The 72,089-nt window shown below is 39.0% G+C and overlaps 2 protein-coding genes across 4 annotated transcripts; one reads left to right on the top strand and one right to left on the bottom strand.

Annotated features, from left to right (window-relative positions):
- Nucleotides 1–19,304: 19,304 nt before the first annotated feature.
- On the bottom strand, nt 19,305–55,754 carry LOC129732867 (trithorax group protein osa-like). Of its 3 annotated transcripts, none has more exons than XM_055694264.1 (7): nt 54,763–55,754; nt 38,068–38,938; nt 37,342–38,004; nt 21,072–21,266; nt 20,862–20,927; nt 20,464–20,759; nt 19,305–20,374 (listed from the first exon to the last, which is right to left on the bottom strand). In XM_055694264.1, the coding sequence occupies exons 2-7, from the start codon at nt 38,739–38,741 to the stop codon at nt 19,941–19,943; spliced, it is 2,328 nt and encodes a 775-aa protein (XP_055550239.1). In that variant the 5' UTR covers nt 38,742–38,938; nt 54,763–55,754; the 3' UTR covers nt 19,305–19,940. The 3 variants fall into 3 exon arrangements, with proteins under 3 accessions (XP_055550239.1, XP_055550328.1, XP_055550413.1); XM_055694353.1 differs by having other exon boundaries at nt 19,305–20,371; XM_055694438.1 differs by having other exon boundaries at nt 20,862–20,924.
- Nucleotides 55,755–60,031: 4,277 nt separating this feature from the next.
- Nucleotides 60,032–60,787, top strand: LOC129719757 (uncharacterized). The gene has a single exon (XM_055671159.1). The coding sequence runs from the start codon at nt 60,032–60,034 to the stop codon at nt 60,785–60,787; it is 756 nt and encodes a 251-aa protein (XP_055527134.1).
- Nucleotides 60,788–72,089: the final 11,302 nt, after the last annotated feature.

Here is a 72,089-nt window from a genome sequence, read left to right as displayed (position 1 = left end):
ATAGAGAGGTGCACGAAAAATGCAACGATACATACTTAGTTTAATTTAATATTGAATATATTTCGAAACATATCAATAGTGTCTTGCCCCTACCTTATTTTTAAAGACGCATAATTTAACGACATAGGAAATTATTTTCAACCAAAACAAAACAAACTGGCGATAAAATTTAAAAAAAACTACCGAAAAGTACTAAGTTTGCTGTGTTACTTCATTAGATTTTTGGAGTTCTACGTCATCAATGTTCACAAATGCGCTGCAAGATGCTCTAAAGCATTTTACACACATCTTACGGAGACTGCGACAGAATTCTGCATCACACTAAACCAACTCAGCCGCTTTTGTCTCACCTGTATGTATATCATTGCCTGCATATATTTGTTTACAAGTACGACAGGTTAAAACTGGGCATTTGAATGACCGCTATAAAACTGGTTTCTATGTTATATGACAGCAAGCTGGAGTGGTTTTATGGGGCAATAGATAGTAATAATAAAACCAATAATAAAGCAAAATCGCATTGACTCTTGCCGGTTTTATTGGAAGTTTTATTAGAGTTTAATTGACAGCTATCAGTGTTCATTACGACTTGCTATTTTTGGCACCGGGTTTAATCGCCATAAAACCGTTGGAAATATTCATTGCTGTGATATAACCGTTAGAAAACCAAGTAGCTATAGAATTGTTACTTGGGTTTATCGATATCTGAATATTGTAATGCTATGTTTCAGAAACATTTATTTTATTTTTCGAAATTTCGCGAAATTTCGCGAAATTTAGAGACCAATTTCGTTTCGTCTCGAGAACTCGAAATCCACCTTGATTTCGTTTCGACTAATTTGGCGAAACCGAAATTAAGGGTTAATTTCGTTTCGTTTCGTTTCGACACCAGAAAAGCCAGTTTCGCACACCCCTACCAGCTACGGCACATCTTATAGCTCTTCAATAGTCCAAAACCGCTCAATCTTTTTTAAGGTGTTTGTGTTGATCGTCGCATGGCAGTTAGGGACAAGGTTCGGACTTCCCAAATCGGTGTTGGCGGTTGTAATCCATCCGAAAACGATTATTGACAGAGAGGGGAAGTCCTTCCCCAATGCGCTGAGCTTGGACCAAACCAGGGAAAAGATGGATCTTTGCTCGTTTGTAGAAACCAGGATGTCAGATTAAGGTCTCCAATTACCGATTGGAATTGTTATTGACGGTTAGTCCTCCATATCCTTCTTGATCGGTCGGCAGTGCGCAGGTTCAGAGAAACCGGCGATCAAGAAGGGTATGGAGGACCAGGGCTTTGAAAAATCCTTTTCTATGAAGACGCTTGAACGTTTTCTCGGTCAGTTACAAGCTTTCCTTTTTGTGCGATCCTTCGCTCAATTTCAACTTGTACCTGCAGCACGTTCAATTTCAACGAACGGTTGAAAGCAGAGTGAATAAGAAACGAGCTGCGTGCAACGTTGCTGTCCGCAAAAGGACCGCCGCTTCGGCGTTCAAGTCCACCGTACAATCTTCTATCGGCAGTCACGTACCATTTTTCGTTTGCGTTCATGATCGACCGAAAAAACAGTCAATCAGTTTGAAGCATTCTTACGTTTGAGGCTCATGTGCTGGTGGTATACTGTTGCACCTACAGTGCCAATTTTTACTAACCGGGACCTCATTCGTAATGAATTAACCAACGCTTACTTCAATCATCTGCGTCGAATATCGCTTAGCAGTACAGTTTGTGAGTGATATTCAATATAGTCATCATTCAAGCCACGTGGTAATGGCTTTATGAGTAAGATAGTTTTTCTCACAATATCGGCGGGGAAGAGATAGGGTAGAACAGGGCCAGTTCGTTACGGAGTAAATTGGTCAATGAGGATTACATCAAACCAACGCATCGAAAAAACTGTTTTATTTTCATTTATATAAAAAAAATTATGTTATATGGGTGATATAATCAGATAAGCAAAGAAACTAAATGACAAAACAAAGTGCAGTTGTGCAAATTGTGATTTAAAAAAATGTTTATCGTTGTCCGTCGGTTTTTAAATAAAGAATAATAAACACCCGTTTTCAAATGACAATTCGCTCATTAACAGATTTTGAGCAGGTTTGATCAAGAACTCAATTAAAAATACGAAGGACTACGTTAAAAATTTCTCAAAAACCACGTTTTGCTCAGAAAATTACTCTCTTTCAGCTGATCTATAACAATCAGAAAACCAACAAAACTTTAGAATTGCGGATTTCAGAACTTACGCTGTTTTTTATGAAAATTTCAGAATTTACGCGTTTTTAACGCGGATCTCGGAATTTACACGTTTTTTTTAACCCCAATTTACGATTTCAGAGTTTTCACGATTTTTTACCCGAATTTCGGTATTAATCCACGCGGTTTTTTACTCGGATTTCGGAATTTACGCGGTTTTCAGAAATTTCTCGTTTTTTACGCGAATTATGGATATCACCAGTTTATATACTCAGACTTCGGAATTCACGTGAAGTTTTACGCAGATCTTACAATTAACGCCATTTTTTACCCGGATTTTGGAACTTACGCGATTTTCACGTGGATTTTTTCCGCGCTACGTGTCTCCTCGTAAAAAAAAACTTTAGTGTATCCGCAAAATTGCGAGCTGTTTAATGTATATTTTCGCATAATACAGCCATACCTTGGTAGAAGGCAACCTCAACGATTCAACGTAACTCGGTATAACGTAACTTTTACCTCGATATAACGTAACTTTTTAAGATGTATTGATATTGAATATAAATGATATAGCAACTGTTTTTGGGGTATAAATTGCTTCGAAAATAGGTAGTAAGTTTTGAAACCAATGAAACCAATGCGAAAGTCCCAAATGGGAATAAGAAAGGTTTTGAAATACTAATGGGTGATGGGATTAGGTTTCCACGCATCCTTCAGTAACAATTCACAGTCTTGCATCAACTATTTTTTTTTTGTTTGTTGAAATTTTCTCTAAAAAAAAGCATAAGAAAGGTTTCAAATTACTGGTAGGTGATGGGAAATAGGTTTCCGCGCATTTTTGCATTTCAACAGTCTTGCATCAATTAAAAAACTTTTTTTTTGCTTGTTGAAAAATTTTTCTAAATGGGCTCAAGAATGGTTTAAAATTACTGATAGGTGATGGAAAATAGGTTTTCGCGCATCTTTGAGTAATCATTAACATTCTTGCATGAATTTAAAAAAAAATTTTGCTTCGATATAACGTAACTCGCTTTAACGTAGCGGTAATGAAAATAAAGTTGCCTTATATCGAGGTATGACTGTATTACCGGTATAAAGTAATGGAACATTTTTACTAAAAATGACCAACTTTTCCCGCTCTACCCTAAGTACCGATTTATGCATTAGTAATATGTTACACAAATTTCAAAGTTCTATTCCAATCCAATCCGACAGAAAAAAACAAATACGAAAACAAACGCAAAACGAAACAGTAAGAATGATACCAACCGCTCTCATTCACTTCGTGTCTTGCACGTACACATAATGCCTACAAGTTGGAAATTATGAATGCATAAAAATTAGAGTTATCTGGTATCCAAAGATTTTTTTTTTCTGGAAGGTCTGAAAACAAAACGTTCAAAGATTTATGAGAAGAAGTTGGAGAATCCAAAAGTGGTGATAATTCGAGTCCTCTAAAGTTTATTTTGAAGTCGAATTTTTGAAGGACTCGGAGGTCCGTAGCTTCGATAATCAAAAATTCAAAGGAACGAAGCTTAGAAAGCTCTCAAGTTGTATAATTGGCAGCTCCGGAATGTTTTGAATGTGCCAAAACCAGTACGTTGCAATGTACCAAAGGCGGAATTCCAACATATCCAATAGCATCAAATCCGAACGCCCAAAAAGCGGAAAAACGAACAGAAAAAGTTTAAAAAATTATTATATAAAATTGACTATTGAAAAATATTGTTCCGCAATAAAAAAGTTTAGGGTGGATATGAATCTTGAATCAGCTCTCAACTATCACAAAAGAGGTAAAAGGACATGAATCAGTGATCTGTTGAATCATGAATTACAACCAAGAGTTCAAATCTATATAACGTGTAGATTAAAATACAATAAAAAAGGGATCTAATCCAATGAAGCAAACTGTAGGTGCAAATTCGGGCATGTAAATCTTATAAATAATAATCAACCAAAATTTAAACAGCAGACTCGATATTATAGCAAGTAAGTCACATAGAATAAACAAAATATGTGGAGGGTACAATGTAGCACTTGCAGAATGTTGGAATTAATAATTTAGAATGCAGAAAACTAAAACCAAAAAATAAAAATGATCGTAAATCACGAGCTATATCAGAAATAAACTATTGAATTGGAGAAATCAGAGAGAAAGGGGGAAATGATCAAGAAAAAGCAGAGCCAAGTTCAAAAATCTGAGCTCAAAGGATTGAAAAAATATACACAGAATAGGAGAACATGAGAAAAAAAATATAGTTACTATCAGTACTTCAAGAATAATAAACAACTTTATCTTAGGTGAAAAAACACGTTATTTAAATTGATTTTCATTATAATACCTTCAGAAGCAGGAAGCAATCAGAAAACTGATTCAATCTAATAAATCAATTATTGGAAAAAACCTTCGAATTTCCTCTGTGAACAGCTACTAAATCATCCAACAACTAACTAACAGTTTTTTTCCTCACTCTGCACCACTTGCACCTCTATTTCAGTTCGGCATCCGTTTCCATCAATCATCAACAAGGCAGGGAGAAATTCAGTTCGAAATTCAGTTAGTCGCTCGTCCCAGTGCCAGTGGCAGCGTAATGAACGGTAACTAACATTTCCCGCCCAGGTGCAATTGCATTATAAGCACTTATGAAACTGGGAATAGAGAAAGAGAGAGCAAAAAAACACAAAATAAAATATCATCCATTTTCTAGCGGGAAGAAAAACGGGTTCGGAACATTCTCTCCAACTGAATGCGAGATAATTAATTTTTTATGTAAAATCCTGCTACTCTAGTGAGTAGCAGAGCAGATAGTAGTAATAAGGTGGATGCAGAAGCGAAACGATGTGGAAAATCAAGCGGAAAAAAGCGGAGTGGAAAGTTATGCGAATCAGTCGGTTCGTTGTGCTCGCAGTAAAAAGCGCAACCAGCAGCTGAAAAAAAAACGGAACCGAAAGCGCAACCAGCAACCAGCAGTGATGAGGGCAAGGACAAGGACGAAGACGACGGCGACGGAAATTGCTGGCTCGCTTTTTTGCTGCTTCCATTTGCCTACTTTTACTATGTATGGAGTTTTTCTTCGAATCCCCCGCCGATGGCTCGCAGGCAGAAATTGTAAAATGGCGAACGAAAATAAATTGAAATATTTCATTTGCAGATACGCTAAATGCATTTAACATTCTTCTTCCCGTCGTCATCGTCGTCGTTTTTTTCCTTCTCCTCCAGCACGAATCAAACTGCCCAGGTCTTATCTTTTCGAGCAGCCATTCCTCAAATGTTTCGTTGAGTCCAGGCTCGCGAAGGAAAGTGAAGCGCTCGGGAAAGTCGTTCCGATGATAGGGTGTGGGGTGAAGGTTGAAGCTTTCAGCTGTTTCCCGTGGGTTGGACTGAGTGCGAAAGCTTTCCGACTTTTCCCCCCCCACCAAGCCGTGCGAAGAAACGGGAAAGGGCGAGCCCCAAGTGGGCAACCATTCCGATTTCCCAGAAGGCTCACACACCAACACAGTGCTGCCACTGAAGGTTTCGAAGCGGAGCTGCATCTTTCTTTGGACCATAAGCACCGTCAAAGGGAACAGAGCGAGCGAGCATGAATTGTTGGTCCACCATTCGGGGAAACAGGATTTTTTCTTAACTCTCCTTTTCTCTCTCTCTCTCTCGCTCGCTCGGTTGCTACTATTCCGACAACGGAGGTCCTACTCTTACCTCTTACTGAAACCGAGCCAACGCCAGTCCCGCCCGGTAGAAGACGAAGAAGAAACGTGATTTTTTTCTTTTTCCGCTCTTGACTTGGCGCGCTCTCTAGAGCTTCCCAGCAGCCCCAGCATTCTTCTCCTCCCCCCGCAAAGTTTCCTTCTTCAACAACATCCGTCATGTTCCTCCGTTGGTTCGTTTCTTGTGTGTGTGTGTGTGTGTGTGTGTGTGTGTGTGTGTATGTCCTTCGCGTGTGGGTGGAGGGCGTTTCTCAGTCGCTTCCAACTGGCTAAACTTTGAATCATGCCCACTGTAGAATACAGCCAACCAGTCGACGGTTGGTTCGAGCAGCCCGTGGAATCATACACCTACCAACAGATATAAAGTAAATGCAGTTGGCACCAAGCGAGTGGGGCACACAGGATGTCGAACACACTCCGGAGTAACCACCTCGGAGAGAAGCAAATTAATAATGCATAAGCTCTCGGGCTCTGGTGGAGCTGGGGCTGCAGCTGGTGGCGACTACAGAAGCCCCCGTGATGAATGGGCGAAGCTGGCGAGGAACAGCAACGAACAGAAAAAAAAACACTAGTCGCTAGCAAATCGTACGAGCTTCGAATAACGATATGGAAGGAAAGTGGCTTTTCTGCTCGAGCTCTCAGGCCGGGGAAACTCGTGCGACATGATGATGATGATTATGATGGCGCTGCTGCTGTTGCTGGTTAAATTTGTTGCTAAATTATTGAACCGACACTCTGGTCTGGAGTGGCTGGATGCGGAATGTGCATGGGTTTCAATACTCTAATGCTTTGCGTATTAAATTTCTCTCAAGTAGTTTTGATCTTCTAATGAATTCTTCAACTGGACGAAATAAAATTTCAAAAGGAATTTTTGCTTGTTTGCATGCCCAAAACCATCGGCTAACAGTGAAAAAAGTGATTTTGCTTTTGTTTCACGTTGGCCAGTTAAATTTTGAGCTTCAAATGTTGTTCTTCTCTTTAATACAAAATTGAACGATTTTTACTATTCTAGTGTGGACACAAAAATACCCTAATTGTGTTCCTCTATTACACATAAAAGTGGCCGAAATAGGTATTTTATCACGAATAAAAAAAAACGATTTCATTTCTAATGATTATTTCTAAAATAATATTTTATTGTTTTTGCGAATAACATTCAAAATTAATCATTTTCGTTTACATGTTTTGGTTAATAACCTCTCCCAAAGGTCTCAGTATTTTTTAAATATTCGAATCCTCAGTTTTATTATAACAGTTAATGCAATAATTTTTTGACTCTTTAACCCTCTAGTGTCCAGTGCCGCCTTTAGACGGTCTTCAGCTTCAATCAATACTTAAAAAGCGTTTATCAAGTTTCATAGTGATTTTTTCGAAGTCCGTGTGAAAATAAACTTGGGAATTAGAGGGTTAAGTTCAATACTTCACTGTTGTTCGCGATGTGTTCTAGATTTTAAATAATCTCTGAGACGGGGAAAATTCTATTCGATTATCAACGCTAAAACTACGTGCAAAGGAAAACCTGAAAGCAATTTTCTGAGGAATAATTTGCAAAATTTAGATAATTTAACATATCAAAATACCATTGTCTATAAGTATAGTGCTTCCTTATTGTCACGTTAAATATAAGCCAAATACTAAAGTTCACAAAAAATATTTTACAAATTCTCGGCAGTCTATGTTATTTGTTATGTTTTAAATTGTCATCCTCTTGTTACATGTTGTCGTTGGCGGTGTGAGCTCAGTGCTTTCATATCTGCCGCAAAATGTGTTTGAATTCTGAATCTGATCTTATATCCATTTGATTTACAACGTGGTCTCATTGAGAAAGAATATTAAATAGCAATATTACGTTTAAGGGTTCAATAAACATAAAAAAAATCACATGTTATAAGCTCTTATAAACAATAGATATGACGAGACAATAGAGATAATTCTGGCAACGATAAAAACTAAGAAACTACTGGGCCGTTATCACAGAAAATTCTATCAAATCCAAATACGGATTTCGATTCCAGTTGCCATTCTGCACTCCTGGGTAAATTAAAAGAATCCCTTCGGAGCAATCTCCAGGAATCTCAATTCCAAGGTTTTAGGTAATAAATACCAAAATATTCCATATTTGTTTTATGCAATCTGTGCCACCAAAAATGTCTGGCGTTGTTAAAAGCATGATTATTTACAACCGACTTCACTCTCTAAATTTGTTTAATTATGTAATTTGTACGGCTTAGTGGCTTTATATGTAGCTGTTTCGTTCCATGTAATGCTTGTTAGTACCGTGTATTCCTACTAGCAGATATAAGCTTGGTAGGCTCCGCCTCAAAATAATATTAGAACCTTAGATATTTTATTATTATTTTCAGACTGTCAATTCATTTGATACATTTATATCAAAAAAAATGACCCGTATTTAATATTATGTTCTATTTATTGACTAGAGGAGTGCCAAATAGTAAAATGAATAAATCTTACCATATATACCTACCAAACTATCACCCAAAATGTGATGACAAATTGCTAATCTTGTAATAAATAATGTGTCACAAAGAAAACTAAACTAAAAATTATTAATGATAAAAATAAAAATTTAAGGCAAAAAAGAAAAAAGTCATTTTTTGTTATGCATTTGCTTCATTTACGATAGAAACAGCAGCACTGTCCACTCGAACCTGCACACAAGCCTTCATGTGGAAAGCAAATGACTCTCCTTTTGATTGTCACTTTCTGTGTATGAAGTCCAATTTCGGAAGTAATAAAAAGATCACTTTTAAACTACACACAAAGAAAATATTACCAAGCGAATACGTAGAAACAACGTAAATTTACGTAAACCTGAATGGTTTAGGTAAATTTCAACAGGATGCGCAGTGCACTCAAAATTAATCACATTAATAACAGAATAAGTGGATGTTCATACTCAATCATCTTAGCAACGGAAACGAACTGGAACGAAGATATTAAAAGTGAAGAAGTTTTCAACAGTTCCTTTAATGTGTTCAGGAGCGATCGTGATTTCTCACTATCTGATAAGAAATCAGGTGAAGGAGTGCTTGTAGCTGTTGGGGTTCAGCATGATTCTGAGCAAATCATAACCCAGAAACATGCCGAATTTGAAGATGTCTGGGTTAAAGTTCTGTTGAAGGGTGAAATCCATATTTTCGTATCTGTTTACTTTCCACCCCACTTTGCCAAAAAGCAATCATATGAAAAATTTTTAAGGACGGCAGAATTAGTGAATGATGAGTCCCACACTAACTCAAAAATTCATATATATGGAGATTTCAATCAAAATGATGCTGATTTTACTGTAAACGATGATAATGAATCGCTTTTACTTCCTGTAGTAGGAGAAAACGAAACTCTGCAATTTATTTTTGACGGTTTTAGTCAACTTGGATTAAATCAGGTAAACTCAATCCGGAATGAGCAAAACTGTTTTTTAGACATTTTATCCACCAATTGCACGGAAGATTTTAGTGTTGACAAAGCAGAATATCCCCTATGGAAAAATGAAAAATTTCATACTGCAATTGAGTACTCGCTAATGATTGATACCGAGAGATCACGAAATATAAATATGACTTCACTAAAGCAAACTTTGAACTAATCAATCGTAAATTAACTGACATCGACTGGCAATCACTTCTAAAAAATGAAATAGATATGAACAAAGCGGTTGATAATTTTTTATCATCACTGTATAGTTTTTTAGACTCAACTGTACCAAAATCAAAAAAGAAAACGGTTAGCTCAAAAGATCCCATTTGGTTCACCAGAGAAATCAAAAATTTAAAGAATAGGAAACAAAAAGCTCATAAAACTCACAAAAAACTTAAAGACCAAAGAAATTTGGACAAATATTTGAACATTTGTGATGAACTGAAAACTGAAATATCTATTGCGTATGAGAACTAAAACACAAGAGTGGAAAATAACATTAAATCAGACCCAAAACAGTTTTTTAAATTTGCAAACGATAAAATGAAGTCTAATAACTTCCCATCTCGCATGCAATATGAAGACTTTGCCAGTACTGACTCAAAGCAAATCTGCAACAAGTTTGCGAGTTTTTTTCAAACCGTTTATGAAAATAGCGACGAAGTCAGGGACTTTGAGTATTTCTCGCACTTGCATGAACAAATAAATAACGTATCTATTAAGCAAATAACTGTTCAAGAAATCCTCGCAACACTGAAAGAACTGGACGCTTCAAAAGGTCCAGGTCCAGATGGAATTCCACCCTCACTCATGAAAAATCTTGCTCCTGCCTTCGTAAAACCCTTGCTTTGGCTTTTCAACTTATCCCTTACGTCCGGACAGTTTCCATCAGTCTGGAAAAAATCTTTTCTTATACCGATTTTCAAGTCAGGTAAGAGATCTGACATCAAAAATTATCGTGGCATTGCAATAATATCATGTATTCCTAAACTTTTTGAAGCTATCGTAAACCGAAAAATATTTAATCAGGTAAAGAATCGCATAACGTGTAACCAACATGGTTTTTACAAAGGGAGGTCTACGGCTACCAACTTACTTGAATTTGTTGATTTCTCTCTTGCGTCTATGGACAGAGGCAACTTCGTGGAAACTCTATACACGGATTTTAGTAAAGCTTTTGACAGAGTAGATATTTCCATGCTTATGTTCAAATTAAAAAAACTGGGATTTGAGTCAGGCCTACTTAAATGGATTGAATCTTATTTGACGAACAGGACACAAACGGTTAGGTTTAAGGGACACCTTTCTGTACCAGTAAAAGTGACATCTGGAGTTCCATAAGGCTCCCATTTAGGCCCTTTGCTCTTCATTTTATTTGTTAATGACGTTACCCTTGTGTTGAATCGTCTCAAAGTATTGATATATGCCGATGACATGAAACTGTACATGGAAATAAAACACAAATCAGACATCCAACAATTCCAACAAGAGGTTGACATTTTCTACATTTGGTGTAAAAAAAGTCTTCTTGATCTCAACGTAAAAAAATGTAATATTATATCCTACACAAGAAAAAGAAATCCTGAACATGCCAGTTGCACTCTTGCACATCAAGTTGTAGAAAGGTGTTATCAAATTAGAGATTTAGGAGTAATTATGGATTCTAAGTTAACATTCATTGATCACTACAATACGATCATCAATAGAGCCAACAGTATGCTAAGTTTTATAAAAAGGTTCAGTTATCATTTCGTAGACCCGTACACTATAAAAACTCTCTTTGTTACATATGTTAGATCTATTTTAGAATACTGTAGTGTTGTTTGGTCGCCTTATCAAGACGTCCATTCCAATAGAATTGAATCCGTACAAAAACAGTTTTTGTTATATGCACTAAGAAAACTAGGTTGGAATTCATTTCCTCTCCCTTGTTATGAATCGCGTTGCATGCTTATTAATATAGAAACGCTTGAAAAAAGAAGAGAAATTGCTTCGGTAACTCTTGTCAGCGATTTAGTTTCACAACGCATAAGTTCGGAAAATTTGCTTGGAAAACTCAACTTTTATGCTCCTACACGCTCATTAAGAACGCGAAAAATTTTCGTATTAAATTCTTATAGAACAGAATATGCCATGGCCGGGCCAGTTAATAGTATGATGAGTCTTTACAATAAATATTGTGAAGTTATTGATTTAACGATGTCACGAAATGCTCTTAGAAAAATATTGAACACTAGAATTACATAACTATATTTGTGATGTTAGCAATAGTTTTTAAGATGTAGTCTACTATGATTGACGAAATAAATAAATAAATAATACGCATAAAAATTGGTGAAAACAACGCAACAACTTATTAAAATGTGAATAAAAAATTAAAATTAGGTAATTTTGGGTGAAAAATTGTATGGAGTTTTTGATATTGATATTGATGATTCAAGGTTTTCAATTTTACCTAAATGATGACTTCCACGCAGGTACTCAAAAGTAGGTGAATCACTTTTACCTAAAAGTATCTTCCCGCACAGAAGGTCTGATTTGCGTCAAAAATACGCATATTTGGGTAGTTTTATTTTTCTGTGTACCTCCCGCATGGGCAATATACTTATCTTTAGCAGCATCGTTTTAGTGTTCACTTCCACTAGCACACGTGATTCCGTAGTCCCAATTACACCTTTAAAATTTGTTCTTTTTTACGAGCCGATGCAGGATTGACTCTGCACTTTTAAAAGCAGTGTTGCCGAATCTTTCTTTTAAAGGGACTTTAACCCGAAAAACGGTCATCCGTGTTAGAGGGAGCGAGCATTAAGCGACCAATCAAACCAATCGAAATTTGCGTTTCAACTAAGCTTGACCATTTTCAGGGCTACAGCATTTTCATAACTAGGGCTTGTTTAAGCGTTTTAGTGTCGAAATCCCATATGACAGAATTCCCACATAACAGAAGACTCAGTTACGCAACATTTTATTACATTTTGTGGGTGTTGGGTGAAGGAAAAGAAAATGCAGTTTGTGCTGAGACGTGGAAATGTAGTCGAATTTACAAACTTTTAATTTAATATCGGAAATAAATACCCCTCGTTTGTGGGTTGCCAAAATACGACAACTTTTCGTTGGAGAAAGTGCCGGCTAATATAACTATATACTGATGTGAGCTTCGCAGACGAAAGGTTACAGAGTCCACCTTGATAAACGGGTGGTCGTGGAATCGAATCTTAGTAGAATCTGGCCATTTAGTAGTCAAAGGACTTTAACATGGGTTTATTCTCAGCCTCTCCGCTATTCTATAGTACCCCTGCAGACTTTTATCCCAACAAAAAAAGTCCCTTATATAAAAAAACTGGTCTGAGTAACGTATAATAGTTCTCTTCAGAGAATTGTAATTTCGATAAGACTCCTTCCTCTTGACATAATAAGTCCCTCTTGGAATAAACCTGGCCAGAGAGAAACTCCAGGGAATTGTAGTTTGGCGATATAGGCAGGATAGAAAGAGGCCCGGTATAGTAGAGCCGTGAGCTTGAAACGAAAGGGTAAACTCTCACACACAAGCAGGGATATGAAATAAAAAGCGTATCATTTTCTTCAATAGTGAGTGATACTGCCAATGATATGAAGTGCGGAGTTCAGATAACACCTGGGCAATACCACAATAGATCAAATGTCTATGGTCGCAGTCCACGCAGTCTATGGATGAGTCCACACAAAAGACAAAAAACTGCTACTGATGCCTTCAACAGAAATTTATTTATTAATTTATTTAACAGAAATTTGAAGCAAGTAGTGCCGCTGCACCTACCGCTGACGCTGCCGTTGTTACTTGGTTAGGACCGTACTAGTGGCTATCCTTTTGTGAACTGATTGGTTTGAGCAGAAGCAGGCTCTTATTTGGCCCAAAGAGTGCACTCGGTTAACTAATTGTAATATTCTTTCGACCGTGTTAGGGAAAGCAAGCATAAAATGACTAATCCGAGGTTGATAACGACGTTTCAACAAGGTTTAACAACTTTCAATAGTACAAATACTCTAATAATAAAACTACATTTCATTTTGCATTTCTGTTATTCGTTATGCTCTCGATGGTTTCGGTTTTTCAATATGTACCTTTATATACATGGTGATCTGGTCCTTGTTGGGAGTATATCAGGGGTTGATATAAGGCCACATTTGATGAGAAAAAATCTTCTACGTATATGCCCTAACGTTATTCTACTCGGATTTATACGAGTTTGAAGTTTGTTGGATACTCTTCCTTTAACTTCGAGTGTATACCACTTGGAGCGATTCTTTTGGCTTTATTTGAAATCTGAGAAAACTGCATGCTGCAATAAAATTGTAATTTCTTTAAAACTGAAGCAGATGGAGAGTTGGAATCGGAGAACGAACTGTAGAGCGGTTCAAAATGTATAAGTTGAGCCAATAAGACTATTATATCACACAGTTTTTTTGTGAGAAAACATCAAAAAAGTACTGTTTTTGAACATTTTTGCTTCCATAATCCTATTTTTACATTCATTTTGACATGTAGAAGCTATATATAGTAGAATATTTACTTAGCTTTCAAATGAAACTAATAGAATTGCTCTAAGCGGTATACACTCAAAGTTAAGGTGCTGGCACGAAAACTATGACATAGTTCGCTATGGCTCACAAGTATGAGCTATAACGGTATAGCGCAGGATTGTACTGTCAAAAGCTAGGGGAACTGCTTCATTATTCATCTCGCTAAACCGATATTCACGAAGAATGCACGGATTAAACATCCAATTTTCATGAAATCATTGAACAAATAGACTAAATATGCTTATGTGCTCTGATGGAACCGTTCAGCACTGTATATTTAGTAAAACTAGCCAGATTTATCCTGAATCATGTAAAACAAACCATTTTTCACAACGCTCCCAAATCTATCTCAAAACTTGAATCACTGCTCGATTATTCATCTCACGACGCCACACTCATCACACTGTTAATCATGAATGAAACACATTATCATGAATGAACGTAGCCGCAGCCCGCCGTAGTAGATTGGTTTACTAGATATCCGCTGTGGTTGTCCACGTGCAAAATTGGTAACCTAGGTAACCACTGCAGTGCTGTCGATTTATGTCAATTATGACAGAATAATTCACTATTTTCAGTATGATTTTTTCGTATTAAAAGAAACTGATTTAGCAATTTTTGATTTTCTTCAACGCAGTAAAAACAGATGAAAATACATACAGTTGAAATTTGGAAATTGTAGAAATTCATCTCATATATTTCTGCTAATTCAAGCTTGTTTTTGGAAATTAAAGGTGAACATTTCATAGATCAAAGTATTCTTAGTGTAGTGAGTGATTTTATTTAGTGATAAATATAAAAAGTGGTCCGCTAGTGATGAAAAAAACTTTGGTTGGCTGCTGAACGAGTCTAGTCGTAGCCGTGTACAACAATGTGCGGATTTTGTTTTCTGAGGTAGGTGATTTAATTAAACGAGTTTTCGAGTGCAGATGCTCGACTATAATATTAAATTTAGAGCTTTTAAGTGTGTTTTTGAGGATTATACTTTATGAGGAATCGAAAGTGAACTGAGAAAAAGCCATTACATGGATTAGCAGATTGGTATAATATTTTGTAAACTGTCGGAGGATCTAAACGGGGATACCTCAAACCGAAGTCCCTACTAAGTGCACTCTGGAGTAAAATCCAGATACTGCGCGAACTGGTCGAATCCCCCCTTTTATTGAATGAAGTAGTGAAATTTAAATGTAACGAAATTATTCGTATTAAATTCAAAGAATCAAAGAATGTCATACAAACCCATTGTTTGTCATCAATTCCATGGCGTTCACTAGACCAATTTTTATTGAACAAGTTTATTCGAATACCTAACCAAGGAAGACTCGTTTTCAATCCCCGAAAAAATGGCTGACAGTTCAACATTTCCTACTTAAATGTACAATACTTCTGCGTGTTCACATTGATATCGGATGCCAATTGGCCAGATAACTTTTTCGGAAATAGAGTAGTGCGATTACCAGCAATAATATAATATTTTGTAAACCGTCGGAGGATCTAAACGGAAGTGGACATTCGACCAGTTCGCGCAGTATCTGGATTTTACTCCAAAGTGCACTTAGTAGGGACTTCGGTTTGAGGTATCCCGAAGGAGCTCAGCGAAATCAAACATAGTCTGAATGCACTTCAAGACTGATTTATTTAGGATCATCTTAGCTCTTTATATAGGGTGTTAAATGCAACGTTTGCATTTTTATGAATCAATACTAATTACACATACGCCCAAGAAGAAACCAATAATAATAATTATAATTATAATAATAATAATAATAATAATAATAATAATAATAATAATAATAATAATAATAATAATAATAATAATAATAATAGCTCCATTATTTATCACAACAGCTAGGTGAACCTATATTCATCTTATTTCTCTCATTTGTCCAATTTACGGTCAAATTCATAAAAGTTTTGAAAGAAAAGCTTTTTGCTTCTCGATTTTGTCAAGTGGTTAAAAGTTTTACGTTGAAAATATGGTCGAATTTGATGATAAATTGATCAAAAAGGCGTGATGAGATGAATATAGGTACTGAGGAGAGTGTAGGAGCGATTACCCTACATAATATAAAGTCGACTAAAATTGTCAAAAAACGATAACCATTATCGAAAAGAACAACCTATATGGTCAATATTCGAATATGGCTTAGACCGCTCATAAAGTTTAAAACAGTCCGAACAGGGAGGTTGAAAAATATCAAAAGTTTCAAATATCGAAAAGAAAATATCAAGCATGATTAAACGATCAATAAAGAGTAAAATTGCCAGAAATAAAAAAAATAATCAAACCAGGTAAAATTCAAAAATATCAAAAGAATTGAAGAAGGCCAAAAATTTCAACGAGAGCAAACACGATAAGAAGGGATATTGATGTCCTAAAAAAACGAAAATTTCAAAAGTATCAGGGCCACAACTAAGTTCCCGCTATTTGTCAACAGATGGCGCCAACAGTGAAAGTGTAAAAATTCCTTATTTAGTGTCAAATAATCGTCAATTGCGGGAAGTGATACTTTTCTCGAGCTCATCCAAAGCAAAAAGTCAGCCGCGCATCGAAAGTTAAAATTGTTTACGAAGATGTTGCTGCTGCGTAGCTTTGAAAACGGTTATTTCGATGTTGACGACTGTCTGCGTGATGGAAGGACACCAATCTTCGAAGACACTGAGTCGTAGGAATTGCTGATGATGTTTCATGCCAAGCGCAGCAACAGCTTGCTTCAATATTAGGAGTTCCCTGTTGAACCATTCTCGCGCGTTTGCGGGCTTTGGCAATGATTTAAAAATTTGGGTTGAAGAACTGCTTCAGCGGGTAATGAAAAATACAATCCAATACAGTAATCCAAAAAAAAATTATTGAGACTTTCCGGTATAATGTATACAGGGTGATTAGTACCCTGTTGGGAGTATGCCAGGAGATGATAGAGGGCCACATTTGATGATACAAACGCTACTACGCGTATTAATTTGAAAGTTTCTTTAAAGTGGCTCTAATTTTGAGTGTATACCGCTTGGAGCAATTCTATTGACTGCTTTTAAAAGCTGAGAAAATTTCTTACTAAATGCAGTCTTTAATTGCCTAAAGAAGTGTAAAAATAACATTTCGGAAGCAAAAATACTTTGATGTTTTCTCACAAAAAATCTTAAAAACGTGGTCAAATTTATTGTTTTTTCTTCATCTATAAATTTATTGTTTTCTCAGATCGAATTGAAGGATTTAAACCGCTATACAGTTTATTTTGTGACACCAACCTTCTATCTGCTTTAGTTTTAGAGAAATTATAATTTCAATGCTGTTTACCCGTGAGAAAACATCTAAATTCATTCAAAATTGTGCCGTTTCTTAACACTTATGCTTGCATAATTTTATTTTTTACATTTATTTAGATATTTTAAAGCTCTATCTAGAAAAAAGTTGACTTAGCTTTCAAATAAAAGCAATTGAATTGCTCTAAGTGTTATATATTTAAAGTTAGAGGTACTTTCAAAGCAGTATTCAAGAAACTCAAAAGTTGAACAATGCATGAGTAGATTAACGTTAGGGCATATGCGTGGAAAAAATTTCTGCATCAAATGTGGCTGGAATACTCCCTACAAAGAACGAATCTCCCTGTATTCGTACAAAACTAGCACTGGGGAACGGTATCGATTTCAACTGATGCGAGTGAGTCAAGCACTGCACGAAAAAGGCCACATAACGAACGAAGGCACGAATAAGTGATTCTTCTGCATGACACCGCTCGGCCTCATTCTGTCAAAGTCGTAATAACTTACATAGAGACGATCACATAAGAAGATCTAGCTCATCCACCACAATCCCCGAGATATTGCGCCATTCAACTATTACTTTTTCCGTTCAATGGATAATCTAAACAATAATTTCAAAAATTCAAAAAAGAGCAAATTATCTAAAATGGTAAAAATGACTGAAAAAACTCAATAAAAGTCAAATATATCTGAATAGTTAAAAAAAATCAGAAATGTCAATACTAATTATTTCTTGTGTAGCTTTTCAAAGAGCCCTTAGCAACATCGAGACACTCTCTTTGTTTAAAAAATATTTCATTTTTACATTTTGCATGATACTGTTTGCATAGAAAGCTAGACATTTTTATAATATTTCTATTTTTGGCAAGAAATCATTAACAATTATTATGCCGCTGTAATTAACGACACGGAGTGAGAAAGGAGAGAATCTCTTATTGTTACTTAGGTCCTTTCGAAAACTTACGTAAGATTCCTGCATTGACAATTTGTTCACAAACAGAGATGAAATCGGAAATCGTATCAGAAAGAAACAAAACCATTTTAATTTTGCAAGACTGTATACATGTAATGTATAATGTAATTTTTGGCCACGAGATTTAGGAATTATTGAAAAAAAAAACATCAAAATTCAGCTACGATATTTTCCAGTTAATACATCTAATTGTACAAATAAATGATTATTGTTTCGTTCTTGCTCAAGACCAAATCACTTCTAAAACACTGCTATCGTTGCTTCTATCTTGAGGTAAACCTTCATTATCTAATGATCCGAACAAATGAATGCATTATGCTTCCAACGATGAGCCGGCGGCCGATTCAGAAAATGAACGCATTAAGATTTGATGGAATTATCTTATTTGATTGGGGTCAATTAGGTCCCAGAATGCATTCGGAAACTGTTTGAAATACAAAATATTTTATCAAGATCAAGATCAAGATTTGAACACGAACCAAATCTCCTTCTAGATGTCCTGTTAATCGTAGTGTTAAATTAAAGACTTTTAAGCAATTTAACTAAAATGCCATTTGTTCGGAAATAAGGTGAAAATATTTTTCCATACCCAAACCGAATCGTTTTTTGGAGGTTTCCTGGGGAAATCTTAAAAAAATATGAAAATATTCACTGCGTCCGAATTTTTAAATTTTTTCATCAGGCCATTGGCATTGTGTAAACAGTTACAAAATAAGGACATAAGCTCACATGCCAGTTCAAATCAACACACACAATAAGATTACCAGTCTTTTGAAGCAATTTAATAGAATTGGGATCAATTTTGGTATATTTTTTTTTCACAAGTGCCGATGAGCAATTAAATACATATTTGAACAATGACTCCTGACAAATTAATGGGTGCAGAAACCTCGTCTAATTACTTAACTTTAGCGTGGTTCGCTTTCTAAATAATTTCTAAAATAAGATCGTCAGAAATTTCATTTTGATTTCAATTTTATGATATTTATGGTTCTAAAAAATTGTTCAGTTGTAGATCAAAGTTCACTTCAGTTCAACTTTCCTTTGCATATGAATGCAACAGTTCGGCAGATGAAAATTTCACTTACCTTCACAGAGAAAACAGTTTCACCACTTTTTTCGCGCTGGGATTTTCTTTCCTTTCCACAAATAACACTCGAAGCACACAAGCCGAAGTATTATTATCACAAATATGTAATTTTTATTATTATTAAAATTCATAACTGGGTTACATACAATAATGACTTTTTACAATTTTGCTAATATGTCAGAGAGAGAGAGAGACTGTCGTCTTTTCGGGGGTGTTCTTCTCAGCTGTCGTCTACACTTGCTTTTTTATGATTTATTTTCCACAATTCACCTCAAAGGGGATTTTTCTCAGCTTTTTCGTTTCGTTTCCTCCGAGCACGATTCAAAAATAATAGATTACAATTTCTGCACTTGGATTTTTGTGTCACGCGTTCTGACTTGGTTTTTCTTAGTACGTTAAATTTAATCGATAATAATTAAAATGAGTCGTATAGCACATTTCGACTAGGTTTACTTCTTTTCATTGATTTTTTTTTTTTCTTTTGTGTGAGTGTGTCTGCGTATTATCGGTAATCGTTATAGCAATTTTCAATTCTCCCATTTCTCCTCTAACCATCCTTAAACTCTACCACCAACATCGGTTCTTTATGCACTTTCCCGTTTTTTCTTACTTTTTAGTATACAGTAGGACTTCACTTGAACTCCCATTATTCACTCACTCGCTCACTCACTCGTTCGTAGCACTCATGCGGAAAATAAAAAGCTCTAACAGGTCAGGAAATTTCATGTGATCCCCCGCGTGCCGATCTCGAGTAGCTTCGGCTCGTTGTTGTTCAGCTGGGACTCCATCGCGTTGATGTTGGACTTGAGCCGCAGCATCTGCAGCTCGACTCGGGCATTCTCCCGCTTAAGCTCGGTGATCTCCTCGTCCAAGGTTAAAATGTCCTCACCTCCTCCACCGCCACCGGCTCCCTGCCCTGGCCCTGTCCCGGTGATTACGTTCGACTGCGACTGCGACTGTGGTGGCACTCCGCCTCCTCCTCCTCCAACAATTTGACTTGCGCTCACCGAGGAGTGATCGTTTTTGGAACGATGATCATCCGGCGCCGTACCACCGAGGACACTGCCCAGGGACGGTGGTCCCGTTACGATAGCCGAGCCGCCGCTTGTACCGAGCAGTCCGTTCTTCGTCGGATTGTAACCCGTGGCCAGGTCTGCTGAATCAAGAGAGAGGCGGAGCTTTAGGACACACACACAGACACAGAAGAGGGCTACTACTACTAGAGTCAATCTTCGATCAGCTTACCGTTGAACGATTTGGCTGTCGCCGACGAGTTCATCAGCACTTCGTCGCTGTAGCGGGCCTTCTTGCTGGCCTGTTGACCCCCTCCTTGCTGTGCCGTCGGACAGCTCGCGGCCGATCGATGGGTACTGAAGGTACCGTCTACGTGTCCGTTTCCGTCGCAGCCCGGCGTCGGACAGGTGAACGGTTCGAACTTGCCGGCCGCGGCCTGCGCCATCGCTGCCTTCGCCTGCTCGATCGTGCCACCATTCTCCAGGATATGCATCTTGTTGCGGAACGCAATCGGACAGCCGGACGCACTGTTGAAGATAGAAGAGCATTGGGTCAGAAGTTCGGGACAAAGGCTGCGAAGTCTGCGCGGGTGCGGTATCGAGTGCTACGGCAACGGCAGCGGTGCCTACCTTCGGTGGGACAGGAACTTGCCCGTCGAGTGGCCGGATCCGTCGCAGCCCGGAATCGGACATCTGCTTTGATGAAGAAGGTGCCAAGGGTGGTGGTGCGGGAAGAGAGAGAGAGAGAGAGAAGAAAAAACAAAAAGGTAGAAAACATGGAAAGATTTTTTCTTTCCGAAACAGGTGGGAAAATATCATCGAATTGTGACTTGACCTTACCTGAGTGGTTCGGATTCCTGTCCATCGCGGGGCTTGCTTTTCGGTTTCGATGCACGGGGACAACCGGAGAGGCTCCGGTGGGAGCTGTAGTTACCGGTGGCGTGGCCGGATCCGTCACAGCCAGGCGTTGGGCACTTCAGCTCCTGCGATTGCGAAGGGAACTGCGGCCGTTCGAGGCGCTGGTAACCTGTGAGACTGGGGAAAGAAAAATAATTTATTATTGATTGGTAGTTTATCACCTAAACTGAGAGTGTTCTGAGACTAACACTGGAAGCAATACCTGATCCTTTTTTACTCAATCTGTAGTTCTTTAATATTGAGCTAAATCACTCTGGAAAATGCACCAGCCGATAATCTTGAAAAATTAAACCGAAAGTGTTTCTTCAAAATATCCCAAAATTGTTTTCCTTTATCAATATAATTCACAAAAAGTCTGGGAGAAGAACAAATCTCAAAATAATTCTTGAAAACTGTAGGAAAGGGTTCATAAATGAATGTAATATCGTAATAAGTCAAAGTAGAATCTAAATAGTGGGCAGGAAAAAGACACTACAGTGAATCTGAACAAGATCTAGGAAGAGATAAAAAAAGTCTTCAAAAATTCGGGGAATGATTCACACTTATTGAAAGAACGTGTTTCAAAACTGTTTCAAACAAGTATGTTGAAGTTTATATACAAAAAAAGTGCCTCGAAAGACATTACAGAGATTATGAAAAAATACTAGAAAAGAGCTAGAATGAAAAAATATCTAGAAAAAAAACTAAAAACAAAGAAGGGTTGAACACTCTAGGTAAAGTTCTTAATGAAAAACAGGAAGGTTGTGTGCAAAGCCACGACCGCAAAGTTGAAGTAGAATACTTTTACAAGAAAGATAACCCGGTTGCTTGCGTGTCAGTCATTTTTTCTAGTAAATAAACGTTAACTAATCAGATCAATCGAATTTTACGCTTCAACAAGGATTGACCATTTTCAATAATATAGTAAGTTGCTTGTCATGGTTGGGGCTTGACAATTTTTAACTTTTGAGATGAAATTTTTTCGGATGTCGTGCCCATGACTGAAGGAAAAGATAATTCAGTACGTTCTGATAGATAAAGTAAAATAAAGAGATAAAGATAAAGTAAAAAGGAGATAAAGTAAAATTTATAACTTTTTCCAATTTAAAAATGAAAATAACTCAAGAGAAAACATTAACGGTTTTTATATCATCCTGAAAAGGACAATTTGTTGTTTAATTTAGTATCGGATAAAATGCCGATTACATCCTTGCGTTATCACCGACAGTGCGTTCAAAGTATTCGTTGTGATAAAGTGAACAATGAAATGCTGATATAACACTCAAAACTAGACGGCTCACGCGTGGTCAAAAAGAGTCAACTTTTCATTGAATGCATTTACTAGTGCCCACTATCGCACAGAGACTCCATTTCACTAAAGTGCCTCACTGCATCATCCGCTATCGATGCTGAGATCCGCTGCAGTTCGCTATCCATAGTCATGCCACAGTTGTGGTCGCTATACGCTGCTGCCATTGGTATCCACTGTCCCTGCATCAGCTGGCCCAGCTGCTATCGTTGCTGGAATCCGCTGCAACTAGTGCGCTATCCATTGCTACGCCACAGCTATGGCCGCTTTCCGCCATCGCTGGTATCCACTGCACTGCTGATGCTGCTGCTAAGGGAGGACGACTGCTGTTGTCGCTGTCTAGAACTATTATGAGCGGCTTCGTTGTTTAGGTTTATCTGTATTTTTATGCATTTGTTGGGTATCTTACATGTTATTACAAAGTTCAAGTGATATACTTTACTGTTTACATCTTTGGTGCGTGAGTTTTGGTTACTGTTTTGCTATCCTTTTTTAATAACAGAGAATTTTAATCCAAAGTTGACCACTTTGGTGGCGTTTGTTTGAAAAGGAAACTACTTAAGACTACTATTTACAGCTTAAATCTAACTTAACCTACTATATACAAGCCGCTTATTAGAGCGTATTCTGAGTGCTGACATTTATGTACAAATTTAGTTTTGGTTTCTGTAATTTTGGCATCTACTCTTGGAGTAGCTGCTTCTTGGTGGAGGTCTGTGATCCTGGTATCATAGGGACAATCGAGAATCATCCGCAATATTCTGTTTTGTGCCACCTGGATTTTGTTCCTGTGAGTTTGTGCACATGACTCCCACACCGGAGCTGCGTAAAAGACCACGGGGGCAATTATTTGTTTGTAGACTGCCAGTTTGTTTGTTCTTGAGAGGCGAGATCTGCGACAAATAAGCGGGTATAGTGACCGAACCAAAGCTGAGCACTTAACCAGTGTCCTCTCCACATGCGATCGGAAAAGAAGTTTCTCGTCGAATAGCAGTCCAAGATAGGTAACTTCGGAAGACCACTCAACCCCTGTACCGTTCATAACCACAACGCATGATGGAGGGGGCTTCAGTTTGGGGGATTGTCGATGAAGGAACATTATTGTCTGGGTTTTGGAAGCGTTGATCTTGATTTTCCAGGTGTTAGCATACTCGACAAAGGCGTCTAAGCATCGCTGAAGTTTGTTGGTGATCTCACGAGGCATTCTTCCCTTGACGGCAATTGCAGTGTCATCTGCGAACAGAAAGAGCACGCAGCCATCTCCCAGGGAAGGAATGTCGGAGGTGTAAATGTTGTATAGCAAAGGGCCCAGCAGACTGCCCTGCGGGACCCCTGCTGGGATGGAAAAAGTATTTGATAAACAACCATTCAGCGATACCCTGAACGACCTCTGCCGAAGGTAGCTACAGATGATTTTTGTCAAATATGGTGGAAAGTTGAAGGCACAGAGCTTGTATACCAGACCGTCATGCCAGACATTGTCAAACGCCTTTTCGACGTCCAACAATGCCATGGCTGTGGACTTGGATACAGCCCTGTCCCTTCTGATGTTGTTCATCACCCGCACCAGCTGGTGCGTGGTGGAGTGACCCTTCCTAAACCCAAACTGTTCCGGGAGTAAGATGTTGTTTTCCTCAGCCACCTTCATCATGCGGTTGAGGATCAGTTTTTCAAACAGTTTGCCCAGCGATGAGAGTAGGCTGATCGGACGGTAGCTTGATGCTAACGTCGGATCTTTCCCGGGTTTGCGGATCGGTATGATCTTGGCTATCTTCCAATTGCTTGGATAGTAGTGCAATTCCAAGCATTTGTTGAAGATAGAGCTCAACAACAGGTGAACCCTGTTGCTGAGCTTTTTAAGACCATATTGAAGACCCCGTCAAACCCAGGAGCCTTCATGTTCTTAGTACTCATCAGCGCTGAGCAAACCTGTTCTGCTATGATTTTATGTTCTTGAGGAACGGTACAGGGGGAGTTTTCGAGGTCGCGGACGCACTGCTCGACCTGGTCTTCCATTGGACTAGCCATGGTCGAGCCAAGCAAATGCGATGAGGCAATGTGATCGCCTACCGCATTTGCTCTCTCGACCGGTGCAACAAGAAGCCTCTCTCCGACCCTGAGGGGAAGAACTGGTTTGGGGTGCGATTTCAGCACTTTGGCTACTTTCCAGAATGGTCTGGAGCGGTCGTCCAAACTTTGGACTAAGCGTCCAAAATTTTCATTCCGGAGTGAGACCATCCTGGAAGCAATTTGCCTATTCAGATCGGTCACCTCAAGCTTTATGTCCAGATCCCTGGTCCTCTGGAACTGGCGTCTACGCACATTCCGCAATCTAATTAGCAGCCGGGTATGGGAATCAATAACAAAGAGCTTACCCCTCACAGGAACACGTCGCACACACGCCTCGTCGGCCACGTTTATGGCTCGTTGGAGATCCTCCAACGCCTGGTCGATGTTTTCCACGCTGTCGAGCGGCGGCGCCTCATCGATGTTGTTGTCCACCATTCGAGCAAAGCGCTCCCAGTCGACATGATGGTAATCTTTCCGCAGACAGCTGGCAGGAGCAACACCGATCCCCACCTCAGCAACGACAGGTTGGTGGTCTGAGCTCAGATCGTTGTGGGCCACTGGTTTGGAGAGCTCGATGTTGGCCAGGAAGAAGTCCAGGGTTGAAGGGTTCCCCGCTGGGGAGATGAAAGTCGGCTCATCCGGAAACTGCACCGTGTAGAAGCCATGCTGCGAGTGTTCGAAGAGTTGGCGACCGTTCTGATACTACTTGGCTGTACCGTTGCTGATACTACACTGGCGAGGACAGTAGACGACGATGAACCGGATGAACCCGGTAGCTGATTTGACCTCCACACTAAGGGCTTCGATGATGGCGGTGTGGATGTGCGGCAAGATTATATATTTCATCCCCTTTCTGACGATGATCGCGATACCACCCCCCCTGGAGTTGGTGCGATCGAGACGGATGATGTTGTGATCCGGCAGCCAAAAACTGTCGCCGGACTTTAGGTGGGTCTCTGTGAGTAGACCCACGTCGATGTTGTACTTGCGGAGAAAGTCAGCAAGCTCAATGTTTTTTGCTCTAACAGAGCAAGCGTTCCAGGTGACGATGGAGCTGGGTTTAGGATCCATATTGGATAATAAATTTACCGAGCACATGGATTTGCTCGGGCTTGTTGCGACACGCACGAAGGGCATTGGTCATGCTGCTACAAATTTCTAGCAGCTCATCCGCAGAGTACTTCTCGGACTCAGCGCTCAGTGGTGTTGTTGTGGGTGGACGCCAGTAGCCAGGAGGGGGAGGCGACCGTTGACCGGCTGACCCGCCGGATGGTGAGTGTGGAAGGTCAAGTTGCGTACGCGTACTTGGTTGCCCTGCTTGCTGGGATGAACGCAGAGGAGGAAAATCTTCCGCCCTGAAGACCGGTGGTTTGTCTTTCTTCCTGCTCGGCTGGTTGGTTGACGACGCCTGCTTGCGGATATGTTTGAAGCTCTCCCTTTTCGGGCACTGTCGATCAGAGCTCTGGTGATCACCGCCACAGTTAGCACACTTAAACTGTACCGCACCAGCATCGTCCACAGGGCAATCCGACGTAGAGTGGTCCTTGGCGCAGATGTTGCAACGCGGTTTGATGTTGCAGTTCTGGGTACCGTGACCGAAGTTGAGGCACCTCTGACACTGCGTAACGTCTCGACGGCCTCCTCGATAGGGCTCCCAACGGATGATAATGGAGAACAAAGAGCGGATGGCTCGCAAAGCGCTCAGTGTAACTGTCCCTTTTGGGAAATGAACCAGAAAGAGGCAGTCCGGGTATTTCCTTTCATTTTCATTCCTGCGTTTGATCGGATAGACAGCAATTGGGGCCAATTTGTACCGATCCTTGATTTCGGCACCGATCAGCTTGGGGTCGAAACATGGCAAGCCTCTGATGACCACCTTGAATGGCTTTTCCCCAGGAATGTCGTGGGTGAAGAACTCAGATTTAGAATTTTTCAAAAACTTCGTGGCCTTCTCAAAATCCACCTTCGTGTGGAGCATAACCTTCGTACCGATGCCGCATAACTTATATTCAGCTGCTACGCCCAGCGATGCAAAGTCGCTAATGAGCTTGTTAAGAGGAACGTTTTTCACTACCAGCGGGGGAAGCTTCACTTTCACCGTATTGGGGCTGGCAGAATCCGGAACATCAGTCGGCCCGCCAAAATCTCCAACGTCGCTAACGTTTGTCACCGTGTCGCAGTCAGCCACACTTTTCGAAGTGCAACTGCTTCCGCCTGGTTTCTTCTTTTAACTGCCTACTTCAGCAGCAGAGTTTTGTTTCGCAGGGCTCGAGCCTGCTCTTCTCTTTTTCTTTGACATCACACAGCGATGCAAGCGACGAACTGTCGCACAAAACGGAATAAAATGTTTAACTAACCCGGCTTTTCAGAAATAGAACTGTACTTCTCAACAGTCTGAGAGCGAATGATATCTAATGAGGAGCGACTTCGGCTGATACAGGCTCTTATGTAGGCCTAATAGCATGTTTTCAATTGCAAGGTATATGATTCTGTCGACCGTGCTTGGGAAGCAATCATATAACGACCAATCAGAGGTCGAAAAACAACGAAAAACGTTTTGACAAGGCTTGACTATTTTCAATAGTACAATAGTGTGAATAATAAAATTACAATTATCTTCTTTTGGGAAGAATCTTAGAAGATTTTCCAATCTATTGCTGCAAAAACGAAGGAAATCCATCGAATACTAACCGATTTATTAGCATTTGAAATTGGACATATATTTTACTTTTTTCGGTTTTAGATTTTCATTTCACATCCCTATGTAGCCGAACTTCCTGAGAGAAGTATTCTACTTCAAAAACCTCAAAAAACTTGACTGAAAAAATTTTTGCAAACGTTGGAAAAAACCCTAAGGTGCTCCGAGTGTACCCTGGAAGATTATATTTCTACAATTGAAGTTATTGAGAAACTCCAAAACAAGGTTTAAAAGAATCTGAAAAGTCTGGGAGAGATCCAAATTTCTTGGAAGAATGCTGCACGATTCTTAAAAAAGGCCTGGAAGTATATAGAAAATTTCTATGAAGAAAATCAGAAGCCTTCAAAAAGATTCTTAAAATGTTCCGAATATTTGTTCTCGGAAAAGTCTAAAAAAAATTCTCAAGAATGTTAAGCCCCGGCTAATAAAGTACTAGATATGTCTCCTGAAGAGAGTCTCAAACATACAAGTGAGAGTCTAGCAGACGTAGGGAGAAAATCTGGAAGTATTCTGACATAAACCCAGATATCTTAAGCAAAGGTTTAAAAACGTATCGGAAAATTGAAAAAAAAAAACAAATAAAAATAAAAAAAAACGGAAAGAGGTTCAAAGGGAAGAATATAAAATTTGTGCTCTAAGCTACGACCGCAACCCAGTCAACATTTTCATACGTATAATAATGTTTTGATTCTAATATCCGCACTCATATATATCATACAATTCATACAACTTATCTATTAAATAAAAATAAGTTGGTGTCTGTATAACGGCATTTCACTCGAAGTAGAATCAACGGATTTGGATGATTCTTTTTGTGTTCGTTTTGTCTTCATCTTCGACGAGTTAATAGGCCATAAAAATAACAATAATCAACTGATAAAGTTAGAAAAAAATATTGAAATATATTTTCGGTTTTTCCGCCTTTAACTCCAAGAACAACGTCATTAGATTATTATGATTGCAGGCTATGACCGGTAGACAAGTTGTTGTGGCGTCGTCGTTGAGTAAACAAGCACCTGTTATTGATTCACATATTATGTGATATTCGTTTTCGTTGCCTACTACACCTTTTCTATGCAAAAGAGCTATAGCGTGGTAGCAACAAACTCGACAAGCATATGAATACTCTCAACGTGGCTTCGATTTTGTTCAAGGGCATATGCTTGATAATGTAAATCTTATTTCTGGCTTATTTGAAAAAAGTTGCAAATATTCGTTTTATTCATCTGTTAAATGAAAAGATAGAACAAGAATAACACTACATGTGCGATGATTTAATTTTCCATTGCTCGGATCTAATCAATCTGTTAAATTCTCTCTAAAATGCACACTAACTTAGATCATTGACATTTGCTCATGCTGCAATGATTCTGTTAGCTGGTAGAAGAAACGTGTAGTTTTTGCTTCTCAAAAAACATTGATTTCTGTTCATGTTTCGTTAAATAGGCACTATTGCATTCCTACAAATCTCTGGATTTACAATTAATTGTTGAATGTTGAACTGAAAACTATAATGTTGCGAAGTGTCAATTGCACTGTGCTTAGGCAGCAGATCTGCCTCAAAAAGCAGATGAATATAAATGTCATTGAAGCGAAAATTTCGAAGCTCCGTGTACCTACCAATTTACCATTTAATTTCAAATGTCTGTATGTACCTTCGCGCTTCGCAGTTGGGTGATATTCGATAATGCCCAAAGCCCTGATAACTGGTGGCATTAAACCTAAAACATGCATATTCTCGCATAAACAGCTTTATGTCACATGGTCACGTGAAAAACAATTGGTATCATGTATGTTTGAAAAAAAAAAAAAGGATACCCCAAGAATGGTTGGCCATTAGGTTTTGCGAGAATTTTTGTTCAGGACAAAACCATATTGTCACTATGCCATGGCAATAGCGAAAATCAACTGGAAAAGTTATAAGACGTTAAAAACTAACCCTTGATATTTCCCGCCCTTCTGAGATTCTGAGAGGTTTTCTGTAAGTTTTAGTGAGTATCGATTTTATTTGCCTTTGATCGGAAAAATTCGAAACAAGTTTTCATCACCGGGGCGTACTTAAACGATAGCCTTCATTTTTTTTAATATTTTATGGAATAGTTCTATGCGATTTTCGTATTGGTTTCTGTTGATTCCATTTAAATTCAACGTCGGTTTCTGTTAATTTGTTCTGTGACTGTTTTTCAAGAAAGAAGAAGACACTGTCGGTACGTAATAAACATAATAGATTAAAAATAATAATATGTTTTTGCAAGAATTCTGAGGAGTATTCATACTGGTTTCAGTTGGTTTCGATTAATTTTCTTCCACATGTAGTGGGAATGCTTCCTAATGAAGATACCGCTAAGGGTATTTTATAAAAGGAATGTTCCCTAATCTACATGATCAAACCGATTCTTGCATATCTCCCAGTTGACTTTGACAAATTTCTGCTGTGGTCGAAGTGTTTTTTGTTCAGATGAAGTTGTCGTAAGTGGAATGTTCAAATACTTAACATGCCGTTGAATTAAAATTAAATTAGTTGTTTTTGTTCCAGTTTTGCGAGTTAAGACACGAGTAGTAGCAGGTCAATAAAAGTGTCAGGCTCCGCAACACTGTTCGGATCGGTTAAGAACAAGACGAGCTCGAAATGCACGACGTTCGACACCCCATATATCTCAAAATCGTTAGTTACACACTTAGTATCCATAGTCTTTAAACGAGTCTTGAACAAAAGAAAAATAAAGTATAATAACTTAAACACTCAATTGAGAGAAAAATGCTAATCAAATATTTTCAAATACTACTACTTTATGCATTGCTGCCACTACCCGATGTCAAATGTCCTTGAAGCGACAATTCTGACAGGAAACTACAAAGGAGAAGTCGTAATAATCCCGCGTATCTCGATTACTCCTACCGATTTGCCGTTAAATTTTAAACGTCTGCAATTTCCCGTGCGTCGCGCATTCGCGATGACTATTGATAAAACCCAAGGACAGTCACTGAAAATCTGTGGCATAAAAAAAAGAATGACTGTTAATTTTCAGTTTATAATGTATTGAAATGATTTGATTATGGTTGAAAGGTGCTTCATAATGTTCAATGAAATAAAAACGTAGAATTTTAAGAGCGCAGGATTGAAAAAAAACTAAAAACAAATCAGATCCAAACATATCGTAGGTATGTTTTTTAGCAGCAGTTAGATATTTCAGTTTTTGCAAAACAACAGTCAATAAAACTCAAGGCGGCGGTACGAAGTTTGCCGGGTCAGCTAGTACGTAATATTTTGGAGGCGATATACGTACTGAGGAATGATGGTATGCAATACATTGATATACTTATTAATATACGATAATATCCGATAAAAAGTGATTTGTTTCACACTGTCTTACAACTCTAAGCCTACAATCGTAAATCGGTAAAACTTCACCATGATGTACGATTAGAGATGAAATTCTGCGCATGATAAAAAGCGTGTTATACGATTTCGACTTCGTTGAGCTTTATTTGCGATAGTTTTCATACATTGATATACGATTTGTGGTTGACTGGGAAGGTTGACGTACAATTTTAACTGTCGAATCTCTGCTGCGATGCTAGAGCAAAATCAGTAAGGAAACCTTCCCTTCGTCGTCGACACTCACTAAAACGGGAAGACTGCGGCCATCACGAAAATGTGACCATCCGTCGTATCGACCACTAGTAAAATGATTCATTTGAATGGAAGCTAGCGGTTATATAGTCCGAAGAGTGCATTCTTGTTTGAAAAGGTATAATATTCTGTCCATCGCGCTAGGAAAAGCATTGATGAATCGTATGCATGGGTGCAGCTCAGCTCTGATTGGTCGAAATCTGCGAATTATAAAATCTTGACAAATTTCAGCAGTAAAATAGCTGCATTGCGTAGCTTTTCCAATCGATTGCTGCAAGAACGAAGAAAATCCGTCGGAAACTAACCGAATAATAAGCATTTGAAATCGGACATGATTTTGTCCCCTATTTCGATTTAAGATTTTTGTTTTAAGCTCCAAGAGACGAAGGATAAAGATTCAAATCCAGATTCTCGAACATCTCGAGAAGAAGTTTCAAAAAAAAGTCAGTATGGTTAGTATGTCTTAAGCCAGTATGGAGTGAGTTTCTACAAGGCTAGGAATCTCAAATAAATTTGGAAATATTCTCAAAGATTTTTCGGATCAGTTTCAGAAGAGTTGTTTTAAAAACAGGCTAGAAGAGCAAAATCGAAAAATTCTGGAGACATTTAAAGTAAGTCGAAACAACTCAGAAACATGTTTCGAAATATAAATGTCCAGCGCATACCTGGAAAAAAATTTCTAAAAGTTAGAAACTGTAAAGGTATTTTTTAATAATTTAGAAAGATTCTAGAAAAACTTTTTTACAGCTGCCTGATACAACCTAACAAAGTAGAAGTAATGTCTCAAGAGAGAGAGAGAGAGAGATAGAGAGAGAGAGAGTCTGAAAATGTCTGGACACAGTTTGAAAACTTTGAAAAATGATTAAGAAAAAAATGAAAGAATTAGGAAACGTGAAGCTAGAACCTGTTTAGAGATCAGACAAATTTAAAAAAACTATATAAGTAGGTAAAACTCAATAATGTTTACAGAGAACAAAAAAGCAGATATGATAATTTCTAGACAATGTTTCGAAAGGACCTGTAAAACTGTAAAGGAAGACTTGAAAATGTGAAGAAAAAACTGGAAACCAAATAAACCTTGCTGCGAAAAATAGCTAAAAGAATCAAAAGAAACTAAACTGAAAGGATGGAACGAATTTTAAAAAAGTAAAAGTAGAAACTAGGTAAACAGCATGCTTGTCATGCTCCTCAGTATGTGAAAGGAAAGGAGAAAAAATTCACCGCGCACTTCCCTTCCAGTATGTGCCTGCGTGTAGCAAATGCTTTCACCATACTGCTTCTTTCTCCACTCCAAAGTGTTTCAACCAGCTTACAGAGAGACAAACACACTTCCAGCTCACCCCACATCTGATAAAAACAAGAGAAGTGAATCACTCTACAGAGAAAACGCAGAAGTACACAACAGTGTCCACTGGCGAGTAGTCCGGAAGGTGAAAAAAAACCCACTGGGCAAAAATGTAGTCCTCGTGTAGCTACACTGCGAAATTCAGATTTCACCGCAGTGCGTTCAGGAAACTCAGCAGATAAAAATCGTTTGTCGCTCTCTTCTAGCATGAGCGATGATTCGCTCTCTAGTGTGACGGCAGTTGTTTTCGCAGTGCAAGGTGTTCTCCTGCACTCTAGAGGTTTTCTGAGAAGAAAAGACAACCATGGTAAACAGCGCTCGGTAAATAAAAATAACGGGCGTCATTTTTTTGTAAACTTCGGTTTTTATCGTTTCCTTCGCTGAATTCTCAGTAAATTGAGGTTAAGCTGCGATAGCTTGGCAATATGCATTACCAAGCTTGAGCATCCTTTCTCAATGGGTATATTAGATAAAATATATGGAAATAGTCACGGCAATTTCAAAATAGTCTCGTAATATCTTAAAAATGTATGAAATAACTTGTGCCAGGAAGAATCTTACTGCAATAACTTAAAAGAGTAAAAAATAATAACAATAACTATATGGTGCGTAACTGAGCTTTCAGTTCGTCATTAGATGGCTCCAACAGTAAGAAGTGGTCGATTTTGATATATCTGAAGCTAAGACTTATGGTAAACCAAGCGATTTTGACACGTTACTGATTTTATTGTGGTGTCATATACTCAAAATGTCTAAGTTTGTACCAAACAATCGTCATTTGCAGGAGTATTACTTTTCTCCAGCTCTCTCAAAGATATTGGAGGCTAAAAAGCATCGAGAGTTAAAAACTAAGTTTACGAAAGCATTGCTCTAAGTGAAACGACGTGCCGGGATTTTTTTTTTGTCGCTTTAAAGCCAATAATTTCGATGTTTACGACTTCTCACGTAAAGGAAGGCCAAACAGCTTCGCTGAACTAGAAAATTGCTCGATGAGGATCCGTGACAAACGCAGGAACAGCTTGCTACCCGTCAAGCCGATCAAACCCGTCAAACGATTACATGCTCTATGAATAATTAAAAACATGCAACTGCAGATCCTTATGATTTGAAGCCAAAGGACGTTGAGCGTTGTTTCCTCGCCCGTGAATAGCTAGTCCAGCGACAAAAAAGGAAGGGTTTCCTCCATCACACCGAGACGGGTTTAAAAAATAGATTTATTATGATAACTTAAGGAACCAAGGATCGTGGGGTCTGCTCGGCCAAGCTACTATGTTATCGACTCGGCCGAAAATCATGCTGTTTGGTTGGTGGGACCAGGTCAGTGTTATTTATTATAAACTATTGTAATTGAACGAAACCATCCCTGGATAACGGTACCGTGCGAAAAAAGGCCAAAACACGAGCAAAGGCATGAAAAAGTGATTCTACTGCATGACAACGCTGTGTTTCATGCTGCCAAATTTGATAAAACTTACATGGAAACGGTCAAATGAAATATCCTATCTCACCCTCCATTTTTCCCAGATATTGCTCCGTCAAAAAAAAATTAAATAAAGTTACATTTTTATTTGAAAATCAGCAAGTGCCTAGTGCATGGTGTCTCTAATAAAAAAAATATTCAAAAAAATCAGCATCGCTCTAAGGTTCGTCATTCGAAAGCTTAAGGTATAATATGCTATTAAAATCGAAATGTTCTATCTGCGGGTCTAGAACAATTTCTTTCATTCATTTTTTTTTTGTAATTGAAAAGTTAGTGAAATGGGAACTATGAAGAGGTATCAAGGGTCTCGGATCGTACTGAAACTCTCTGGATTTGATTTCTTCAGGTGATGGAACAATGTCTCGCATAATTTCAGCCTTTTCGAAAAAGGGTTAAATGGGGTAAAGAAAAGCCTCGAAAATTTCGAGTCCGAAATCTACTGATATGACAACATAAATGCTGTAACTTTCAGTATTCTTGATAAATTTCTTCGAATTCTGATATAGTAATTCTATCCTATAAAAATACAATGTCGACTATTGAAAATTATTGTTGAGGTTGCAATATAAAAAATTTGCGTTTTTCTTAAAAAACATAGTGATTTTGGAGTTTTTATCTTATCAGCAGAACTATGTCCTGAATCTGAACAATACAATTCATAGAACAACTCATGCGCTTTCATTGGACGTATTTAAAAAATGCAATTTTAAAGAAAAAAAGACAGAGAAGATTTTAATTTTTCATAACATGTTTTAGCCATCGTTTGAACTAGTTTTGGAAGCATTCCTCTCAATAGAGGGGGGATGTTTTGTGATGAAATAATTATTTACTAATATTCATTCGAAATTCATAATGCGTGTTCTGTCACAAGCGGTGACATATCAACTCTGTTACATATATTTTTTTAAATTTTATTTTATTGAAAGATTTTAATTGCTTCCGTAATAAAGTGAATATAACTGTAGAAAAATTGTAAACCTTCTTGTCAAGTTTTGGAAATATTAAAAATGCATGCTTAACTACGTTACACGGTGTATAACCTCGAAGTACGATGCTTCGTATAACACTCCAGGCGTCGTATATTTAAATTTCGATTGGGATAGACCGTCAGAATCAAATATATCTTATATTGTCGTAACTAATACATTGCATTGCATCACTTTCCAACAATTCTTCTAAAAGAAAAAAGCCTATCAAATAACGGTAATAGTAACTTGCTGATTTTTATTGTATGAATCCAGCTTAAAAATAGCTCCGCATAGGTCACACAGACTTGTTTAGCCAGCGCCATAAAACTTTCAAATGGTACAGTAACCATACCGAATTGCAGGAAAATCTACTCAAAGCTACAGCAGCACTATGATTTTAGTATTTCCTGGACATTAAACTGAGTACCTTTTTTCCTCACTAACTCTTTTCACAAAAAAAAACTCGAATGTACAAAATATTCTATGGAACAAACCCTGGAAAGTTAAGCTCGATAGGAAAACATCAATACAAAATGGAGTTGCGCTTTTCGCACCATGGGTTCAAATAATGATTAAAAACATATTTCTTAAACATTTATCACCATTTCACTAGCTTTATTATGGAAATGCTGTGGAGAAAAACGTCACACATGTCTAGTAAAGCAAAATTGAGAAACATCGAGGATCACGAGAAATAAACCTTCTGATGAAAGCATCTTTAAAAATCAAAAAATGTCATTATATTTTGGAGCACATAAGAAGAAGCGTCGGAACATTAATTAAAAAAATTAATTAAAGAAAGTATCTAAAAATTGTCCTCAAACGAAATAGAGAAAGTAGGGTAGGTGAGCCAGTTATGGCAAGTGCACCAGTTATGGCTATATCGCATAAGCGCAATAGTCCCAGTTATGGCAATACTCCATTTAAACTCCATAGGCCATAACTGGTTCATGCCGTAACTGTTACATTTAGGTATTGCCATAACTGGTACTCCTCCCCTATATTAAAGTCTAGAACGGGTTTAGAATAATTTTAAAACGAGATTTGAAAAAAGTCAAGAAAAGGTTCAGAAAGAGTGAAGAAAGACTCTAAAAAGAGTTTTACAATAGTCTAGACTTTATCTTAAAAATTTCCCAACCAACCACCAAAAACTGTAAACAAATTTGATTCCTCTAATGCTTGGGCTCGAATTTTAATAATTTTATTTTGATTTTATTGTAATTCCTTTATTGATTTTTTCTGTGTGCCCTTAGCTCGTAGATACTGACTAGTTTATATAAAATGTCGTTATTAGTACTAATTTTAAGATATAAATAACATAAAATATAAATAACATAAAATATATGCTAGCGATTAGAATTGAAACATCAAAGAAAGCTCTAGAAAAAGCTTAGAATGGAACTGGAAAGAAACAAGAAAAAAGGTCTACAGATCGGTATGAGTTTAAAAATATCTAGATAGAATCTTGATAGAATTTCAAAAAAGTCTTAAATAGGTCTGAAAAAAGCAAAGAAATGAAAATGGATACTCTCTCTGCAAAAAGATTATGAAAATACTAAAGAGAGGTTTATAAGAGTCTGAAAATAAATCGTAAACATTAACAAAAAGTGTAAATAACTATCGTGTCAAATAAAATCTTGACAAAAAGCAAAAGGATTTGGAACACATAGTATGGGTAATGTCCAGAAAGAATTTAGAGAAAGTCTTTGGAATTCTCTAAACGGGTCTAGACAAATTCGGATATTTGTCGTCGGTTTCGTGCAACACTGGCACAAATCAAAAAATATAGTTTCGAGAAAAACGCGTTAGAAAATTAACATCGAAAATTTATTTTTCAATTTTCAAAAAAAATTTTAAAGTTTAAAGTTAATTTCCAATCCCTATCTAACTGCACAAAACCGACGATATTATAAAATGCCCTGAAAAAATTTAGAACGAAATTCGAGAAAGTTGAAAAAATACAAATACAAAATTCAATATTATAAGCAGAGAGAGACGGCTTGGAAGAGTGTAGAAAACGATGAAGATTATATTTTGACTCTTGAAAGAAAGAATATAATCCTGAATGAATTTCAAACAAGTTTGACAAAATTCAAAGTTGCTTTTGAAGGATGAAAAGAGTCTTTAAAATGTATCAGGAAAGACTGGACTTCTTTCCAAGATTCCCGAGAAAATCATAAAAAATTCTACAAACACTCTAAACGAAGTCCACATAGTTTTAGAAGTTATGGTAATGAATTCAAGAAAAAGTCTACAACAACACTATAATAAGGTTGAAATAATTATAAATCTTGCAAGACTTTGAGAACCGTTCGCAAAATATTCCATTTGACGGTATTTTGCTCTACTGTGAGGTTTGGCTAAAACTTCAAAATTATTTAAACCCTTCAAATGGATTTTAGTTCCCTTTCATGAAAAAGTGAGTAAAAAGCTTATTCAAAATATGTAAATATTGAAAAGAAGTAAACAAAATTGAATGTGACCTGGTAAAAACGCCGGAAATGTTAGCAAGAATAAAAAAACAACGAGTCAAAGTAAGAGGAAAATAATGACGCTGCTTTTATTCAAAGACAATTTTTACAGATTGTGGCTTCAAAAAAAAATATCTGGGATGTTGTGTTGAATCCAAATCGTTTGGAATAAACAATATCTTGAGCACTCTCAGCTTTTAATAAAATACATCGAAAAATACAAAAAAATTGAACCTACCCCGCCTTCAGCAGATTATCGTGCGGCGAAATGTGCTGTCCAAGCGCCGGCGGCGTCACAAAGCTTGCGCTGCTGCTCGGCGGATAGCCGGACGGAACCGACGGCGGATAGACGCCACTGCCAAGCGAGCTGGCGTACGGTCCACTGTACTGGTAGGCATTCGGAGGCCCATATCCAGGATAACCGTTAGCGTAGTCCGGTTGTACAACCATCCCGTAGCTCGCGTGCGGACTGTAACCAGCCGAGTACGGCGAAAGATTCTCGCTCGAGAAGAAAGCCTGACCCCGGTCCGGTCCCGTAACGGATGGACACTCACCACCACCTCCGCCACTGGTGTCACGGTACGTGTCCGCGTAGTACGAACCGCCACTGTCCGGAGTGGACTCGCGACTGTAGGAAGCGGACGGTGGCTGGGGTCGAGCGAAACCGATCCCCAGAGGACGCTGCTCGCCGGATGTGCTGAATTCGGTCGGACCAACAACGTCCGAGGAAGTGGTACGCGATTCCGGCACGTCATTCGTATACACTGCGTTATTGTTGTTGTTCGTACTGTTGTTGTTGTTATTATTGTTCGTTGCCGAAGCAGCAGTGGTGCCAGCGGCACTGCTTCCGTTCGTTGCTCCGTTCGTGGTGTTGCGGGCGAAGTGGGGACTCGTTCCACCGCTGGATGAAAAAAAAACACAACTTATAAGTAACGAAAAAAATAAGGGGGAAGAGAAAAATTACCTATTGTTGGAACTGAGATCCAGTGACGCTTGCGGGCTGCTTCGTTGATGTGGACTCGCGCCCGGTTCCGGACTGGTCGACGAGATCTTGTTTGTACGATGATCGTCAGGTTTTCGACTGCCCGGATTGGGGGAGGGCGTTCCGCTGGTTTTGTACGGGATTGGAGGACTCGCTTCCTTAACGCTCAGATTGATCGCGGAGAATCCGGGCGGCATCGTGCCACACGTTGGATCGTAATGATACATGGGCCGGGGATAGATTGGTCCACTGGATTCGTCCATTTCGACTTTCATCATCGGATGGTGGCGATCGGTCGGCCCAGCCGACAGTCCAAGGTGATGCTGAGCCGCTTGAACATCCGGCGGAGCTGGAGGCTCCGCGGCGAGATATTTTTGCTCTTCGTCGATGATGGACTGTGAGTATCCGTACGAGGAGTAGAGATTACTTCGCTGGGGTGGATAACTGGTGTCGTATCGTTCGAAAGCCGTCTGAGGGGCCGGTTCGTACGGACGATGGTTCGTCAGGTGTGATGCCGTCGGATCGTACTCCCCGAGTCGGTTCCCCATCGACGGTGGCGAAGATAGGGTACTCATCTGGGCGTACGATCGACCGTCGTTAAGGTCTGTGTAGCGCAGGTTGTCCCGCGTAACGTACGAGTAACTGTTATCGATCATTTTGTTCGGCTCTTAACTAGCACTATTAGGGTAAAACTAACGAGTATGTTTTTTTTTTCGTTTGAGTAACACTTGCTTAACTTATTTGGTGATATCGGTAAAAATCGTATAGGTATTGCCCTTTTTTTCACTAGGCTAAATTCGCAGTTCAACTCAGTTCACTTTCATCTACGTCACAAGTATTGCACTGTTTTAATCTGAAAAAAGAGAGATAATAGAAAACATTTCCTCATTAGTGGTTGGCTACTTTTCAATGGTCCTGCAAGTCAATAATACTGTTCTGAATTTTCAACTAAATTTGGTAGAACACACATGTAGTGCCAAGACGTCTGCAAATGGATAATCCTGCCCTTCAACAGAAAGGCGACGACGTCGTCGAGGACACGTAAATCACGTCGCAATTCAGTGGAAATCCACCTCACAACAGGCCACCCATGAATAAATGTATGACAATGCGATTACAACGCTCACAAAATATATCAAAACAAGCTTGATCCACCTTTCTTTCCCTACTGTCAGAACGGGAAAATAAAGATGGGAAAAAACATCATCATTTCGTAGCTCTGTAAAGGCTCTGAAGAAACGATAAAGCTATTCGATATTTTTCCCTGTGTGACAGACGACGCCGCCGCCGTCGCCGTCGTCGCGCACAATTCAACCGACTTTATCGTTCGTATAATCAATAAAAATTATGAATGTCACAAGTGCTCTTTACTGTCATCGTCACTATTTTTCCTCGCCCCAGCCAAAGAAAAGAAAAGGGGTTCGCTTCAACTGAAACCGAAACGGCGCGTTGTCGGCGGCGGAGAAGATTCAGCAGCAGAAGGCGGAACGATAAATCATATCCTGCATGTCTTGGGAAATATCCCTGCAGGAGGACAGTTAGCCTTAGTGCAAGGGAGAGAGCGAGCGGAGGGGAGAACACGATTTTATTTCCGTCGCAGAGATAAATATGTATGACGGGTTTGCGTTATATCTGCCGAAACCGTCGCCGTCGCAGCCGCCACCACACTCCGACCGCATACGAACCGACTCAAAGGGGTAAAAGGGGTGAGGCCTCTAGTTGCTCATTATCTTTTTACGGCACTCCGTGTTTGGTATGTGCCTTCAGGGCCTCCAGATTGGCCCGCTTTTTAATGTAACTGAATCAAAACAGCAACAGCAGCAGTGGTTTCGCCCTTCGGGCGGCCACTGAATAAAGTTGGAGCAGGATTTTTAAAGACGGTTGAGCTGAGCTTACAAAATTTTGACATGAGTTTTTAACTGTAATATTCCAAACAACTATCATGCTTTTATTATTGGTGATTTTGCTCCGAAAAACATTACTGGCATTGGATTTGGAATTGTAAGAGATTCTTGTCCTAGAGTTTTTCATCGTACTTTTTAAAAAATCCGCATAGTTTTTTGACTTTGGCCTGGCGACCAAACCTTTCAAACAATGTAGATTACTAATAACTACAACCTGTTATTTTTGCCTGACCGTACAACAGAACACAGTATCGAAATGAGCGATTTTCAAATTTCCTGTCTCGAGTCCTTGCGACTCGAGTAAAGAAAGAATTCGCACGCACTTGGAACCCACTTGCGTGTGTACCTACAAGCAAAGACTAGCCAGCCACCAAATCGAACTGAAATTGATTGAAACTTCCTCTTCCACAAAGCAAAGCCGACCCAATCAATTTGCTTCGCAAGCCAACCGACGGAACAGGAAATCAAAGGAATTAGTAAGTCTTGAAGCTATTTCTTGGTGTTCCTTCCGACTTGAACCGAGCAGCAGCGGTGGTGAGTTTGCATGTCATCACGTGATGAACGACCGACCGGCACATGGCTGCCAGTCAGTTACTCAGTCAGTCAGTCAGTCAAGCCGGTAATCGCTTTAGCGGCGCGTGTTATTTTGTTCTCCTCACGTCGTCGTCGACGTGGACGACTAATCTTGGAAACAATGTTCTTCGCTCGGTAGACGATTTATTGGGGAATATTTTGCGTGACACTCCGTAGGACTGCTCTGCAGTCTTCGGTTTGGTTGACGAAGGCTGACGCGAATGTGACGCGTGATAGGACAAGCGGGCAACAGTGTCACAAAATGTAATCGGTGCAGCGACGTTGAAAGGCCGCTGAAACGATGATTCTTATTTTGTTTGCTTTGCTCTATAAGGTTAACTAAAACTATCCTATGACACTTCGTGGGAATTCAGCGACCGTTAAAGAGCTGTTTGTCTACTTTATTACGACCACGAAACACATGTTTTGGCACTGTGGTTTTCTGGATAAAATGTAATAATAACAGGTAAGAAGCTTTCAGTGGGGTTTTAATCGCTATTTGACACGAAGCTCGCGTGACTGCCTTTGCGCGCTTGGAGCTGATGATGGGCCATGCAATTCTGATTAAAGAAAGAATAATTTTGGGAAATTGCCGAATTGTGTTCAAAATCACGTTTATTAAACTATCCCGAAAAGAAATCGCTTGATAACTTCGTATATAGTGTTCTACAAAATAAACTAATTCTTCACTATTTATCATTTTAATAAAACCTTCAGATTATTGCACTGTACACGGTGACAAAAAAGTCCGGTCACACTTTTTTGGGGTCGCCTGTAGCCTACACGTTGCATCTCTCTGGTGCCATCTATATGTCAAATGGAAGGGTTAACTCTGCTGCCCAAAGTGGCAGAGTTTCGTTTCTGTGCAGTTTGTTTACATTGAGTTGTGAGCCATGGCAGAGTTAAGAGCAGCTTTTATCGCTGAATATGTGAAAGGGTACAAACCCGGACACATATTCAAGCACCTATGTCACAAAATATCAAAAAATTGGTCGCAGTGGTCCCCAACACGGAAAAAAGCACCTAAAACCGCTCGGAATCAACCGGAAATTCGTGTACCGGACCATAAATCGGTACCTAGAGACCGGAGGCACCGCGGACAAGGCACGATCTGGACGACCAAGGTCTGTGAGAACTCCAAGGCTGAAAAAGATTATACGAGACCGGATTCGCCGGAATCCCGCTCAATCTGCACGGAAGCTGGCCAGGAACCTTAAAATGAACCGAGAATCAATCCGCCTGCTTCTGCGCAAGGATTTAAAACTTACACCGTACAAAAAACAGGTGGTTCATGGGGTTACCAAAGCTACAAAGGACAAGAGGTACCAACAGTCGCGGGAGTTGCTCGGTTGGCGCGCAGGTGACGAGATTATTTTTTCGAACGAAAAGCTGTTCGTTTTGGAGCAAACAGAGAGATGCTGGCATCACGGCTAACTAATAATACGTGCCCCGAAAGCTAGCCGTTTAAGTTATTAATTTATAAGTGAATTAAGTGGCCAAACTTGTTAAAAAGTGTCAAGTTGTGATCTGTGATGCTTTGTCTAAGTGAGAAAAGTGAAGGTTTTGTGAAAAACACAGTGTTCTTTGCGTGAAAATAGTATTTTTTCCTCGAATTGCAATTGAAAATTGTAAGGCCAGCTAAGTTGCGTGAGTGTGAGTGCCTTCTTTGTGCGTCGCGCTAACTAGCGGTTCGTTTTTAACATGCGAAAATGGAATGCATGGCGGTGTGAGCGAAGAGAACAATAATATCTGGCGAGAGAGCGAAGAGATTAGTGTTGCGCTGTGCTTGTCGGCGTTTGTTTCGCTGGCATAGGCATAACCAAAATAAAACAGATGAGTATTAGTTGTTGTATCAAACATTTTAAGAATGCATAGGCTCTGTGTGTAGTGGTTTTTAGCGGGTTTAGGACTTTGCCAGAAGTGTAAATGTGTCATCAGTTGGGTGCACAAAGTGGTAGCTTTTCGGTTGCGGGTGGAGTTTTTTTTTATATTTACAAACCAGATTGTACGGTGCACTCTCACAGGTCAAAATTGGCAGTTTTACAATATAGTTTCAAAATTTATCATTCGAGCATGACAATGCGGCATGCGATTGATGCATCGTCTACAATTGTGAGTCCTGGCAGGGCGGTGACATTTAATTCAGTTCTATGTTCTTGTTTTATGATTTTCCTAGCTTTTGGACAAATGTTGATATACATAAGTAACTTTTATTTAATTATGTTGAAATCGTTTTGGGCGTGAAAATAGTTCACGACAACTGAACTTTGATTGCAATTATTTTGGCATTTTAATAATAAACTTGGAACTCTGTTTTGTTTAATATGCTTATTTGCATTTTTTTAAGTTTTTGGGCTATGAATGCATGGAACTTTGTCAGTTTTTATATTCAGTAGGTGTCTTTTGTGCGAAACGTCGTGTCGCGTATGCGTCGGTAGGCCATAATGCCCCGGTGAAACGCATCATCGGCCCGGGTAAGTTTTGTTTATCTAGGGGTTTCCGGAGTGTAGTGGGTACGCTATTGTTTACTTCGGGGAGGTCAGCTCAGTTTCGCGCACGTTATTTTGACAGCGCTCAGTGTAACTATCTTAATACAGCGTTTTCGGAGCTCAATGACCATTACATCGTATAATGCTCGGGTGTGCCTTGTGGATTTTTTTTTACTCGCTCTAACGGTTCTTTGAGCTGGTACCAGTAGTTTGCGTTCGGCGTGCGGTGCGTTTTACGAAATTCATTCGTTTCGAGGTAAATTTTAATAGTTCACGGGATGAAACGCGAAGTTTGGTGTGATACAGACTGTTACCGATTGGTTGCCGATGATACCTAGAAACTTCGATTCTCCTATATGCCGATACAGCGATCGTGATGCGGTTCTATTTATATCGTCTTCTGATGGCCGGTTGCGCAGAGACCGAGAAATATCCATATCGGGCGCGAATTTGTGTAGAAAAGATCGCACCATCAACCTCGATGGATCTAGATCAATTCCTTTCCACTAACACTAATTCCTTCCTTTGATACTTGTGGATGATGCAGAGGATTCCTCGGTCTCTAGTAGCAACAAGTATTAAACTAACACTCCCGATATCCCTTCCTCTATTGATCTGCATTGGGCGTGGCCAGCTACGTTATTGACCAGTGAAAAGAAAAATCACCAGGAATTGTACACTGAAAATGGCTTGCTACTCCTAGGCACCAATTTGACGGTTCTTTGTGCAATTTCAGCTGGTTCTGGTCAATCGCGGCCCTGGAAAACCTGGACACGGTTTTCACGGCTAAAAATGTTCTGCCTCAAGCTGAACTATTGTTTGAAGACGACATCCCACACCGCAAAGGTTGTTTAGGCGTGGTGTGAGGAAAACTTGACCGATTTCATTTCGAAGAATGAATGGCCTCCGTCGTCTCCGGATCTGAATCTACTACGGATTCGGATTATTTCGTGTGAGGATACATTATGTCGAAGCTGAACGACTATAAAATAACAAATTTGCTGCAATTCAAGCGAGTTATCACGAAAATCTGGGACGAGATGCCGATGGAGCACGTGCGCGCCGCTTGCGACGACTTTCCGAGACGTCTGAAGCTGGTTCGATCAGAGAAAGGTGGTGTAATTCCGAGATATCGTCTGTGAAGTACCTTTATGAGTTACTGAATAAAGCTATGAAAGCCAGATTCAGATTTTTTTCTTATTCTTTGAAATATAGATATTTTCTTGTGTTACCGGACTTTTTCGTCACCCTGTACTTGGTCATTATAATAAAAAAATCACAGGAAGGTTGTATTCAAAGCCACGACCGCAAGATTGAAGTAGAATACTTCTACAAGAAAGATAACCCGGTTGCTTGCGTGTCAGTCATTTTTTCTAGTTAATAAACGTTGACCGTTCATTGGCAGTATTGTAACTCCTTTTTGTTTGATATTTTGAATGAAGTTCATTGAATATTTTTAAATTTTGTGCAAATGAGAAGTTGAAGTGTTGCCGAATTGTAATATGCACTTACGATGCGATTCGCCTTACCGTGGTGTACAACTCTTCTTAAGGCGAAGTAGAGCTATACATTTCAACACATTTCGTCTTGCCGAATCGCATCGCGCCGTCATTTGCGTTCTGCATAACCATAGCCAAACACTTGACGACGCAAACACGTAATAATAGTCAGAGCATGCATGTAGATGACGATAATCAACTTTGGATTATAGCGCAAAACGAGAAAATATTAACTCTTCAAATATTCATTTATGTTCTTCAAATTTCAGTTGTTCTCTGATATCTGATGTCTGTTTAACATCTGATGAAGGCTCTTATATAGGCCAAATAATGCATTCACAATTTACTAGGTCCATAACTCTGTCGACCGTGCTTGGGAAAGCAACCATATAACTACCAATCTTAGGTCGAATTTTGTGTTTTGACAAGGCTTAAGAATTTTCAATAGTACAATAGTTCGAATAATAAAATTGCAATTTCCTGCATTTGGTAGGAATCTTAGAAAATTTTATAATCGATTGCTGCAAAAACGAAGGAAATCCATCGAATACTAACCGATTTATTAGCATTTGAAATAGGACATATTTCGCACTTTTTTCGGTTTTAGTTTTTCATTTCACATCCCTATGTAGCCGAACTTCCTGAGAGAAGTATTCTACTTCAAAAACTAACTGGTGTTACGAAACAGTTGCAAAAGTAAGAGAATAATATTGAATCGAATTTGCGACAATGTTGCTAAAAAATTCGACATAAATACAGCAGAACTGAGATAGAATTGTAACAAAAATGAGACAAACTAAAATAAACAAACATTAAGCAATAATTGAGACAGACAAAACGGGAACAAAGCTAAAATAATGAAAATGATTTTGTTTCCAATATGGCATTTAGATTCACCGATTATTGAGCGATGATTTCCATAACATTGTTTTTTACTGTTGCTAATAATTCACATGAAAATTGACGATGAACTGATACGATAATCGTGAGAATCTCTCATTTAATAATTAAATAAGGCCGATACAAATTCATTTTATGTCAACCCCCCCCCCCCACCCACTTCAAAAATGTTAAAAATTGGCAGGGGAAGAAAAAAATTAAAGACGTTTTGTTAATATTATTGACTTTTCGAAAGCGTATATGCTTAATTTAGCAACAAACAAGTTCAGTGACAGTGTAAGTGTCATCAAAAAGCAGACCAAATGATTAATAATGATAATAATGTGTTATTTTTCAACACACTTTTGCATGCAAATTACAAACGTATTAACTTGCACACATTTTTTCATGAAAGCTATTTCTTTTTTTTTTCTCAGTGTTATTTATTTTTTGCCCCCCCCTTAGCTAATTTTGATAACCGTGGACATAAAAATTATTCAAAATTTGTATCAGCCTAAATAGCATTGACAGTTTAACCACCTATCCAGTATCAAACCAGATCAATGTTTTGGCTCAACATTCTTTTCTTAAAGCTAGAAAAATTAAATCCTATCCCTGAAAAAGTTTCTGGAGGCTAGAAAAAGCCAAATTATGTTTAAAATCACTGAAAAATGCTTCTGAAATGAGAAAGGAACTAACAAAAACGCTTCCAAAAGCTAGAAAAAGACTAAAAGAAAGAAATCCCTTCGCAGTAAGAAAAAATAAGTACAAATTAAAAAAAAAAAATTAAACAATTTTTAATAGCAGATTGTTGAATGAGTCAAAATCGCTGAAAAATTTCTTCTATATGAATGGATGGAGTCATATCTGGCCAACCGACAACTAAACGTCAAGCTTGGAACTACCGAATCTGACCCGCTCAGTAACTATTCTGGTGTTCCCCAAGGCAGTATCTTGGGGCCAATATTATTCTCCTTATTTTTCAACGATGTTTGCTTCGCTATACTAGCAGGGTGCAGGTTGATATACGCAGACGATTGCAAAATGTATTGGCTAGTGAAGACACCGGATGACTGCAAACTATCGACATCTTCGCAAACTGGTGTGAAAGAAACCGGCTGACCATAAGCGTGAATAACTGCATGGTTATCTCGTTTACTAGGAGGAAAACAATGATACATTGGAACTATCACATTGGAACGGAGATACTGGAATGAGTTAGCGTTGTGAAGGACCTTGGTGTCCTGTTGGACTCCAAGTTAAATTTTCATCTCGCTTATACCATCAGCAAAGCCAACAGAAATTTGGGATTTATGTTTCGACTATCCAGTGAATTTCGTGACCCCTACTGTCTACGCTCACTGTATTTTAGCTTAGTGCAGTCTATACTGAAATCAGCAGCCGCAGTATGGAGTCCCTCTCACAACGTCTGGGTTAACAGAATAACTGGCAAAACCCTGATGAACTTCCATCCTACGAGAGCCGATGTCACTTGTTGGGTATGGACACGCATCAGAAGAGACGAAAGGTCATGAAAACTGTGTTTCTGGCTAAGGTGCTTGTGGGGGAAATGAATGCACCTCGGATTCTCGCTCAGGTCGACTTGAACATCATCCCACGACCACTACGAAAGCGAAGCTTCCTCCGGCTTCAACGATCCGAACCGATAAGATGTATGTGTTTACTGTTTAATCTGTGTTACCATTTGTTTGATTTCTATATTAGTATTAGAGTATTTAATGTTTAAAATGTTATGCAAAGTTTGGTTTTAAATCGCTGGAAAAGAATGACTCAGAAGCAGAGTCTAGATAGGACCCAAAACAATGTATGATATAAAATCAATAGAAATATGCTGCTGAGACTCAGATAGAGCCAAACAAAACGAGCAGAATGCTGCTTCTAGAAAATTTTACGCAGACAAATTCCGAAATTAGGTCTATAAATCATAATCAGGCCTATGAATCATAAATTGCACAGGAAAAAAAACAAATAAAAATCAAGAGAAATAATTCCTAATTCGTTGGAAAAATTGCGAACGTTGAAAAAGTGTAAAGGAAAAGATACGCAAACTGAGAAGAAAACGAGAACTGATAGCAAAAGATCCAACATTATTCTTAAAATTGTTCAAACATTGCTTTTGTACATAAGAACAAACATGTAGAGCGATCCCCAGTGGAGCTCTGGATCGAGCTTTGATTTTATGATAATGACTTCCAAAAGTTGCTCTCCACTAGAATCTATTTATTCATATTTCTGATCAAATGAAACCGATGATAATGTGAATCTATTAAGAAATTACTAAATAAACAGTGTACAAAGTACAATCACAGATTAACCCTAGAATAACAGAAGAACATGCATTTTTTTATCCCTAACCAAATAATTATGTTTTTTTTAGCTAGAAAATTATCTACACTTGAGTTTAGAAGCGAAACAGCGCTATTCGTATTGAAACAAAGTCATTTTCACTACTAAACGTTGTAAAAAGACAAAATTGAGTAGAAAGTGTTACTCCCTAATTACACGCAAAAGTTCAAGTCTTGTACACAATTTCCGATTCGCACAAATTTTGCGCTAAAATCGCACAACAAATGTGTGAAATGCATAACGTAACAGTCGTACTGCGAATACGTTGACATAGATTGAAATCAGAATATACAATCATACACACGAGAATCGTGATGTTCCAGTAAACTTCAGTTTCGGGCAAACGATCATTTAAGGGCGCTCGAAAAATCGTGCTTCATTTTCGTGCGCCGATACATATGAACGATTTGCTCATCTCTAATAATACTCTACAGCCAAAACAACCTTCAGCGATACAAGTTTTCCCACACAACTTAGTGACGCTGGTGCCAGTATCGTGGAACCATACGCATATCGTCAGTTGAATTCAATACTGGCACAACTCAAAATTCATAGTTTCGAAAAAAACTCGTTTGAAAATTTGCGTCTAAAATTTTTTTTTCATTTTCGTGAAAAAATCCAATTTTAAGACTCCCAATTTTTTTAAACTTGTTTGGGTTTATCAGTTAATTAGTCATTAATCTAGACAGTACCCAAATTATCAGTATTGATTGCTGGTTGCACTGTTTCGACGAGAGCCTTCTGAAAAGCATTATTAATAGCAGTACAGATCAACATGACGATACTAACTCCAGTGAAAAATTTTTAAGTGTAGTAGTTTGGAACTGCGTAGCAGAGTTTAGTGCATAATTTGCGTTATGCCCAACTCGCAATCATTGTACTGGCTCCAAACTACATCAACATCAACAATTGCGCTAAAAACGCATAATAATGTACTGGTTTCGCACCATCCAACTTTTGCGTGTCTAGAAGATCATGATTGCTAGAAAATGCTTTCACGCCCTGAATTCTACTTTGGATTTGTGAGATTAACTCGATTTTCAGATTTTCGGAATGTTTTTTAGCATTTTCCGCGCTTCGGAAACGTATTGTAAACATTTTTTCTAATTAATATTATATTCAAACTTATTTTACGAAATAGAATTTGTTCTACAATGCTCATGTATCTTCAAACTATGATTTCAGTATTTTCATCTAATTCTCCTATGTAATTTTTTCACTGTTTCCTCATTTTTACCTTAAATTTATTATTGCTTCGAACCCTCCTTTATTTTATTCACGTCTTTGTCTGACTTCCTTTGTTCTTGCTGACTTTGATATCTAAAGTAACCAAAACATTACCAATGTTTTATCAACAATTCACACCACAAAAAGAGAACAATTGGTAGAAAATTGTCTAATGATTATCAAAAATGTTCTCAAGAGAAACAAAATATTGATTGAAATCATCTATCGGAAAATCGCTCTGAAGTAAGTCAAAAAGTTCAGGTATAAAACCGCCAAAAATCTGTTGAAAAAATTATAAAAATAAAAATAATTCCAAAAAAATCACCTAAAACTCGGCAGAAAATAAACAAAAAATGTTAAGAATTTTCAGACTGTAGTTTACTTCCTGAACGCGGAATCAGAAACGCCCAAGGAAAAAATTATCGTGAGACGTTATTCTTTAATCGCACTGACGAAACTACTCATGGATCATCAATCATAGTAACCCATGAGTTAGCAAAAAACAAATTGACAGCTCTATCAGTCAAACTCTAACTGTGATGGCGAAAAAAGTGAAGCTACTCCGTTCAGAAAAACATCCCCCACCGCGTAGAAAACGAACATCGTGCGGCACTTTGTGGACGCCGGGTATGCCCGTTCCGGCATCTACAACATCTTGACACTATTGGACAACGATTAGAGCATCGGAAGAAAACCCGGTTCCGGGCGGCCAACGACCCTGAGTGACATGAAGCTTCAAAGGATGCTGAAGAGGAAGACCGATGGAAAAGTGGCTAAATCGCTGCGTGCACTTGGCCGGGAGGTTGGTGCATGCGCTGAAACAGTGAAAAAGTATCTGGAGAACATGGACATACATGTCAGGAAGCGGTAGTCCCGTCCACTTGTATCGGAGCTGCAGGCAATGACGCAGCGAAAGCGGTTGAATAAAATGGTCAAGTCGATTTTCCCGGCGAATCGCGACGGGGCAGTGGTGATGGACGACGAGACCTATCTCACCCTGGATGGCAACGTAAGCTCCGAGGTGATATTTATTACACACACCAAGTTCCCCAAGTAGGTGCCGCTGTGGCTGACAATCAGCAAGAAGGGGATGTCAAAACCGCTCTTCTTTCACTCCGGGCTGGCCGCGAACGGGGAAATTTATAGTAGAAGTGCCTGCCAGAAGTTGCGTCGTTCATCAAGAAATACCCTAACGGCGAAGACACTGTTTTCTGACCAGATTTGGCGTCGGCCCACTGCTCGAAGCGATCGTGGGAAGAGATGGAGCGGCTGAATATCGATGTGGTACCGAAGTCGGCGAATCCGCCAGCTGCGTCCCATTGACAAACTTGAAGCGCAAGATCTATTCCAACAAATTTTGTCGCGAAAACGGAGGAGGAATTTATAAAAAAAATAAAGGAGGAGCTTAAAACATGCCTACAAGCATGTTTTCATCCGCCATGGCGAATGTTCCGGTTAACTGGTGGAAGGCAGCTCGCAAGGGCGTAGATTTTTTTTTTGCAAATAAGATAATATAATTACCATTAATGGAAGATTTATCCAACTCAATTATCTGTCTTAGATGTTTTTTTCATCATCATCTGAAAAAAGTTCATTTTTCTACCGCAAACGTTATTATGTATTCCGTTGAGGCAGATTGAACCGGGATCTTGGTCTAAGAGATCGTTTGGGGGCATATATGTCCAGGTGGTCGAGGACTTACAGAGCATCGATTTCATCTAGAAGCACTTTACTAATGAATGCAGCTTGCGCCTCGAATCGTCTCGGCTCAAAAGTTGGCATTCCTAAAAACCGACAGCGTTCAATGTAGGCTGGCAGATTTGAGGGAATACGCCAAGGGATGAATCTTAGCGCATGTCGTACAAATTTACGTTGCACGGATTCAATTCTAACATTCCAGGAGTTGTGATGTAAACACCATACAACGGAGTAGAATTCTATGATACACCGCACTTAGAGAGAAATACACGTTGATGTCATTCTTTCAAAAATTACAATAAAATAAGGTTTTATTGTAACCGACCGATTGTAATGGCCCGAATATCACATAATATAGGTATATTCAGAACTCCATCACCGAAATGGCAACTACCAGTTCCTGTAAAATAGCCTAAAATCACAAAATACAATCCAGTATGGGTATTTCAGTTCTGTGCGTTCTCATGATGTGTCCATCACCAGGACGCCTAATATGTGAAATATTTCTGAAGCGAGTTGTGCAGCAATGAAATATAAAAAAAAAAATTCTTAGTATTGAAACCTTTGATCCCGTGCATCGCCGGGAATATTCAACTAGTTTTTAATAGACTGGGTTGCGGTTATATGGGGAAAAGGGACGGTGTTATTTTCTCACTCCAATGCACTTTTCGTGTTCCTTATGGGTCCTATGAAAATTGCGTAAATTTTCAGGTTAATCAGTGGAACTATACTTTTACATCCGATTTTCTATATTTCTGTACGATTTTATGTTAAAAAATGCACTTTTCCAGAGATGCTCAGTTGGCTCCTAAAAATATATCGATACATGATATTTGCACAAAATTTTCCTAGGAAAAGCTCTTTTGAAGGCCGTAAGGCGCTACGATGCTAGAAGTAAATGTTATCTATCGCACGCGCATAAGAAACAATTTTAATAATTTTTTTGAAAGTGTGATTCTTTGCTCATAGTAGCTTTCAAAACTTTATTCTAATCGAAATTGTTTCTTATTTGTAGGAAAGTTTGTAGCAACAGCAGCAGGCTGCAGTAGTTTTGTTACAAAATTCCATATTGAGCCGCTCGTTAAAAATTTCAATCAGTTTGCGGTGAATAACGAGCGCCTTTTAGTCTTCATAAGAATTTTTCTCAAGAAAATTTTCAGCAAATACCCTAATGTACGTAGGTATCAACTATCGTAGAATAAGCTTCGAACCTCAATTTAACGCAAATGCTAAGTTTGCGCGAGTTACAAAACAGTCACGTCGAACAGACCATCGTACTGAATCTTTCAACCTTTCAACCGAAAACATACCACTCCATACAAAACTCTAAAAAAATGTGATTCCTATTTACTGGTGCGACACCTACTGGTCATATTCCGCAGAAGATAAATTCTTCAATAGTTTTAAATGAAAATTCTGACCCAAAAGTCATTATTTGAAATCTTTTCTTTTTCTCTTGTGATCCTCAGATCTATCGGTCAATGAAAAAATTTTAATAACATTATGAAGAATAAAGTATGCAACCCAGTCAACATTTTTATACGTATAATAATGTTGCGATTCCAATATCTGCACTTTTATATTCTTACAAACTCGCATTCGATGCGCAAAAACAGCATATACGTACTATTTTGGAGGCGATATACGTAATGAAGAATAATGATATTCATTCAATTCATGTCTTACAACTTTAAGCCCACAATCGTAAATCGGTAAGACTGCGTTGAAATATATTTGCGATAATTTTCATATATTGATATTCGATTTGTGGTTGTCTGGGAAAGTTACTTAATTGCTTTTCACCCACAAAGTTTGATTGAATTCTAAAACGGTGCTAGCAACCACTGAGTCGAATACGTGTGAAATCCTTCAATTTCATTAAATTTCAGGTTGTTGAAAGCATGATTGCAAGGCTTTCCGCAAAATCCGCACCATGGAGTAGTAAAAACGCGCCATATCCGCGAGAAACGCAAAATTCACCAAAAATGCAAAATCCGCGCCGAGTGTAACAACCCTGGACATCGCCACCAAAAAGTTTTCTGAATGTTGCTAAAGGATCGTCGAAAATCATCTGTATCAAATATTCGAAAAAAGAGTATTTTTTATAAAAATATTGCTAGAAAATCGTAAAAAAAGTTGGAAAAATCTTCAAATTTAACTACCCGCATCGCCTTCTCAAAATGAATAAAAATCAACTCTTTGGGTAATTTCATGAAATTTCAAACCAGTGTTGCTCGGTTCTATTGACGATTGTACTAAGTTGTCCGGACTTACTTGTGATACCCAGATACTAAAAATAGACAAATTTACTAATCTTTCGACGGGACGACATCCAAAATCAGAGTTAGAAGCATTTCATTTGGATGGGTACCCGGGTACCCAACCGAGCAGTTACGGAGCAAAAAATTTCAGTGTCCCTGATAATAGAAACTGGTTTATTCCACTAATTAGGAGCATTCTATGAATTCTAGCTGGCTGAGTTTAGATTAACCTTCAAAGCAGTAAAGTCTGAAAAGGTGACCGAGTACCCTGCCGAACACATAACAGTCAAAAAGGGGTCGTCAGAAACTTACCTTACGCTAATTTTTTTTTATTGCAAAGTGCCGTCAAAATTTGTACCAATATCAGCTCCATACAGCATTATTTAAAAATCGCCATAGAATTAACAAACAAACTGCAACAAATATCGACAAAATTTGGTTGAAAAGTCGTCAAAAATTGAGCGAACGTTACTCCAAGATAGTCGAAAGTCGTTGAGTGATTAACACAAAAATGTGAAAAAATCTAATAATAAATACCAGTGCAGAACACCTAATCAGTTATCAAAAAGTTGCAATTTAATTAGTCAAAAATTCACTTTTCAACAAAAGAAGTGGCCACAATGCGTTCAAAAAGTCTAAGAATTAGTCTAATGCTCGTCAGAGAATTGTGAAAAATGTCACCGAAAAGTTATTAAACATTACCTAAATGTAGTTTGAAAACAATAAATGAAAAAAAATGTGAAACCGTTAGAAAATCATTACAATGTGCAAAAACTCTGAAAAGTTGTATTTTTTTTATTGATAGACTGAAGAGCATGAAATTTTTATTTGTCATATTTGAATTGATTTGAATTGATTTTATGATGGAATTTATAGACTGCTTGAACCTGATTTAGCTCAATATACCTTGTTTTAACAAACGTTTACTTTTAAATACAGAATATTTTAAAAAGATATGAAAGTGATCACAAATCAGATTTCTAACCGATGAAAAATGTTACTTAAAAACATGAAAATGATCTCGAAAATCATTGATAATACACTTTTGAATGCCAGGAAAGACGATAAAAGTCTTAAACAGCCAGAGAAATGCTTTGAATTGCAAAAAAATGAATAATGTATGGAATAATATGGAATTTAGAATACTATCTCCAATATAGGTTTAATTCACTGAAAAAATATACAGTCCAGACAAAATACAAAATGATCCCAAATCAGACTGAGAATCGCACGAAAAAAAGCCTCTGTATACCAAACAATCTTATCGGCCCCCTTCTGCATAAGATTACTGCAGAAAAACTGCCGAAGAAAACCACTGACGAAGAAAACCACTGACGAAGACGTTCGATACCCTATATGAACAGATTTTAAGCGGCTTAATTTGTTATGAAATTCTTGGCCAAAATTAGCTCAAACTTGTACGAATTAGAAGAACGCGATATCCGTTTTAAAATCTACCTTTGAGATGTAGAAACAAGTTTCAAACTTTTTATAATATTAGTTATTCTCTAGAGTCTACATTTAATTTCAAATTAACGCATAAATCGATTAATGCTTCAGGAGGACAGGGAAGTATAAAATATAAATTATTCTCTAATCGACGAAAATCTCCTTGTGACATATCTACTATTTGTCGAAAAATTTCCTCGATAAATGTTGACAATTCTTTATGGGATTGCATTGTATTTACTTGAAATAAAAAGTTTCAAACTTTCAGTTTCTGATATTTGTATTTCGTATAAATACAAGTTTAACAAAGCAAAAAATTCTTTAAAAGTACCTTATCGTCCTTTTGCGGTATCCTCTCCCTTCCAGGTCCAGTTTATCCTGCGCACCTTCTAACCGCTCGACCGCAAACCACTTTTCACTCAAAACTGCAGTTGCGTAGATTCTACTTTTCAATTTGTTGGAATTTCCTCCCTCTCCCTCGACCGGCTGCTGTTTGTTGTTTATAATTGCACCTTCTTTTGCGGCCTATCAGTTTTGTGTTTTATTTATTTTCACTTATCTTCCTAATCGGAGCGCACGTAAAATTCGCAAACTTTTCGGAACTTTTTTCCACTCTGTACCTGCTGTACTTGGTCTGCACCCGGAAGTACCGCGGCTGCACGAGAGGCCCAAAAGTTTTCCCCCGAAAAGGGCGCCGAACCGAACATTCGGAAAAACCGCACACACTTCCCTAGTTTGCTGATTTGTTTTAAATTAATTATTTCAACTTCGGCGTCGTCTGGTGGCCCGATTCTTAGCGGCTTTCCCCGCGCTGCGTCCTGCTCTGCTGGAAACTTTTCTTCACCGGCAAACTTAGCGCTTCTCTTCGACAAATGCAACGCTATGAGAGATGGGGCAGAGGACTAGCCAGAAATAATTGTCGTTCGTCTCGCCCCCGGGATCGCGCGGCGCTCAGCACACTGTTCCACCCAAACACTTTCCACGCGACTTCAAAACTTGCAAACTTTTGATCGCGGAAAAACTTTACTGCTGTTTGCCCGCTTGCTAGCGGGCTTGAACGATTTTCGCGAAGAAGGAACGCGCGCGAGCGGGGTGCGAAAAGTTTTTCGGCTGTTGCTCCCAAAGTTTGCAAAGTTTTTCCCCCGGTTTTTGCCGTAGAGGAGCAGCAGCAGCAGCAGTAGCGGGATCACACACTTCTGGAAAACTTTGGTGCTTGGTTGTTGCTGGGAAAAACTTTCCTGCAAAACTTAGTTCACTGGTAGTGCAAACCGAACGGCCACGGGACCACGGTGAAAACTCATCTTTACCTTCACCGAGTTTACAACGTACTGACGACGGAATGTCCTCCGGTCCGGTGGAAAACGGGTACCCGAACAGGGTGTGCACCCATACAGGCAAGGCGATGGGCTTTTCCGTGTGCGGTGTGCGCTTTGCTGGTGTTGGTGAATGAACTCCGAGGTGCAGGCCGTCGTCGAGGCTGCTGCTGCAAGCCTGTCGGAAAGTGCAACCACCTGGCGGAAAACGACACGCTAGCTAGCGTGAGTGCAAGCAGGATGGCACAAATATGTTCCCTTGCGTCCAACCTGGTAGGAGGGTTGGTGGAACGCGTGCGCACTGGCCACCGTCAGTCAGTCAGGCTAGGCTGCAGAATTCATCCGAGGGATCCGCCTCATCAAAAGACCAAAGGAAGAGAGTGAAACGAAAGGGAGCAACAAAAAACAACACAGAAATTGCATCACACGCGGGACCCAGGGCCGGCGGCGGGTTTGGCAACCAGCTGGGCAACAGCAGCAGCAGCAAGCGGAAACGATGTCGATTCTTGTAGAACACGATACACACCGTCAGGTTGGCAGGAAAAATGATTTTGTTTATAACAAATTACAAACAGTTTTTCATTCATTCTGAAGAGCTCTTTGCCAAGTTTGTGTCTTGGTCGGGTGGAGATTGTAATTTAATTACAGTGTCTAACAACGGGCTTCGCGATACCCTGACGCGGGAAGTGGGCATAGCGGGGGTTGTGGAGAAACGTTCTTAGACTATGGGTAAGGTTTTTTAGTTGCGAAATTTGCTTGTCCTGTTCCGGCTGCTAGCGTTACAGAGCAAATAGTTGCAACCGAACTGTGTGCTCAGCAATTTCGAGATATTCAGTTTTATTTGAATGCTATCCGGAAAGGATTACAGCGTGTCAACCTCATTTTTTAAATGAATTTCAAAAGGATGCTTTTTATCGCCGAAGCTATGGAAACATTCTGCAAGCGTGAAAGAATGTGTTAGTACTGTCACTATCTTTTGTTTCATTATATCTGAACGAATTATTTATTTGCAATCAGTCTGCGTTCTATTCTCTATTGGATAGTATAATGAAGAGCCGGAAACCTCTTGGAATTTAGAATTTGGAAACAAAAACCACTATTGAAGTTAAAAAGTTCAAAACCAAAACCTGAAAAATAGCGGAAAAATCTACAAAACTTCCAGATCTTATATTTTTCAGGATTTGTTAGTCATTTCTGGCCTCTAATAGCGTTTGTTCGATTTTTCGAGCTTTTCGGCTTCTCGAGATCTTTTACTTTTTGGATTTATTGCGTCTTTATATAAATTATTAATGTCTTTATAAAAGGTGTTTTTTTTTGGTATTTGGTTTTTCGTGTATTCAGATTTGACAGTTTACGCGGGAATTCTGACAGCTGTCAAAGTCTAATGTACTCAGTTTGGTTTACCATTTCATCATGAACAGACTTACGCCTGAACAACGCTTACAAACAATTGAATTTCATTACCAAAATTCGTCCTCTGTGAAAAATGTTTTTCGCGCAAAATTGTGTTCAGTGACGAGGCTCATTTCGGACAGAGCAATACCACGAAATTATCGCCATCTTTGCGACGCCAGTCAGAGAATAAAGCGCCTAATTGTACTTCAGACGCCATCGTGAAATTTCATAAAGCACTATCGGTATTCAGACGCCATCGTGAAATATTGGAGGAAATCGAGTCATCAGTTGCTGCCATTCTCATCAATACAAGGCTTGTTAAATTCAGGCAGCAGGTGAGCTGCTTTCCAAGTTTTCCCACAGTTTGTACTGGTACGTTTAGATGCTGTTTTCTTCTCTTTTCACATGATATATGCGCCCCGGTTGGAATTTATTGCTGGTTTCTGAGCTTGGTGCTGATCTGTCAAGGTGGTGGCCGTTGCTTTCTAATACATGATGGATGTGGAACTCAAAATGCGTCAACTGATCTCCCGGCGGACAACTCTACTCGCTTCGCTCAATTGCGGCTTGAGAATCTGGAGATCGTATGGCAATCACTGGAGGATACACAAAGTGAGCTGGAGGGGCTCGAAACAACAAACGAGGGTATGGTGAGGAATCTTAACTTTGCTCTGATTGGTTTTTGGTTCAAAGCTCTTTCAAATAAAAGCCGGATTGTTATCTATTCTGCCGCCTATTCTTCCTAGCGCTGATCTCCCTACTAACCCCCCTCGCTCTAACTCTGGTCTTGCTGGTTTAAAATTGCCTTCTATAGCTTTGCCCGAGTTTAACGGTGACTACCAAGAGTGGCTTGGATTTCATGATACCTTTCATGCGCTGATACATACCAATGTGGATGTTGCAGATATCCAAAAATTCCATTATTTGCGAGCAGCGCTAAAAGGAGAAGCGTCACAGGTAATTGAATCAATTTCTATTAGTGCAGCAAATTACAATTTAGCTTGGGAAGCATTAGTGTCACGCTACTCGAACGAGTACTTACTGAAAAAACGCCATCTCCAAGCTCTTTATGAAACACCGCGGATGAAGCAAGAATCCGCAGCCGCACTTCATGGGCTTGTCGACGAATTTGAAAGGCACATCAAGGTTCTCAAGCAGTTGGGAGAGCCCACAGACTCGTGGGGTACAATGTTAGAGCATTTACTCTGCACGAGATTGCACGACGAGACGCTGCGACAATGGGAAGAGCATGCTTCAACAATCGAAATACCGTCGTACGCTAACTTAGTTGGTTTCCTTCAGAAACGAATGCGTGTGTTGGAATCGATTTTTGTAAACCACGATACGATACCATCTCTTTCCAGTTCGCACATTGCTCCAACGATGCGTGGTCCGTCTGGTGTGTCATCGAAATGCAGGCGGCCCTTCGGGACGACGAAGTTTTCTACAAACGCCATCACAGAGGAACTAGCGAACGAAAATGGAATTGCCACCCGGCTTGGCATGTCAATGCGTCAATTCAGGAAGCTGTCGCTACAGGAAAAACTGAACCAGATTAACGCCAAGCGGTTATGCTTCAACTGCCTTCGAGATGGTCATTTGGTGAGCAAGTGTCCTGTTAGGGGAAGCTGTCGAGCCTGCCAGAAGCGGCATCATACTAGCATACATTCTGGGTATGTAGAGGAACTCAAGGTCAGAGAAACAGGAACGACAAATGTCAATCTACCGTTGGTATCGGCGCAAACAAACGTTACTACTGCCGCTGCAGCACGCGTCGAGCCCACTACGACGCACATTCCAGATGAGCCACAAGCATCCATTTACGCAATACAAGGACAACGTAAAGATAATGCCTTCATGCTTACCGTGTTGTTGGTGGTCGTAGACTCCTATGGACAGGAACATCTCGCTCGAGCATTACTCGATTGTGCATCTCAACCAAATTTAATTACAGATAAGATGGCGCAAATGTTACGATTGAAAAGGAAAAAAGTTAACGTACAACTCCAAGGTGCTGGAGGCATTTCGATAAAAGCTAAGGATTCTGTATCCACCCAAATTCGATCACGAAAAACCCAATTCGCTCGTGATGTGGAATTTCTTGTGCTTCCTCAGGTCACAGCCGATTTGCCTGATCAAAGTGTTCCGATCGATGATTGGAGCATTCCCAGCGACTTATTTTTGGCTGATCCAAACTTCCATAAGCGTTCCGGAATAGATAAGATAATCGGCGTATCTCATTTCTTCGCCTGCTTTACCTCATCCGCAAGAATATGTTTAGCAAGTGGCCTTCCTGAACTAGTCGACAGCGTGTTTGGCTGGATAGTAGCCGGATCCGGTAGCCAAGTTCCATCTTCTCCAGAATTAGTGCAGTGTCATTTCACCGCAATATGTATTAACAGTTTAGAAGAAAGTTTGGAAAGATTTTGGCAGATTGAAGAGCATCTTTCTTCCTCAGACTACTCAGTTGAGGAGAGAGAGTGTGAGGAATTCTATGCTAACACTGTTACTAGAGACGTTGAAGGTCGCTACATGGTGCGATTACCTCGCCAACCGCATTTCGATGAGATGATTGGAAATTCGAAACCTGCTGCACTCCGAAGATTCAAGCTACTGGAGGAGAGACTAAAACGTGATAGTGATTTGAAGCAGGAATATCATCGCTTTATGAGTGAGTACATTTCGTTAGGTCACATGCGCTTACTCAATCCTCAGGATGGTTCGGCAACCGAAAATGGATACTACCTTCCTCATCATCCAGTAGTTAAAGCTGCAAGCACAACCACGAAAGTGCGCGTTGTCTTTGATGGATCTGCGAAGACTGACACTAAATATTCACTGAATGATGCTTAACGAGTTGGGCCTGTTGTGCAGGACGATCTGCTTTCGATAATGCTCCGATTCAGAATCTACCCGATCGCACTAGTCGCCGACATGGAAAAAATGTATAGACGAATTCGCGTACATCCTAATGATACACCCTATCAGCGAATTTTCTGGAGATTTAGTGACTCTGAACCCATTCATACTTACGAGCTGCTAACTGTCACCTACGGACTAGCTCCGTCCTCCTTTTTAGCAACGAGGACACTTCAGCAGCTAGCAGCAGACGAAGGTAGCAACTATCCGTTGGCCGAGCCAATTCTTCGCAAGGGATTCTATGTCGATGATTGCTTAGGTGGTGCACAATCAATTAGCGAAGCTTTACAGTTAAGAGCACAGCTTGAGGAGCTATGTAAAAGAGGTGGATTTGTTTTACGCAAATGGACTTCAAATAAGCTGGAAGTACTACAAGGACTTACGCAAGACCAAATCGGTACGCAATCGTCGCTGACAGTCACCCCAAACGAAGCTATAAAGGCGCTGGGAATCGGGTGGGAACCGGAGGCCGATACACTGCGTTTTGATTCTAAAATCGACCAACCAAATGAACGTTTGACAAAACGCTCAATTTTGTCATCTATTTCACAGCTTTTCGACCCGTTAGGATTGATCACCCCTATCGTCATACGAGGCAAAATGCTAATGCAAGATCTCTGGCTTGCACAGTGCGACTGGGACCAACAGGTACCACCAAGCATCCAAGATAGATGGAATAAGTATTGTACCGAGCTGCCAGCAATCGCAGAGTTTAGAGTAAACCGTTAAGCTCTTTTGCCACGTTCCTGTGTATAGCTACATACGTTTTCGGATGCTTCAGAGGCGGCATACGGCGCTTGTATTTACGCAAGAAGTTTCGATCCAGTTGGTAACATACGCGTGCAGCTACTCGCGGCTAAGTCCAGAGTTGCACCATTAAAGCAGGTAACACTTCCCAGGCTTGAACTATGCGCTGCTCGCATTGGAGCTCGTCTATACCGGCATGTACGACAAGCTCTTCAGATTGAAGTTTCCAGTTCAATATTTTGGTCCGACTCTACGGTTACGCTCCAATGGCTCCAAGCTCCTCCTCGCACCTGGAAGACTTATATTGCAAACCGAGTTTCAGAAATACAGACGATCACACACGGCTGTCGGTGGAACCATGTATCTGGAAAGGAACATCCCGCCGACTTGTTATCGCGAGGAATGGACGTCACCAGTTTTTTGGAGAGCGAGTTGTGGAAATACGGTCCAGAATGGCTTCGAATACCTGAAAATACGTGGCCTATACCTACTGCCATCCCGCCACCAATCGACAGTAACGAATCGCGTAAGCTAGTTGCGACCGTTGTGAAAACTAAGCCATCTGTAAACGAAATATTTACCCGTTTCTCCTCGTTCAACTTGCTTGTAAGAGTAATTGCTTGGTGTCAGCGATTCATCTGCAACGTGAGAGATAAAACTCGAACCCATCCTCTGCCTTATGAAGGATTTAACAAATTTTTGTTATCGACAGAGCAATTGATTGCTGCAAAGAAATTGCTCATTCGCTTAGCACAAATCGATGCATATAAATCAGAGCTAAAGGATCTGAAAGAACACAGCACAGTATCGAAACGATCACCTATTCGTATTTTGAGCCCATTTTTAGACAGCAATGAAACCATAAGAGTGGGGGGGAAGATTGAGATTGTCCGACCAGAGCTTCCAAATCAAACACCCAGCCCTCTTACCTTATTTCCATCCTCTATCAAAAATGATTTCCAAACATTACCACCTGAAGTTACTCCATGGTGGAATTCAGTTAACCCTTGCAGCGATGCGGCAGGAATATTGGCCAATAAACGGCCGACGAATGATTCGCAGTGCCATACGAGATTGTTTTCGGTGTACCAGAGCGGATCCCGTCCCGGCCCAGCAGAGCATTGGCCAGCTACCAATTCCTCGCGTCACGCCGAGCCGACCGTTTGCTGTCACAGGAGTAGACTACGCTGGGCCAGTATATCTGCGCCCCCCCGCATAAAAGGGCTGCATCTCCAAAAGCCTACATAAGTTTGTTTGTATGCTTCTCGACGAAAGCTGTCCATATCGAGCTCGTATCAGATCTTACTACGATGGCTTTTTTGGCAGCTTTTCGCCGTTTCATAGCCCGCCGAGGTCTTCCGAGCCATGTCCACTCTGACAATGGCAAGAATTTCGAGGGCGCAAAAAACGAGCTGCATGATCTCTACAAGATGCTTCAATCCGAAAAGGAAAACGAAACAATTCAAGCTGCGCGAGCAAATGAAGGTATTACCTGGCACATGACCCCTCCGAAAGCACCCCATTTTGGCGGTCTTTGGGAGGCTGCGGTAAAGGTAGCAAAAACTCATCTACGACGACAGTTTGGAAACTCTCATCTATCGTTTGAGGACATGGCAACAGTGCTCGCACAAATCGAGTCAAGCATGAATTCTCGTCCCCTTGTGCCACTATCTGAAGATCCAAATGATCTCTCCGCCCTCACGCCCGCGCACTTTCTTATTGGCACAACCATGCAAGCGCTTCCAGATCCGGACATTCGCAGCATTCCTACCAACCGGTTGGATCACTTTCAACGTATACAGTTAATGCATCAACAATTTTGGCACCGTTGGCGCACTGAGTATCTCGCCGAAATGCAAAAATGCTACCAGGTGACCAATGCTAACACATCAATTTTGCCAGGACGCATGGTTATCGTTGTAGATGATTGCCAAATGCCACTGAAATGGCCACTAGCCAGAATCGTCGACGTACATCCAGGATCGGACGGCCTTTGCCGAGTAGTAAGCCTTCGCACCAGCCGCGGAATCATCAAACGTCCGATAGTAAAAATTTGCTTGTTACCAGTGGAAGATGCCGACAACAGTATTTCCTCAATTGCCACTGCCAATGATAACACTAATCAGCCTGCAGCATCAGGACCAGAGTGAAGATTTCGGATACCCTAAAATGATTTGAACACTAATCGAAAAAATATTTAATTAAAATTCTCAAACATAAGTATTAGCTGTAGGTATTAAAGTAAAGCACATGTTTTGATTATTGAAATATGACATTTCAAGGTGGTGGCGATGATTAGAGATGGTGCATACTAACTTCAATGATTGCGATGTTTGTATAACGGTTATAAACTGCCCTTCATATTCCTGCACATTTGTCACAGCGCTACTACTACCAAGACAACTGTTGTAGTACTTAAGGAAAATTCTGGCAGTAAAATCTCAGTTAATAAACCTAGCTACAATAAGGCAAACACGTTTTAGCTAAATTCTACCCGTGATACTGAAAGATGCTTTGGTTTTTCGAAGAAGTTCTTCCCGCGTACGGCATAAGTTTTTGGCGATTTAGTTGCTGCTGCAACCGGAACAGTGAGCCTACCAGTAACGTGCCTCACACAACAGTTAGTATTCGATGGATTTCCTTCGTTCTTGCAGCAATAGATTGGAAAATCTTCTAAGATTCTTCCCAAAAGGAGATAATTGTAATTTTATTATTCACACTATTGTACTATTGAAAATAGTCAAGCCTTGTCAAAACGAAAAATTCGACCTCTGATTGGTCGTTATATGATTGCTTCCCAAGTACGGTCGACAGATCATATACCGTGCTGGATCGAAATCCGTACACCTAAGCACATGATAATCTTCGACGGTCAATATAAAATCAAGTAATCACATATTGCTTTAAACTGACATGTTTAGTTATAGGTCTACTTATATTTAATCACTATTTTCCAGAAAAATGATTAAAATCACTCCGAAACTCGAAAAAATCATGTTTAAATAGAACATGTTTTGAATCGAAATCCGTACACAGTTTTTTGTCTGAATCAAAACCCGTACACTTTTGAATCGAAATCCGCACACACGCGATATAGACTGGATCAAAGTTCATACAATAATAAATCATACTCCGTATAGATGAAGAAGTACAAAAATGAACATCATTTATTTATTATTTATCTTTAAATTACCGAATAAGTATATTTTGAGGATCAACTGGCTCCTAAAGTTTCACAGGGTTTTCTAATTTTTGATATCAGCTGAAATAGTGCAATTTTCGTAGCGTTTCGTAATAACTGGAACGCCGGAACCTCTCGAAGCTTCCCGGTACGACTTTCCCTTGCGCACCTCAGTCACAGCTCGTTTAAAATTGTTTGCCGTATATTTATACTTGTTTTCTTCCATTATATGCTGAAAACAAGAAGAAAGTTCAACAATATATGCATGATACACACGCTGTACGGATTTCGATTCAAGAAAATAACAAGCATCAAAATCCGTACGGCACAGTTTTTGTTGAATAAATACAACTTACACTATTTATTAGACAATATACAGCTCGAAAATAACAAAGACTTACCTTTTCCATCAATTTTGAAAAGATTCACAGAGTAAAACACTTATATTCTACTTGAAAATCGTTTTTATCTGAAGAACTTTTCCTTAGTAAATTCTCTAACGATACAACGAAATGACAACTGAAACCGATACACGATTGATTTTTCATTTTTAATATTTTTATTTCATGGCCTACTGGCGCATAGTTTAATTTAACAGAAGGTCAACAACTCAACGGATATGTACATGTAACTATCATATGAATTTTCACTTTTATAGTGCTTAAAACTGAAGAAAAACATCAAGGTGTACGGATTTCGATACTGTACGGGTTTCGATCCAGCACGGTACCTTGCAACTGAAAACATGCTATTTGGCCTATATAAAAGCCTGTTCCAGCCGAAGCCGTTCATAATAGTTCTAGACAGCGACAACAGCAGTCGTCCATCCTTAGCAGCAGCACTAGCCCTGTGTTGGTCACCACGTCTCGGGAGCAGAGCGGTTCTTCTTAGCGTGTGTCGCCAGACTACCATTATTCCCCCCGTGTTGGGGCAGCATGAAGATTGCCATCAGGAAATCCAATTTTGAAAATCAAAATGCCCTTTTCAAGATAAATAAACAAGTCATTGAAAGTTAATGATTTTTGACAACGCAAGCAAGCATTCTGTGTTGGATCCTAGCAATTTAAATCTGTCGCACCCATCTAATTTACTGAATGTGATAGCTTCCACAGTGCATGTTGTCTCTGTATCTTAATTCCCCCACTGTTAGAGCAGCTCAAAGGTTACGATCAGCAACCGATTTTGAACAACAAAATGCCTTTTTCGAGGCAAATAAACAAATAATTGAAGGTTAGTAATTTTCTGGCATCAACACAAGCAGACATTCTGTGCGGGATGCAATCAAATTCTGTTGTAGTTGTCTAATTCTTACTTTATTTAGTAAACCCCCCACTGTAGGGGCAGCGCAAAGGCTGCGATCAGCATAACCGACTTTGAATAACAAACTGCGTTGTTAAAACTCACAAAGACAGTTAGGCCTCTGCCATGGTGAACGCGAACGCGAGCGATGGGGCGAGAAACTTGCCGTAGGTAAATAAACAGCTCTCTTTACGGCTGTTCGGCATTCTGGATTTTGGCAATCAAAATTTCTGCTGGCTGTCTGATTTTCAGTGTGAAAACAGCCTTCAACTTTGTCGTCAGAGTGCCTGACTACGATTGGGTAATATTGTTTGAGTTAAATGTTTACAAAATTTTGCAATATTCCTCTTTCACCATAACTCCCGCTATCGGCGTAACTCAGAGGTGCAATCAGCGTCATATCCGATTTTAAATTCAACAACAAACTGTCCTTTTAGGACAACCAAACAAATGAATTGAAGATTCAATATTTTCACGTTATGAGCTTCAACCAAAAGTTAATTATCTTAATTTGAGTTCACATGTACATATACTCTGACTGTCGAAACTTGTTTGCGCCGCAAAGAGTTTGTTCTTTTTCTGTTCAGTGAGGTCGTATTTATATGTGCAAACTGAAATTGAGTGGTACTTCAACTTCATTTGCACAGAATTTTCAATACTGCCAATAAGCGGTCAACATTTATTTGCTAGGAAAAATGACTGACACGCAAGCAGCCGGGTTATCTTTCTTGTAAAAGTATTCTACTTCAACCTTGCGATCGTGGCATTGCACACAACCCTCCTGTGATTTAAAACTCACTCTAGAATTATTTTCTAAAATGAGCTTTCGTAGCCTATGGAGATTTTTTTTAGTATTTTTCCGCGTGTTTTCATCACCATTTCCATCTCAATATGGAATTGTTACCTTTTTTGGGGTCTTCTAGAATTGTTGTTTCATTTCTTTGACCTCGATATGTAATCATTTTTAAGCCTTTTTCGGCCTTCGACGTTTTTTTTTTTTTTTTTTTTTTCAGTAAAAACTTAAATCGAACCTCATTTTCTGATATTTACAAGTGTGCCTTTCCAGAATATCCAAAGCGTTTTGTCACCACTTTGAGCTTGATTCAAAATTCAAGCGTTTCAGAAGCGTTCCGTCTCCATTTTGTACTAATTTTTTTGCTTTTTCGACATTTTCTTGTCTTTAAAAGAATTTTCTTTGCCATTTCTAGATAAATCTAGGATCATTTTTTTTTGCCAACACTGGTCTCTAGAAGAGTGGTTAAAAGTTTTTTTCAATATTTTTTGCGCCATTCTGATTTCAATTTTGAGATCACTTTCTCTGTGACTTTTTGTAGCCTTTAGCATTTTAGGGCCATTAATGTAAATTTTTTTGCCCATTCATGGTCGATGTTTGTGATATTTTCTGCCTTATTCGCTGTTATTCGTTATTGTTACCTCAATTTGAGATATATTTTTCTGACTTATTTCCTTATTTGGCTTTAATTATTTAGCCTTCTAAGAAAATATTTTCTGACATTCGCCATAAAATTTGGAATACTTTGGCTTTCTAAAGTTTTTTTCACCATTCTGAACTTAATTTCAGGTTTAAGCGTTTTCACAAGCATTTCTCGGACATTTTAATGGTCTTCAAAGTATTTTTGGCAATTATGAGCTTATTTTTAACCTTTAGAAGCCGTTTGTCACTCTTCGCTGCTCATTTTTTGACCTTCCTTAGCTTTTACAGGTTTTTTTCACATTTTAAGCTTACTCCAGGATATATTTTTTCTACTTAACAAGATCTTGTTCGGTTTTTGATTCCTTTTCAAGTTTTTTTTAATAATTTTTCCCCATTTCAAAATATTTGAGATATTTTTGGCATTTTCTAGCCCAATTCATTATATTATTCTTTTATTTTAGAAAAGCATTATCAAAAATTTGAGCTCAGTTTAGCAGCATGTTTTTTTTTTCAGCATAAATTACCTCTTTTTTCTAAACTCAACTTGAGCCCAGTTTTTAATTAAGTTATCTCTATCTAACCTTTGGAAGTAATTTTTCTTTCGCTTTTCTATCAACTGTAGGAACCAGGAAGAAGCCGTCGTCTCCGTGGTAGGCCTCGCACGCGGTGGATACTATGAGGTACCATTTTTTTCTAGTCTACGAAAATGTTTTATCATTAAAAGCGTCTTTACTTACTCGCTCCGAGCTTACAAAAAAAATCCGTTACATAATTTATGGTCCTAGCTCAATTTAAAATCATTTTCTTCTTTAGTATTTCCTTAGTCATATTTTGTTATAGCGTTCAATGTTTATAAGCGTTTTCTTGCTATTTTAACATCAATTTGGCCTTCACTGGCGTTCAAAAATTGAAAATTTTTTGGAAAAAATTTCTTGTTTGAATTCTAGTATATTCGGATCACCTATTATGTATTTTTTACTTTGTTAGTTAATATAGAGGTTTTTTTTTTATTCTAACCTCAAATCTGAATTGGAATTTTCTAGCTTCTAAAAACGATGGTCAGCATTCTTTATTTTGTCAGAAACGTTTCGCCATGTCGTGCTGAAATAAGGATAGCTAAGGCTGCAAGAATTGGTTTTCTACTACTCTGAAATCAATTTGGAATATTTTTTCTGTCTTCTGCCTTTTGTTTTGCTTTTATCCAATACCTTAAGATTCACTTTTATTCATTATTTTGGTCTCATTGTTTGTATTGCGCTGTAACAGCTTTCAGAAGAGTGTTTATTTACTATTTAAATCTGAATTTGGTTCGCTTGGGCTTCAGTAAAATTATTTTTCCACTCTAAATTTTACCTGAGCTCATTTTGTTTCACTCAGAAAGCATTTTTTTCACCATTCGGAGCTCATTTTAGCATCATTTATGACCTTAAGAAGCGTGTGTTCATATTGTCCGGATTTTCTTGTTAGACCTTGCCTGCCCTTTAGAAGCGTTATTTTACTATCCAGACCTAAAAGTTGGGATCATGTGGCCTTTACTATACGTAAGAGTCGTCTCTATTCCACTCGATCCATGCCTGCAGTTCGCCAGCTCTGCAATCTGCGGAGGGTCCGTATGACGTCTTCCATCTGATCGATCGTTTTGTTTGCCTTTGTTAGCTCAATTTTTCTGTCCTACTTAGGTTTGCAATTTTTGCATCAGTTTATGCCAATTTCTGGCTTGTTTTTTTTTTTGTCTAAGAATAGGTTATTTCCCACTCCGAGCTCAACTTTGGATCATCTTCTTCCTTGTTTTTGTCGATCATCAGTAGCGTCTTTTAGCCATAGTAGCCTGATTTGGGATATAATATACTGTTCAGGCGTCTCATAGCGGCCTACCACGGAGTCGACGGCCTCTTCCTGGTTCTCTACTGAAGATAGTTTTGGCGGCTCTCTCGTCAGGCATCCTGGCTACATGTCCAGCCCATTGAAGCCTGCCCCGCTGTATTACCTTCACTATATCAGCATGTTTGTATACCTGGTACAACTCGTGATTCATGCGTCTGCGCCACACTCCACTTCCAGTTTACCGCCAAGTATCGATCGCAGAACTTTACGCTCAAAAACTCCGAGCACTCGTCGATCAGCTTCCTTCAGCGCCCATGCTTCATGTCCGTAAAGGGCCACTGGGAGTATCAGCGTCCCATACAGCGCTAGCTTTGTGCGAGTTTGCAAACTACGGGACCTTAGCTGGTTACGCAGTCCGTAGAAAGCCCTGTTCGCAGCTGCAACTCGTCGTTTCACTTCACGGCTCATATCGTTGTCACATGTCACAAGCGTACCAAGATAAACGAATTCGTCAACCACTTCAAATCGTTCCCCATCAATCTCCACGACGTTTCCTCTTCGTACTGCACCAAGAGCGATGTTAAACATTAGGTTGGGGAGCGCATCCCCCTGCTTCAGTCCATCCAACGTTACGAACGCTTTGTTTTTCGCTAAACAAAGCTCATTTGAGATGGCTGTTATTCTTAGCTTTTTTGGCCTCTAGAAGCGTTTTTCGTCATTCTGTGCTCCTTTTAGGACGCTCTGTTTTAACGACTCCATGATCAATTTGGAATCTTTTTATTCTGTTTTTTTTCTGTTCAAATTTTTAAAAGCACGTTTTCGCAATTTTGAACCAGATTTGAAAACATTTTTGACATAGAACTAAGGTTTTCCTTAGGGCTTGTAATTGGAAATCTATAAACGTTGAATGGACGCAATTCGTACCTATTTGAGTGCTGACAAATCGATTTTTTTTTTCAACAGATTTTCTTCTTTCTTGCAGCAATCGAATTGAAAATTTAACACGCATCCATAGAATACAGAAAAATGTTGTTTGATCATGCGAACTCTTTTGGTCACTTCCTTGTTTTTCCTAAACAAGTCGACAAAGTAGTATATATAGTTAGCCGTATCGTATCGGATTGCAGCAGTAGCAGCTGGCTCTCCGAATTTGCTTTCGGCTTAAACAAATCAACTACCGGTTGATCACATATCGTCAGTTGAATTCAATACTAGTACAACTTTAATATAACTATAATCACGTTACGACTTGGATGTCGACCGACAATACTAACGCACCAAAGGACCTTAGTCAGCACATTCACAATGTCGAATGATCGAGGTCCAACCAACCAATGGATGGATCAGATATTCATTTTTGAGCTCAATATATAAGGGTCATTCCATACGAAGTGTACATGCCACTTGGACACGACCATCACAGATTTTGTTCAAAGTTGGGGGAATTATTCATCTACTGTCTCTTTGGAAAAATCCCAATTTTGGTGTCGATTCGAATACCCCCCGCTCTCTAGGACCCTCCTCTTTATTGCTCGCGCATTTTTTGTCAAAAATCTCTTTTTTCTTTTTCTTACAATTCATAGACTAAGATGTCCGAAAAATACTGATAAATGATTTTTGAAGAAAATAAACCAAGGAACCCAGAAAAAATATAAGTTTTGACTGGAAGTGTTGCCAGATAAATTGTTTTTGTGTTAGAAAACTGAATTTACCTTTTTCGGCAAATGCAGTCATTTTGATTTTAAATTTTATAATTTCATCGTGTTCCTTGAAATTTCACATAAGAAACAACTATCATCCCGAGGTAATATGAGCCAATCTCGAGATATAACATTTTTACGAAAAAAGTTGTGAACTTCGTAATTATTTTGTTTTATAACTTATAGACGTAAGACAACCGAAAAATAGTGATAGGTGAATTTTGAAGAAAATTAACCATGGAATCCAGAAAAAATATTATTTTTGTCCGGAAGTGTTGCCTGATAGATTATTTTTGTATTTTAAAATTAAATTTGCATTTTTCGGCAATTTTTTTCTGGCTAGAAGGCTAGAAGGAAAATGGTTTTTCTTATTTACATTTATTTTTTGTTTGACATCCAGATCACTGTTTTGAGCTGTATTCCACATTATTTTCGTCTTCAAGTATCTGAAAACGGAAGATTGTTGTTCTAGATAAACTTAGAGCAGATTTGTCACTTTGCAAATATTGTTACCCTTACTTTGGACTCAATTTGGGATATTTTTTTGTCTGTGCTGAACACAAGTTCAATTTAGCTGCATTTCGTACTTTTTGATTCATTTTTATTTGCTAGTCTAAGCTAGGGGTACCATCCGTCCTGATTTAGCAGGACATGTCCTGATTTTGAAACTCATTTGGAACGTCCTGATTTATTTTTCATATTTTAGCATTTGCCCTGATTTTTCTGACTGATGTCGGATATTCAAAAAAGTAGCAAATTGTTCAGTATTATCATCTTGACTCTGGGAAAAAACGAACTTATTTCGAGAGAATTTTTTCTTTGGTTGAATCTTGACGAGAGAAATTGTCTAGTCGTTGAAACCGTTAAACGCGTTTTGACAATTGTTAAGTTTATTTCAAATAGTTTACTAGTGTTGCATTTTTAGCTATCTACTAACGCTTAATAAATCAAAGTTGAAAAATTGAATCGTTCGAGAAATACGTAAAATCTAAGTCTTTTGGCGTATTTTGAAGTGCAAATTCCAAATTACGTGTTTTATTACCTAAAATACCTAAAAAATAAAATTAGCCTAGGTCAAATTTTTGCTGGAAAAAAGGTGTCCTGATTTTTAACTCCAACCAAATGGTAACCCTAGTCTAAGCTCAATTTGGAATTATTTTCGCCAAACATCCGCTACGACATCCAAAAAAATTTTTTCGACACTCTGTGCTTAGTTTGAGATCAATGTTAAATGTTAAATATAGCTAAGTTTCATCCCACGAAACCCCGTTTCAAAATTCCTAAAAAAATCAGAGTTATGAGTGGAAGTGCCTTTGCTGCACAAATCGAAATTTCTCCTTTAAGTTAGTAAAAATAAGGTTTTAACTTGGACAACGTGCTCATGATATGTGCATAATAGACCTAAAAGTGTTAAATGAGGATTGGTAATCTTAAACTTCAATGTTTTCTTGAAAGTCGAAAAACAGATTTTCGAAGCAAATTTTCAAATGCGTTTTTCTCGAAACTATGATTTTTGAGTTGTGCCAGTGTAGCACGAAACCGACGATATCCGACGAAATCCAGCCAAGTCCACAAGAAAAATTGCTTGGGAACGTAGCTGACTGGCATGGAATCGTCGAACGTCAACCTTTAGTACGAGAATCCAGGTCAAGCCCTTAATGTCAATCCTGTCTACTCTTTAGTTTCAGCCAATCCTTTTTCTTATAATTTCTATATTTTTATCATTTATACCATCTATGTCATCTTCGTCATTTATATATATTTTTTTGCTCTATTTGTCATGTGCGGGATTTTTTGGATTTTTGACTTTATCTATTTATGTTATGTTTTTCAAGTGATTTTTTC

The sequence above is a fragment of the Wyeomyia smithii genome, chromosome 1, assembly GCF_029784165.1.
Source record: "Wyeomyia smithii strain HCP4-BCI-WySm-NY-G18 chromosome 1, ASM2978416v1, whole genome shotgun sequence".
NCBI classification, from domain to species: domain Eukaryota; kingdom Metazoa; phylum Arthropoda; class Insecta; order Diptera; family Culicidae; genus Wyeomyia; species Wyeomyia smithii.
The sequence above is the reverse complement of the archived record's forward strand: the minus strand, read 5'-3'. Positions and strand labels throughout refer to the sequence as shown.

Coding starts and splice junctions, on each gene's coding strand:
- LOC129732867 (XM_055694264.1), bottom strand. CDS start 38,741: ATGATCGATAACAGTTACTCGTACGTTACGCGGGACAACCTGCGCTAC. Junction 21,267..37,341: donor GATAATCTGCTGAAGGCGGG/GTAGGTTCAATT, acceptor TTCTTTCCCCAG/TCTCACAGGTTACCAGCGCC. Junction 20,760..20,861: donor AAGTTCCTGTCCCACCGAAG/GTAGGCACCGCT, acceptor TATCTTCAACAG/TGCGTCCGGCTGTCCGATTG.
- LOC129719757 (XM_055671159.1), top strand. CDS start 60,032: ATGCTCCGATTCAGAATCTACCCGATCGCACTAGTCGCCGACATGGAA.